The sequence below is a fragment of the Enhydra lutris genome, unplaced genomic scaffold (genome assembly GCF_002288905.1).
Source record: "Enhydra lutris kenyoni isolate GAN:26980312 unplaced genomic scaffold, ASM228890v2 scaffoldscaffold13, whole genome shotgun sequence".
Taxonomy (NCBI): domain Eukaryota; kingdom Metazoa; phylum Chordata; class Mammalia; order Carnivora; family Mustelidae; genus Enhydra; species Enhydra lutris.
In genome coordinates, this window is record NW_019154097.1 from 52,132,219 (window position 1) to 52,200,738 (window position 68,520).

Genomic DNA, 68,520 nt, shown 5'->3' on the forward strand with positions numbered 1-68,520 from the left:
AGACCCAGGTTTGGCCGTTGCCCACCAGCAGGCAGGGTGGTGGTCGCGCCACGGTGTGCGGTGAACGGCAAGACCAAGCCCCGTGGCCGCTGGTCTCAGTTTGTGAGTCTGAGAAATGGGGAGATTCCGGCTAGGCTGGCAGGGGTGAGGTGAAATTTCTGGGTCATGACTCAGGCTTAGCTCTGGTCAGAGCAGGCCCGCGGGGACTCTCGGGGACTGGGGAGGCCAGGTTTAGCCCTGAGGTGTGTGAGCCTGGCCTCTGAGTCAGTGTGCCCCGCCCGCCCGCACTTTCCAACACCCCCTTCCCCCTTCTACGTTCCCCTTTCACTTCCCCGGGGCCCTCCAGGAGGGGCACCCCTCCCTCTGTCCAACTCCTCAGGCATTCTAGGCCCCTGGAGTAGGCAGAAGAGTAGCAGGGAGAAGACCACCCAGCCAGGAAGGGGGTTGAGCCTCTGAGCAGATCTCTGGGGGCTTGGCCCCGGAGCTGGGACTGCAGACCCCATGTCACTGACCGCTCGGGGCACCCTGCGGGCCAGCTGCCCCCCTGCCTTCTTTCACAAATCAGGGACAGAGGCCTAAGGGGCACAGTGTGTGCGGTACCTCCTGGTCCTGTGATTCCCACTGGGTTTGTCTGCCCACACCCCAGGGGGTCCCGGCAGGAGGCCTTGAAGTTGCCGCTGACCCCACCAGGCTTGATCCAGCCTGTGTCACCTGGCTTCTCAGGCCCTGGTCTGCAGAATGAAAGGACCTGGTGTCCAAAGGTCACCTTGGCGTCTAGGTGGCTTTGGGCAAGTCACCAGCTGCTCCAGGCGAGTTGTGGTGATGAGTGGGCTACGAGACCCTGCCAGGGCAATTGCGGGGGAGGCTGGCCTCAGCCTCCCGTCCTGTCCCCCCCCCCCCCCCCGCCGCCTCCCTGCCCTAGTTTGCCTGGGAGGGTCCGAGGGTCCGGCTCCCTGTCAGCACTCGGGGTCTGTTTGGGTCACCTGGGGTTCTGCTCTGCGGAATGGGGACAGCAAGCCCTCCCAGAAGCTGGTCTGGGCCAAGAAGAATGGGCTCAGCTGGTGCATGTAGAAGGGGTGGGGGAACCCAGGGAACCTTGTTTTCTATTTCTGAAAATTCAATCAAGTTCAAGTAAGCAAGGCTGGGAACTTCCCAGGAGTGCCCTGGGGCACAGAAAGAGAGATGGGTAGTTTTTAAGGATTTTTTAAAACTCTCCCAAGAAGTATCAGAAAGTTCCCAGCTTCTCCAGGGTGGGGATTCCCCTTGGGGGGATAACTTTCGGTGAGCAGGGTAGCCTGGGGCCGGCTGAGGCCCTGGGAGACTCTGGCCAGAGGCCAGGCCTGGGTGGGGACTGAGGCCCTGGCTCCTGCCCAGGAGAGCACACAGGGCCCAGCCCGGCCTTCCTGCCTCCTCCGAAGGGGGGGCCCCTTCAGCTGGTTGCTTGGCTCCTGCAGTGGTGTTGGGGGGCCGCGTGGGGGGGTGTCTCTGACTGCCCTTTAAGGAGCTCCCTCCTTCCTGAGGAAACCTGCTGTTTTCTTCCGTAGGTGGCAGAGCGAGTTCTCTGTCACTCTCTCATTTAAGGTCTGTCTCCGGGATCGCACCTGCTTTCCACAGGGTGTTGCTGAAAACAGTGCCTAGTGCCGTCCCACTCTGGAAGCACCTGGCTGGTTGGTGCTGGTGTGTTGGACGGGAGAGCAGCGTGATCCCTGAGGTTTGGCTCCTGGCTGTGCCCTTGCTATGTGATCCCAGCTGGGTTGAGAGCAGAAGGAGGAAATCACAGCAGGCTTCCTGGAGGGGGCATCCCAACGAGCTGACCCGGAGGCATAGGAAAAGTTGGGCAGGGGGCACAGGAAACCCAAGCCCAGTCCCTCAGAAATCCTGAGGTCCAGAATATCCTTTTGAGAATGTCCTGGGAGCAGGGGAGGACGGCAGGGGGAAATGGTGGAACAGACGGCAGGCTTGGGGCCTCAGGAGCCATGGCTGTGTGACCATAGGCTGGTGGCTATTCTCTCTGGACCCCAGGAGATAAGCCCAGGAGATAAGGGAAGTGGGACCCAAGAACTCAAACTCTGGAACAGCCTTTGGACCCAGTCCCTGGGCATACTCCAGGGGACACTTTACCAGGGAGGGGCAGCGTGAAACTCCCCAGGACCCTGAGCCTAGTGTCCTTCGTGTTGGACTCCAGTCCTGCCTCCGTTTCCTCATCTGTAAAAAGGACGTGTGTTTGCTAGAGTGTTTCGTGCCTTCGTTCATCCGTGAGCCTTCACAGAGCACCTGCTCAGTGTGTGGCTTCTCCACCCTCCTGGAGCCAACAGTCCAGAAGCCACAGGTCAAGTTTCTGTAGAGAGGAGTCGTCCTTGAGGACTGTTAAGTGTCCCCTGCTTGGACGCCTTGCAGGGTGGGGGGAACCACATGGATAAAAAAGCCCCAGAGAGCAGGTGAAGTGCCATTGGGTGAGCCAGGCTAAGGCTCGGGGGTCCGTGTGCGGGCTGGGTGACAGCTCGGAAATCTCTCTGCAAAGTTCCCCAGCGAAGAACCTGTTCACTTCCTCTCCCAATCGTCTCCTCCCACTTCCTCCCACAGGCTCCACTTCCTCTTTTTCTCCGCCCCTCCCCCTAGGCTCGAGGCCCACCCCCCTCCCAATCCTCTGTCTTCCCAGTGTCCTTTCCGAGGGCTGAGGATACCCTGGGAGACATTTGTTCATTCATCAGCACAGAGCCCCCAGGAGGGTGCGGTGGGAGGAGGTGGGTGCCGGGGCTCCCAGTCTGGAGGGGGAGGCCAAGCTGTGAAGGTCTTAAGTGGGAGGGCGGTGTAGGGTGCAGATGCCAAACGGCTCCCCCACAGAGGGGTCTTCCGAGATGGGCCTTGAGGGATGCCTAGGAGAGCTCCAGGAAATGGCTGCTGTAGGCCTAGGGCCAGTAGTGTTCCAGTCTGAGGTTATGTTGGGCTGGTGCCCCTGCCCCTTAGCCCATCCCTGCTGGAGAAGATGTGAGGTGGCAGCACCTAGGGCCTCCCGTCCCCGGCCCTGAGGCCCTAGTCCCAGCCTGCCCAGCACCCCTCCAGACTCAGGGAGCAGCTACAAGCAACCCTCACCCACAGGCAAAAAGAGGGTCGCTCCCCAGCCCCCGAATTGCAGGGCTGGCCAGATGCCCGTGACTGAGATACAAGGCCAGGGATAGGGCATTCCCCAGGAGGCAGGGAGTGGACAGGCGGGGAACATTCCCCCAAGCCTGGAGCCGAGATGGGAGAGCTGCAGGCAGCGAACCTCTTGGCAGTGATCTAGGGGTGCTGGCGTGGGGCTCTGAGCCTGAGGGTTCTGCTATGCGCTGGGGCATGGTCACCCCTCCCTGCCAGTTATGGCCTCTCCAGAGTGCCCTGCTACCAGCCACCCGTGGTGGGCAGGACCAGGCTGTACATCCATATATGGACGGAGGGGTCACTGGTTTCCACACACACAGCTTATGACGCCCTACTACGTGCGGCAAAGCCCTAGGGTGCCCAGAGACAGATCCCAGTGGTTACAGGCCTGCGCCCCTACCAAGACCACCCTTTCCGTTTTCTGTGTGAAAATTCAGCTTCCTGCCACTACCTCCAAGAAGGTGCATGGCCCTCTAGGCTGAACCAGACATCCCTCTGTGGTCCCCCGGGGCTTCTGTCAGCCACACACCAATCGTCTTTGGCCACCCATGGTCACCATCTGGGTACCAGCTCTGCCTGCCAAACTGGCCGTTCTTAGAGCAGGGAACCACCCAGAACACTCCCAGATACCCAGATCTTGCCCAATGTTTGGTGGACAGACCCAGGGCAGGAAAGGGTGACAAGGAGAGGGTCTCCTCTGACGACAGTGGGTCTTTGGCTACTGTCTGTGCCACCCCACACCCCCTCAAGCTAACTCATCTCTGGGGCATTAGGGGTCCTTGGCAGGCTCCAGATGGTCCAGCACAGAAGTTCAGCTGCAGCCGCCCATGACAGACGATGGATGGTGCGCCCCAGGTCCCAGAGCTGCGCTGAGCAGCCCTACTTGCCTTCGCCCAGCAGATGCCTGGCTCACGGGTGAAGGGCTCAGGCCGGGATCCGCTGGGTGTGACCAGGCAGCTCTTGGTGCCATGGGAACAGTTTCTCTGCTCTACAGAGCCCACCTCTGTGCGGGCCTGCAGCTGGGGAGGCTTGGAGCCCTCTTCACGGGGAACTTCTAGCCACTTGCTCCAGATGCTTGTCCTGCCTCTAAGGCCTGAGAACCCTGTTAAGTGGCCACAAGCCCCCTGACTCCCCCTCAGTACACCATACCCCTCAGCCCCAGGTGTCTGAGTAGTAATGCCCCTCACTTAGCAAGCTAAGCACCCCCAGCCGAAGGCCCCCACCCCCTGTCCCCAATCCAGGCTTTCTAGGCAGTGGAGTTATTGTGGATCAATGCTTCCCCTGCAATTGCTCCTTAAGCATGCACCCACAGAAACCGAGGACCCTCGCATCCATGCTGACCGTTGCCCACCGGGGCGCTCACTGCTCATGTGACGCAGGGGGTCCCGGGGTGGAGAACACGAGAGGGGCCAGATCAGGCATTGCCGAGAGGGGCGGCGGCCCACGGGCCCAGCACCCAAGGGCTGCCAACACCAAAACTCTCTCCCTCCTCCTCTTCCTCAATCTCGCTCTCGCTCTCTCCCAGCCCGGCTCGTTTTCTCTCTCTCTCCTTTTTTTTTTTTTTTTTTTTGCAAAAGGAGGGGAGAGGGGGTAAAAAAATGCTGCACTGTGCGGCGAGGCCGGTGAGTGAGCGGCGCGGGGCCAATCAGCGCGCGCCGTTCCGAAAGTTGCCTTTTATGGCTCGAGCGGCCGCGGCGGCGCCCTATAAAACCCGGTGGCGCGACGCGCAGCCACCGCCGAGACCGCGTCCACCCCGCGAGCACAGGCCCCTCGCCCTCGCCGCTCCGCCGCTGCCGCCGCCGGTTTACACCACCCCCAGGTAGGTTCCCGGGCCGGCCGGGGCTCGCTGTGGCCCCGCGGCACCTCCTCCGGGCGGGCGGCCGGGTGGCCTCTCGGCCTCTGGCCTCGGCCCCGGGAGAGAGCCGCCGGGGACAGGCAGCGGGGCTCGCGCTCCCCCCTCACTCAGGCCGGGACTGCGCTCGCACTGCGCGCCCACGGCGTGCTGCGATCTACGCTGAGGCGGCCGCGGGTCTTTGTCCGAGCCGGCGCCTCGCTGGCTCAGGCGGCTGGGTGGCAGGGTGGGTGGGTGGGCGCGGCGGGTCCGCCGGCCGGGTGGGGGCTGGGGCCAGGGCTGCGCGTGCGCGTGCGCGCATGGGCCGGGAGCCGCGGCCGGGGTGAGGGCGGTGCGGCCGGCCGGAAGGGGTGGGGTCGCCGCGGCGCAGGGGCGCCTGCGCGCACTTCCTCCCCGCGCCGCCGGCTCCCGCGGGCGTGGCCGCCGCGCGCCAGTCCAGCCGGCGCTTATTTGAACGAGGCGGGGGCGGAGCCAGCCCCGGGTGGGGAGGGGGCGGGGGCCTGGCTTCCTGCCGCGCGCCGCGGGGCCGCCTCCAACCAGCGTTTGCCTTTTATGGTAATAACACTGCCGGCCCGGCCGCCTTTGTTCCCAATGTGGGCGCGCGCCGGCGCCCCCTGGCGGCTCTAGGCCGCGGCGCGCCGGAAGTGGGCTGGGCGGGGGCGGCCCCACCCGACCCCCGGCTCAAGGCCCGACTCCCTCCGCAGTTCGCCATGGATGACGATATCGCTGCGCTCGTGGTCGACAACGGCTCCGGCATGTGCAAAGCCGGCTTCGCAGGCGACGACGCCCCCCGGGCCGTCTTCCCTTCCATCGTGGGGCGCCCACGGCACCAGGTAGGGCGCCGGCCTTGGCTCTGATCTGGGTGGGGGGCGTAGGTGGAGCCTCTCCTCCCGGGGAGCAGGGTCCCTCGCGGGGGAGGGCCTGGTCTTTGGCTTTCGGGGTGGCGGTCGGTGCCTCCAGGCGCGTGCTCAGGGCGCCCCGTTCCTCCCTCCGCAGGGTGTGATGGTGGGCATGGGCCAGAAGGACTCCTATGTGGGGGACGAGGCCCAGAGCAAGAGGGGCATCCTGACCCTGAAGTACCCCATCGAGCACGGTATCGTCACCAACTGGGACGACATGGAGAAGATCTGGCACCACACTTTCTACAATGAGCTGCGTGTGGCCCCCGAGGAGCACCCTGTGCTGCTGACCGAGGCCCCCCTGAACCCCAAGGCCAACCGTGAGAAGATGACCCAGGTCAGTGGCCCACTGGCCTTCCGTGGGCGGCCACCCCATCCTTTCTTACCTTTCTGTGCCACGCCCTGTCTCACGTGTTCTTTCTTCTGCCATTCTCCTAGGACTTTCTTCTCTGACCTGAGTCTCCTTTGGAACTCTGCAGGTTCTATTCGCTTTTTCCCCAGATGGATTCTTTCTTGTGTTTGCCTTTCTGATCAGGCGTTTGAGGTTATAAAATGCTATGGGTTGTAGGTACTACTAACACTGGCTGGTGTGACCAAGCCGATGAGGCTGGTGTCGAGTGGCCTTGGAGTGTGTATTCAGTAGGTGCACAATAGGTCTGAAGTGAATCCCCATCCCGGGATCCCCAGCACATTGAGCTGTGTTCCTTGCACTTTTCTGCATGTCCCTAGTCTAGCCTGACCCCCTTGTGGTGGTTTCCTGGGCATCACCTGGTTTCTTCTCTCTACAGATCATGTTCGAGACCTTCAACACCCCAGCCATGTACGTGGCCATCCAGGCTGTGCTGTCCCTGTATGCCTCTGGCCGCACCACTGGCATCGTGATGGACTCCGGAGACGGGGTCACCCACACTGTGCCCATCTACGAGGGGTACGCCCTGCCCCACGCCATCCTGCGTCTGGACCTGGCTGGCCGGGACCTGACGGACTACCTCATGAAGATCCTTACGGAGCGTGGCTACAGCTTCACCACCACTGCCGAGCGGGAAATCGTGCGTGACATCAAGGAGAAGCTGTGTTATGTGGCCCTGGACTTCGAGCAGGAGATGGCCACTGCGGCCTCCAGCTCCTCCCTGGAGAAGAGCTATGAGCTGCCCGACGGGCAGGTCATCACCATCGGCAACGAGCGGTTCCGCTGCCCAGAGGCGCTCTTCCAGCCTTCCTTCCTGGGTAAGTGAGCCCTGCCTGCCTTTCTTGCCCTTGGCCTCAGAGGGTCACCCTCATGGGCGCTCCCGGAAGCCAAGTCTGGCGTGTTTTCTCTCAGGCATGGAATCCTGCGGCATCCACGAAACTACCTTCAACTCCATCATGAAGTGTGACGTCGACATCCGCAAGGACCTCTACGCCAACACGGTGCTCTCCGGCGGGACCACCATGTACCCCGGCATTGCTGACCGGATGCAGAAGGAGATCACCGCCCTGGCACCCAGCACGATGAAGATCAAGGTGGGCACTTGGCTGGCCTGGGCCCGGCCCCCCTTGGGTTGACGGTGGGTGGGGCTCCTGTGGGCGTGCCCAGACCTCCTCCTGGGCTACGGTCCACTGGATCCCTCCTGCTAACTTGTCCCCTTCCTCCCGCAGATCATCGCCCCCCCTGAGCGCAAGTACTCCGTGTGGATCGGGGGTTCCATCCTGGCCTCGCTGTCCACCTTCCAGCAGATGTGGATCAGCAAGCAGGAGTACGATGAGTCCGGCCCCTCCATCGTCCACCGCAAATGCTTCTAGGCGGACTGTTACTTTAGTTGCGTTACACCCTTTCTTGACAAAACCTTAACCTGCGCAGAAAACGACATGAGATTGGCATGGCTTTATTTGTTTTATTTTTTTTATTATTGTTTTTGAATTTTTTCATTTTTTTCCCAGTTTTTTTTTGGCGCTTGACTCAGGATTTAAAAACTGGAACGGTGAAGGTGACAGCAGTTGGTCGGAGCGAGCATCCCCAAAGTTCTACAATGTGGCCCAGGACTTTGTACATTTTTTTTGTTTGTTTTTTTTTTTGATAGTCATTCCAAATATCGTGAGATGCATTGTTACAGGAAGTCCCTTGCCTTCCCAAAAGCCACTCCCATTTCTCTCTGAGAAGGGGCAGTCCTCGCCCGAGGCCACATGGGAGGGTGATAAAATTGCTTTTGTGTAAATTATGTAGTCCAAATTTTTTTTTAATCTTCGCCTTAATACCTATTCTTTTTGTTTTATTTTGAATGGTCTGCCATCATGGCTTCCCCCTTTTTGGTCCCCTCCAATTCAAGATTCATGAAGGCTTTTTGGTACCCTTGGGAGTGGGGTTGAGGCACGAGGCAGCCAGGGGCTTCCCTGTACACTGACAAGACCAGTTCAATAAAGTGTGCACACCTTAAAGAAAGGACATGTGGCTTCTTGGGGGTGTTGGGAAGAGGGGTGGGACAGTGGGGACCAAGCTGTCCCTACCTCAAAGGAAAGGGGGTTTGAGGTGTGTTGAATCCTGATAACTGAACAATCGTGGGGTCAGAGATGGATAGAGGGAATTAAGGGCCCTGGCCCTTGGGCTGCCTGCTACATAACCCCATTTCTCACCAAGTTCTGAGGTCAGGTGCTTTGGGAAAGGGGGAGGCCTGGGCTGTGCGGATGGGGAATCAGGTTGTCCTAGGCCCCAGACCTTCTGTCTTTGCTGTTGTCATCCTTCCTGATGGGCCTGGTGCAGACTCAGGCTCAGGGTGGAGTCCCGTCTTGACTGCCAGCTCACCTCTAGTTCCCACCCAGCCAAGGAAGGGCCTTGCGACTATTCGATGTAGGGCAGCTCCCCAGTGTTGTCCAGGGCCTGGGGTGGGGCAGACAATGGGGCTGGTTAATGGTGGTGGGGCTTCCCCACCCAGGGCCTGGGTTCTGCCTTGTGGCAGGTGGCTGCTTAATGTACTGTTGTGCACTCAGGACGTGGTTTCCAAGGATCTGTGGGGGCTGGGCTCCTTGGAGGGAGGCAGGGTCTGCCTGGTGCTGGGGGTCAGTTTCTGACTTTGTAATGCAGTGCTCCCAAGGCCGGCTTGCCTTCACTCTGCTAGAAGCTGTGACGGGGTGGGGGGTGTAGAATGGGGGAGGACAGCCATGCAGGATGCCCCTTGCTCTTGTACCCCAGAGGGAGGAAAAGGCCCAGAACCGAACCCCAAGTCCAGATTTGAGGCCTGGAGGGGGCCCGCCCCTCCCTCCATGGACCCAGGGCTCCTCCAGCTTTCTGCTGCTCCCTTCTGGGGCCCTGTGGCTCTCAGGAATCTGGTGGCCCATTGGCTCCCACCTCACAGAAGACAGCAGAGACCCTCATGTAGGCGGGATGAGCCTTAGCGTCCCACAGGCTTGAGGCAGGTTGGGAGGGACACAAGTAATGGTGCTCCATGCAAAGCGACTCTGTTGGGGTAAGGGTACTGTTCTAAGACGTTCCAAAACCAAACAGGAGCTTGTGACTGACCCCGGGGCTCTCCATGGCAGGTTTTCCTGGTTCAGTACGCAAAACACCACAGCCGGTGTGGTGTGGGCCCTGGAGCCAGTCCCATTCCCTCAGGGGCCCTGGGCTACCTCTCTGACCTCTATGTAGCTGGGCGCCCGTCCTGGAGGAGGTGGGAGAGCAGCGTGCGTGGGACTCTTCTGTCTTAGAGGCCCAGGCAGCAGGGGCTGAAACAGAAGTCCCCCCCCACCCCCCAACCTCCCCTGGGGCCAGTTCTAGCTCTGGATCCCATTCAGGGGCAGTGATAAGCCCTGGGCTCTGCTGGAAGCTTCCACCTCGAGTCACTCCTTTCACAAGCATTGGTTAAGGGCCCAGTGTATGTATGCCGGGCCGGCCTTCTCTTCCTCTTTCCTTTCTTCCCTCCCTCCTTCCTTCCTCTAGCCAACCGCTGTTTGTCCCGGGCATTGTGCCAGGAACAGGGGGAGCAGCGGAGAAGAAAGCAGATGTGCTTCCTGCCCGCATGAGGGACCCAGTGTAATGGGGGAAACAGTGTCAGGCCACCAAGCAAAAGCACAATGGCTGCTTGTGACCAGGAGGAAGAGCAGAGGCTGCGTGCGAGGGAGGTTGGGGACCACAGAGGGATGTAGGTGTCATGATGTCTGTCGGTGGGAGGGCGTTGCAGGTGCACATCTGCACTGAAACCCAGCAAATGGCACCTCCATAAAAATTGGGGGGAAAATAAATAACGAGGAAATACAGATGGATCTGTGTCTGGATCCTCGTGGTGAGGCCCCGGGGAGGTTCATGGTCACAGGGCAGTCATCTTCCTTGTGGGGAAACAGGCTCGAAGGGTAACACAGCTCAGATATGCCGGTGGCCTGGAATCACCCAAGGCACATAGGGGCTGGAACCATCCAGAAACCCCTGCCAAGTGCTGTGCTGATTCACTCAGCCATTGATCGTTCAACCTCTATCTGAATCTCACTCAACTTCTCTTTGCCCTCACGGACCTTGTGGTCCTGTCCCATAGGGGCCACTGGGCACACATGGCCATTTACATTTAAGCTGATTAAAATGAAGAGGGACGCCTGGGTGGCTCAGTTGGTTGGGCAGCTGCCTTTGGCTCAGGTCATGATCCCAGTGTCCTGGCATCGAGTCCCACATCGGGCTCCTTGCTCAGCAGGGAGCCTGCTTCTCCCTCTGCCTCTGCCTGCCATTCTGTCTGCCTGTGCTTGCTCTCTCTCCCTCTCTCTCTCTCTGACAAATAAATAAATAAAAAATCTTTAAAAAATAAAATAAAATAAAATAAAATGAAGAATTCAGGAGCGCTTGGCTGGCTCTGTGGGTAGAGCATATGACTCTCCATCTCGTGGTTCTAAGTTCAAGCCCCACACTGGGTGTAGAGATTACTTAAAAATAAAATACTACAAAAAAATGGAGAGTTTTTTTTTTACACCTGAAACTAATGGAACACTGTGTGTCAACTATACTCAATACAAAAAATACTACTAGTCTTTAATTTTTAAAGGTTTTTTTTTTTTTTAGATTTTATTTATTTACTTGACTCACAAGTAGGCAGAGAGGCAGGCAGGGTCGGGGGAAGCAGGCTTCCCGCTGAGCAGAAAGTCTGACGTGGGGCTCGATCCCAGGACCCCGAGATCATGACCTGAGCCAAAGGCAGAGGCCCAACCCACTGAGCCACCCAGGTACCCCAATAATCTTTAATTTTTAGAGCAGTTTTAGGTTCACAACAAAATTGAGAAGAAGGTACAGAGATTTCACATGTGCCCCCTGCCCCCATGTGCCCAGTCTCCCCCACCATCAGCGTCCCCCACCAGAGTGATGCATTTGTCACCACTGATGAAATCTACACCCACACATCATTGTCACCCAGAATCCATAGTTTATATTAGGGTTCTCTCCTGGTGCTTACATTATGGGTTTGGTGGTTTTTGGTGCTTTCATTTATTAATTTTTTTAAGTAGCGTCCACACTGGAGCCCAATGCCGGGCTTGAACTCACAACCCTGAGATCAAGACCTGAGCTGAAATCAGGAGTTGGACCCTTAATCGACTGAGCCACCCTGGTACCCTCGGGTTTGGTGTTTTCACTGCATGGGTTTGGACATGCACCCATCATGGTAATATCATACAGAGTAGTTTCACTGCCTAAAATCCTCTGTGCTCCAGCTGGTCATCTCTCCCCTTCCCTGACTCCCGGAAAGCACTGATTCTTTGCGTCTCTCCAGAGTTCTGCCTTCTCCAAAATGCATAGTTGGAAGCATCCCATAGGCAGCACTTTTCAGACTGGCTTCTTTCACTTAGTAACATGCACTTAAGTTTCCTCCATGTCTTTTCATGGTTTGATAGATCACTTATTTTTAGTGCTGAGTAATTTTCCACTGTCTGGGGGGGCCTGGCTGGCTCAGTCAGCGGAGCGTGAGACTCTCGATCTGGGGTTTATGGGTTTGAGCCCCATGTTGGGTGTAGAGATTGTTTAAAAATAAAATCTAAAAAAAAAAAAATTCCATTGTCTTGATGGACTGCAGTTTAACGTATCCATCCCTTACCAAAGGCCATTGTGGTTGTTTCTAAGTTTTGGCAATTATGAATAAAGCTGCAATAAACATGTGTGTGCTGGTTTCCTCTGTGAAAGTCACTTTTTAAAAATTTTTTAATTTTTTATTTATTTTTTAGAGATTTTATTTATTTGACAGACCGAGATCACAAGTAGGCAGAGAGGCAGGCAGAGAGAGAGGAGGAAGCAGGCTCCCTGATGAGCAGAGAGCCTGATGCAGGGCTAGATCCCAGGACCCTGGGATCATGACCTGAGCCGAAGGCAGAGGCTTTAACCCACTGAACCACCCAGGCGCCCCTGAAAGGCACTTTTCACCTCTACGCAGACAGCTTTAAAAGGTCATTCTGGGGGCACCTGGGGAGCTCAGTCGGTTAAGCGTCTGACTTCAGCTCAGGTCATGATCTTGAGGGTCCTGGGATCAAGCCCTGTGTGGAGCTTCACATTGGGCTCTGTGCTCAGGGGAGAGTCCACGTCTCCCTCTCCTTCTCCCCTACATCCCGACTTGTGCTCTCTCTCGCTCTTTTGCAAATAAAATCTTTAAAATAAAAGGTCATTCTCGCTGCAGGGGGAGGAGCTTAGGGAAGGTATGGCTCCTTTAAAAACTGTTCTGGTGAGATCAGGTCTCTGCAGTAGACAGTGTGGGCTCCAACCCCAGTTTTGCTTCTCATTCGGACCTGGGGGGGGGCGGGGGAGATAACAGAGATCACCACCTTCCCTGCATCCTTCCCAGCCTCCACTCCAGATATTTTGGGGAACCCACGGCTGGGAGATCAGACGTGGCTCAGGCCAGTCAGCACCGCAGAGGTGGGCTCTGGGAGCAGGAGTCACTGAGAGTGCTGTGACAAAGTGTCCCCCAAGCCTGGAAACCACCCCTGAGTGGGTCAGCACAGCGAGGTATTGGAACTGACTCCCCACCTCGGTTGCCTGGAGCCCACACTTGGCCGTTTCCAACTAAATGCTCCTCAGAACTCAGCGCCTGGGAAATGCAGGACTCCCAGTAGTTAGAGTTTGTGAATCGCTCCTGTGTCAGACCCTTAGGGGCTCAGCCCGGGTAATCATTTAGTTGACAGGGGTTTATCGAGGATCTGTTATTGTCAGGCTCTGTTCTAGTGGAGGGTGCGGTGTCTAAACGTGGCGTCTCTCCCTGATCTGTTGGGGGCCTCCAGATGTGGGGCGAAGATCGCATGGAAGCCGGCGGCATGGGCGGTGAAAGAATTCACCCGAGGCCGAACACAGGAGACAGAAGTTTATTGAATACACCGGCAAGGGAGTGGCAGGCAAGACAGCAAAGCAGAGACCATCTGCCAGGAGGCAGTGGGTGGGGGCTGTTTTTAAAGGGGGAAGGTGCAGAGGAATGGCGACGTAGGGCCTTTTCCCTTTTTTGGTAACTGTGCCCGGTTGTAAGTAGACCATTGGAGAGTTAGGGCCTGTGGATAGTTTGAGGTGGGCCATGTGTTGGGCCTGTCTGAATTCAGCCCAGGGGCTCGCTGTGGGCCCTTTCTACATGCCACCGCTCAGGCCTGTTCGCTGAACAGTGGCCTCTACCCCGGGGGACAGAAAGTAAACACCTCCACCACAATGAAAAACATACCTGATTACAGATTGTAGGGGAAAAGGAAGGAGGAATGGGCCAGGAGTTAGGACGGGAGGAGAAACATCAGCCTCGGAAACTGCTGATGCCTGCCCAGGTCATAGTTCTGCCTGAAGTTGTGTATTTAACTGCGGACTATACCACGAACTCTTTGAGGTGAGGACTGTGCCTGCCCCCAGGACGGTCCACCCACAGAAGGAGCTCATCAAAGGTCTCTTGATAGGAACAGGCTCAACCCAGTGGGGTGGGAGGTAAATGAGGCCTGGGGGAGAGTGTATGAAACCTGAAGTACTAGGTTGTACAAGTGTACCCCAAAGATTCCTGTCCGCCCAGAACCTCAGAATACGGCCTTATTTGGAAACGAGCTCTGTGCATAGGTCCCCAGTTAAGGTCGTGCGGTGTCTTTATAAGAAAGGATACATGGCCTTGGGCACGCACACACACATACACACACACAGAAAGGAAGATGGCCCTGCAAAGACAGGCAGAACTTGGGAGTAACGCCCCTGAAAGTCAAGGGCCTCCAAAGATGCTGGCCGCCACCCAGAGCTAGGGAGAAGCCAGAAGAGATGCTTCCAGCAGTTGGAGCACCGCCCAGTCGACATCTTCACTTCCTACCTACTTCGGGCCTCCACAACTGAGAGAATACATTTCTGTGGTTTAAGATCCCCCAGGTTGTGGTACTTCGTCCCATCAGCTGCAAGAAACCTATACACGCTCAGGGTCACCCCACAGTGTTCCCCACGGATTTTTCTTCGTAAATGGTTTTTACGTGCAAAGCGTTACGGGTGAGTGCACATCATTCACACGTTCATCGACCCAGCAAGCATTTATTCGGTGCCGATGACACGTCAGGGAGCATCCCCAGGTCCCGGCAATCCTGCCGCTGAGTACAGGGAGAGAACCACCAAACAACAAACAAAAGAGAAAAAAAAAAAAAAAAAGAAAAAAAGAAAAGGACACAGTAGGTCAGACAGTGCGTAGAGCTATGGAGAAAAATACAAGATAAGGGGTAAGTTTAGGGGTGGGTGTGGACGGCAGGGAGGAGGTGATGCCATTTGCCGCGGGGTGGTCCGACATGGGGTTCCTGCACACTTGCAGGCACGGAGACGTAAATGTCAAGGCCCGGAGGCAGCAAAGTGCTGCCGGCCAGGGGAGACCAGTGTGGCTGGAAAGGCGGAGGCAAGGAGCAGAGGAGGGGGAGCCCAGGTCAGAGAGGCTGCGGCGGAGGCAGCGGCGCCTGACCCCGTGCTCCCGAGCTCACCCCGCGCCCTAGCAAGGCCCCAAGACCCAGCGCCGCACCCAACATGGCGGCCGCGCACCGCACGCCGGCTGGCGAGCGGAACTGCGTACCGCAGGCGCCGGAAGTGGCGGGAGGCCCCGCCCCCTACCAGGGTCTCTGTGGAGCGGCGGACGCGCCGGCTTTGAGCATCCCTGGCGGGCCGTGGGGAGGCCCTGGGGCTGCGGCTCCGGCGGCCGCGGCCCCGCCCGCCTTCGACATGGCCAGCTCCGGAGAGGTACGGCCGGCGCCTCTCTCCGCTCTCCTTCCTGCCCCGCGGCCTTGGCTCCGCTCTGGCCTTCCCATCCCGCCCCGGTCCCCTTTGCGTCCTTTCCATCCAGCCCCCTGACCCGCTCCATCCTTCCCGTCCCGACCGCGACCCGGCCCACTGCTTCCCACCTTGACTTCGACCCCAACCCCAGTCGTGCTTGGCCCTTTCCTCCTGGAGCCTGGCGTCGGCCGGGTTTGGTCCTTCCTGACCCGACCCTTGGCCTCGGCCTCGGCCTCGCCGGTTCCTTCCCATCCTTAACCTGGCCTTGCCCCTTGCCCCTTGCCCCATCCTTGCGTCGTCCCGTCCCTCAGTCCCTCACCCTGTTGCGAATTCACAAGCTCTTTCCCTCTTGGGTTTTCCATCCCCGCAGTCGTGACCACCAGAGTTCTTCCCCGCCTCTGCGCCCCAGAGTTCCATGCTGCTGTAGGCCTCTCAAGCCATTTTCCTATGCCCCTGCACGTGGGCTCAGCCCTTGGAGCTGTGAGACGTTCATCTTCCATGTCCACTCTGCACCCCATCCTCTATCTCTGATTGCTCAGTTTCAGCCCACTTTTCTCTGCGCCTGCTTGTTGTGTGACTTGGGAGCTGATAGAGGAAAAGCTATTTTACCTGGGAGACTTTTGGCTTACCCCAGAATTCCTTTCCCCCATGCTCCACAAGTCTGGGACTGAGTCCCTGTAATGTGGTGCAAGGTATTTTATCTGCAGACCAGGGTATGTGGGATCTGGACTCTGATTAGCATCTTTTCATTTGTTGCTTCCTGCCTCTCTTTATGTGTACTTGTGGCTACCTGTGTGTCTGTTTATCATCTGGGACTTGGACCTTTGAGTGCACTGTTTTAGGGGCTTACCTGTGCTCTGGGGAACAGGAGTCAGAGGGTCAAGCGTTTTCTTCGAAACGTTTGGGGCCGAGGTTGTTGACAGTTCCTTTTCATTCAAAGTGAGTTTGGCTTAGAAGTGGCCCCTAGATTGAGGGGGAGGGTGTGGGACACACCTGCAGACTGGTGGTGGGATTGAAGGGTCAGAAAGCCACAGCTCTTAAAGGAATAGTTATGGAGTAGCCTGGCTGTGTTAGCAAATTACAAGTGTGTACTTGCGGGAGCTGGGGGCGCTGGTACCTTGTTCTTACGGGGTCCTGGCACAAAGGGGCCTCTGTTCCTTCACACATATGAGTGACCTGGCCAGTGAGGCCTCTTATTACTTGGTGGACGTCTCGTTCTACCCTGGATGTGGAGATCAAGGTCCCTTGTGCGATGTTCTATTTATTATTTATTGATATATAGCTTGCACGCCGTGAAATTCACCGTTTTGGTTTCTTTTTTTTTTTTTTTTTAAGATTTCATTTTTTTATTTGACAGAGAGAGACAGCGAGAGCAGGAACACAAGCAGGGCGCCTGGGAGAGGGAAAGCAGGCTTTCCACCGAGCAAGGAGCCCGATGCGGGGCTCAATCCCAGAACTCTGGGATCATGACCTGACCTGAAGGCACAAGCCCAACGACTGAGCCACCCAGGCGCCCCAAAATTCACACTTTTAAAGTGTGTGTGTGTGTGTGTGTGTGTGTTTAAAGTAAGCTTTATGCCCAGTGTGAGGCTTAAACTCACAACCCTGAGATCAAGAGTTGGAGGCTCCATTGAACCAGTCAGATGCCCAAAGCACTTTTAAAAAATATATTTGCAAGGTTGTGCAACTCTCCCCACTACAGGATTCCAGAATGAGGTGGTCTTACTTTGAAAGTCATTACTGGCTTTAACACATGGACACTCAGGATTACTCCCGGAGTTTCTCATAGTGCTTCAAACGATTCTGAAGCAGCAGTCTGTTGACTCATCTGGTTCAGTGCTTCTTTCTCTTGGAAATTACAAAGTGATCCCTGTTCCAGAGCCGTACTTGGCCTAGGGAGGAGATAAGCAAGCAGGCAAACCGTGACAAATGAGGCTGGAGTGGGAGTGGGGTACCTGGTACAGCAGGGGAGGGGCAGGGTGAGGGTGAGTTAAGCCTGTCTGGCTGATGCTGGGAGGGCTTCATTGTGTTTGAGCCTTTGAGCCCAAGTTCTGAAAGTAGCAGTTTTCCTGTGTGGTGGCATGTCTGGTGGAGGGAACAGCTTGTGGTAGGGCTTGGAGGCATGAGGGAGGGCGTGTTCCAGAAATTACCACCTGGAGAAGCAGAGACCTAGGAAGCGGGCAGAGTGTGGGGTGGAAACCCATACAGTTGTGCTCCTCTTTTGACTGACCTTGTATTTTATAATGCCAAATATATTATGTATAACAATTTCACATCATGAAAGTGTGCTGTGTTGTACCCACTGCCCAGTTATTTAAGAAACATTTCTTTTCCATTTAATGTTTATTCTTTTTGTTTGTTTGTTTTTTTAAGTAAGCATTATGCCAGACATGGGGCTTGAACTTAGAACCCTGACATCAAGAGTTACATGCTCCACTGCTAGCCAGCCAGATTGTCCCCCCTCGCCCCTCACTCCCCAACCAATGCCCAGTTTTCACAGTTAACACGTGACCAATCTTGTTTCATCTCTGTCTCTCCCTTTGGCTCATTTACATCATTCCAGACATCTCATCAGTTGGTTTGTGAATTCTGTGGTTTCTTTGGGTGCCTGGTGGGTAAACATCTGAGAGGGGGGATTTTTTTTGGCAGATACTGAAGTTTCAATACCTAATTTTTCCTCTATCTTTCAGTTCTTAAAAAAAAAAATTGTGAGATGTTACATTCTGAAAAGTGCATTAAACTCTTTTTAACCCTTATGCTTCAAACCACACCTATAAGTGGTCATGATCTGGTTTTAAACATATGGTTCCCAGAGGTGCCAGAGAAAGACCACCTGTCCGTCCTCATCCCTGGACTGATTTCCACAGACCACGGGGGATGCCTGAACTGGATCTTTCAGGAAGCCCCAGCAGCCCTTTTCTTGTGGTGGGAAGGGCAGTTTAGCTGCTCAAGCCCAGCCAAAGGCTACTCAGGCTACTTACCTAATTTTTTTTTTTTCAAGCCCCAGTGTGGGGCTTGAACTCACGACCCCAAGATGGAGCGTCATGTGCTCCTTATCTAACGGTTTTGAGATAGAGAGTGGGTCTGCCATAGTTCCGCCGAGGCTGAAAACACATGGTTCCGAGAGGCAGAGGGAAGCGAGGGCGGTCATCTACGGGTGTGTGTGTGTGTGTGTGTGTGTGTGTGTGGAATTGTGCCTATTCTCTGGGCTACAGGTTTTGTTTCATTCCTTCCCAGGGACCATTCCTTGTTTGCTCTTGGCTTCTGCGGAGCTTCTGGCTTTCCTGGGGAAAAGATGTGTGTGTGGACTTAGAAACCACAGGTCCTTGGCTTGGAAAGCCTGGATTCCAGGCCGAAGACTTGACTCTTACAAACCCGGCAGCCCCCTCCCAGGATCGGCCTTTGGAGACCAGGGGCAGCCAGCTGTTCCTAAGTGCCTGCATTTGGGAGCAGAGAATGTGAGGAAAATCACCTTGTGGGGTGTGCTGAGACTGGACAGAAGGGGCTGGAACTGAGTTCCTGCCCCCCCCCTTTTTTTTTCCCTAAATGTGAGCTCCATGCCCAGTGTGGGGCTTGGGGTTTGAACTCACAACCCTGAGATCAGGAGTCACACGCTCTACTGTCTTAGTCAGACAGGTGCCCCTATAACTTCTGGGTAGGTTTTAAGAGAAATTCAGTATTAGTGATGTCCTGTGAGGCTGGAGCTTCTGACAGTGTTCTGCCCCATGTTTTGTTTTTTGTTTTTTTTTTTTTTAAAGATTTTATTTATTTGACAGACAGAGATCACAAGTAGTCAGAGAGGCAGGCAGAGAGAGAGGAGGAAGCAGGCTCCCCGCTGAGCAGAGAGCCCGATGCGGGGCTCGATCCCAGGACCCTGGGATCATGACCTGAGCCGAAGGCAGAGGCTTTAACCCACTGAGCCACCCAGGCGCCCCTGCCCCATGTTCTCATTGCTCCAAGAAGGCCTTCTTAACTTTGACGAACCTGCAGATAGGGGATGAGGACATCCCCTATCTAGCCTAGCCTCAGGCTGCTCCGAGGATTCAAGCCGTCCCTCCCTCTCTCCCCAAGCCCTCTCCCTGCCTGACTCCCCCCCCCCACCCCGCCTTGTTAGCTTTGCCTGATAAGGACCCTTCTGGTTGGAACCTCTCCCCACAGATGGAGTCCCTGGGTCTGGGGTGGGATCTGGGACTCTGATCCCCACGACTGGCTCTGGGAAGCACTGAGCTAAGGAAAGTCACAAATGGTGGAGAACGGTAGCCCCAGAATAGGGCACCCCCGAGCACTTGGACTTGGGGGCAGTTGCAGACCTCAGGAGTAGCGAGACAGGACTAAAGCCACCTCAGTTGGAAAGGGGAGCAGGGAGGGCTGCCTCTTGCAGAGAAGGGAACGTGGTCAGGGCCAGCACTGTTAAACAGGGGGACGTATCTGTGGCGACCCTCTCCCAGGCCTGGGGAGGGCTTGGCAGGCCTGGAGCTCGTCAGGACCGAGTAGAGGGGTGCCGCAGTCGGAGTGCCTGGGAAACCCCTGGAGGCTGCGTGGGGGGTGCGCAGTGGCTCTCCCGCCCTGGGGTTCATGGTTGCCATGGCAGCGGCAGGGCTTTCCAGGCCTCAGAGCTTCCATCCTTGCAAATATGTGCAGAAGAAAAGTCAGGCCAGAGGAGGAGGGCTCACAGACAGAACCGCTGCAAATGGCAGGAGAAATAATCCCGTTGCCGCCTCCTGGGAGTGGTCCGACAGGCACCCCCGCAGGACGGTTTGGGGGGGCTGGACCCCTTTCAGGGCGTGCTGGGAAGATACAGGGTTCCCTCCCCACCATGGGTTTCCCCTCAAGAGCCTCCAGTTACTTGGTCCTTGATTTGGGGATTTCATGTCCCACCAACCCGGGTGGAACCCCTCCCTCTCGGTTATACGCATCAACCCGGGAGTGGCGGAAGGCCCACGTTAGAGAAGAAAACCTTTTGCAGATAGCTACCAGAACAAACTGAAATGTGGGCACATCTCGTGGGAGATACCAACACAAGTTCCTAGCCAGAAAGTGTGATAAGGTGGGGCTCCGTGGCACGCTCCCTGTTAGCTAGTACCGATCTGAAGATGGAAAAACGTCATTAGCAGGTGCTGTTTCTTCTTCATAAGGACTTGATGGTCTCATTCTTTGACTTTTCTTGCCCTTAATGCCAGCGCTGGGAAGAGCTTCCCCCGCTGCTGGCTGAGGGCTGGGTGTCCATCACAGCAACCCCAAGAGGCGAAGATACTGTTGTCACCCCCGGTTCTTACTATTTCTTTTCTTTTCTTTTTTTAAAGATTTTATTTATTTGTTTGACAGACAGGGATCACAAGTAGGCAGAGAGGCAGGCAGAGGGTGGGGGGAAGCAGGCTCCCTGTTGAGCAGAGAGCCCGATGTGGGGCTCGAGCCCAGAACCCTGGAATCATGACCTGAGCCGAAGGCAGAGGCTTTAACCCACTGAGCCACCCAGGCCCCCCCTTTCTGTTTCTTGATAGAATTCTCCCACCTAAGCGTTTTTAAGAATCCAGAGTGACACTGGGACAGCGGGAGGATAGCAGCTTTCCCAAGCCGACAGCCTTGGCCGATGGTTGTAAGTTGAGCCTGAAACACGCCAGAGTTGATAGGAGCCCTTTAGTAGGAAAAAGTCCTTAAATTTGGAAAAGAATTGAAATTTCATTTTGAATCTCCTACTTTTGAAGAGAGACCTGGTGGGCAGATCTGAAAGGGGTTTCTTTTTTTTTTTTTTTTTTTTTTTTTTTTTAAAGATTTTATTTATTTATTTGTCAGAGAGAGAGAGAGGGAGAGAGCGAGCACAGGCAGACAGAATGGCAGGCAGAGGCAGAGGGAGAAGCAGGTTCCCTGACGAGCAAGGAGCCCGATGTGGGACTCGATCCCAGGACGCTGGGATCATGACCTGAGCCGAAGGCAGCCGCTCAACCAACTGAGCCACCCAGGCGTCCCCTGAAAGGGGTTTCTGAAGTATATCCTGGCTTCTTGCTCTGCGGTTAAGATTTTTGGGAAAAGCACCTTCTTTCCCACAGACTGTGGTGAGGGCTGCTCTTGGCATTTGTCCTTGGCCAAGGAGGCCAGGCTGAAGGCCACCGTCAGGGATCCCGTGGGAATTCGGTGTTGTCCTTATTTGCAGGACACATCCAACGATGACGACGTGCCCCCTGCGGCAGCCGCCATGGCGGCGGGCTCCCACCTTCTCGGCTTCTCGGACGAGATCCTGCTGCACATCCTGAGCCACGTGCCCAGCACAGACCTGGTTCTGAATGTTCGGCGCACCTGTCGGAAACTGGCGGCCCTGTGCTTGGACAAGAGCCTCACCCACACCGTGCTGCTGCAGAAGGACTATGAGGTGAGGTGTGGTCACGGGGGTGGGGACGGCCCATGTGGCCACCCAAGGACTAGCCAGGCAGTAGGGCGCCGCGTGGCTGGTGACAAAGTGGGCGGGCCCTCAGAGTCCTGACCGGCTCAGCCTCCGAGACACCCGAGGTGACGAAAGCTAGAGGTCGAGAGGTGCTGGAAGCGGGCTGCACAGCAGTGGGGACATGGGCCCGGTGGAGGCTGTGCTGGGAGAGAGCTGGACTTCCCGGTGGATGCCCAGGAGTAGGTTCTGGAACTTACTTGGTGGTGCAGGGTGGCCCCATCTTACCCCCCAGCAGCTGTGTGTGGGCCTTCAGCTGCCTTATACTCTCCAGGCCAGGCTTCTAAGTGTCTGCTCTTGTGATGGGCAGGACAGGTGTCACCTTGTGCTTTTTCCTGGCCTGGGTAGGGTGCTGGGGTCCCCAGGGTGCAGTTTCCATCCAGGGTTGGGCCGTTTGTTTATCTTCTTTCCAGAAGCCACTGCTAGGGCTTTTTTTTTGTGGAGTTCTAAGAGTCCTCTTGTATTTTGGATCCTTTGTCGGATACCTGTATTGTGAGTATCTTCTCTTGGAGTCTGTGGCTTGCCTTTCTTTTTCTTTTTTTTAAACAGAGTCTTTTTTTTTGTTTTGTTTTTAAAGATTTTATTTATTTATTCAACACAGAGAGATCACAAGTAGGCAGAGAGGCAGGCAGAGAGAGAGGAGGAAGCAGGCTCCCCGCTGTGCAGAGAGCCCGATGCGGGGCTCGATCCCAGGACCCGGGGACCATGACCTGAGCTGAAGGCAGAGGCTTAACCCACTGAGCCAGCCAGGCACCCCTGTCTTTTGAAGAGAATAAGCATTTAAGTTGAAGTCCAATTTATTGATTTTTTTTTGTGTGTGTGTGTTCTTGTTTTTTTTTTGTAATCTGTTGAAGGAAAGTATTAAACCTGAGCTTGTGCAGATCTCCTTCTTTCTCTTGTAGAAGTGTTATAGCTTTAGCTCTTATGGTAGGCGTGTAATCCCTGATGTGTTAAGTCTCTGTGTGGTGTGAGGTAAGGATCGAGGGTTCCTTCCTTTGTATATGGCTCTTCAGTTGTTCCAGCATCACTTACGGACAAGGTTGTCCTTCCCTCAATATTGCCTTGTGAATTTTTTAATGATGTGATTATATTTTAATTCCAGTATCGCTAACATACAGTGCTATGTTAGTTTCGGATATAGATCATTTGGTTCTCAGCACGAGTGCACTCCTCAGTCCCCATCCCCTCTTCTCCACTACCCACCACCCACTTCCCCTCAGTCACCATCACTTTGTTCTCTGTAGTTAAGTCTGTTTCTTGGTTTGTCTCTCCCTCTTCTTTACCTTTGCCCTTTTGTTTCTTAAATTCTTAAATGCCCTTAATTTCTTAAATACAGTATTTATCTTTCTCTGACTTGTTGCCCCTAACATTATACTCTCGAGCTCCATGCACGTTGTTGCAAATGGCAAGATTTCATTCTTTTTTATGATTGCCTTGAAACTTTTGTGGAAAAGTCAACTGACAACATATCTTAAAGCTAACAATAAAGATCTTGACTGGAACCTGCATTTTAGGAGGCTGTGGGAGGGATTCCTTGGTGAAGCTATGCATTTGAACCCTGGGTGAGGCCCCTCCAGAGCTTGGTTCTCTCGGTGAGAGCGGGCTGTGCTCCTCTCTGCTGGGGGAGTGTGGGTGTGCCTGGAGGCTGAGCTGACTCCCCAGAGCCAAGGTCAGGCTCCCTGCCTAGGAGGGTTCTTGACTGGAGAGGGAGGGGCAGGTGCCCCCAGCACAATGTCACAGCACCATGGATCAGGACCCCTGATGTGCGTGTCCTATGCCTGCGTGGCCATGGGTGCGTGAGTCTACCTTAGAGAAGTGACCGAGATGCACGGACATCGCGTGTGCGGGTGCTCGAGGCAGGGGTGCTGTTGAAGGCCTCCTTGGCGGCAGCGGCTGGGATGTCCTGCTGTTGGCCCCTGAGTTCCCTCACTAGATGTACCATGGCTTGCCTAACCAGATCACGGCAGGTGTTTGAGGCATATTTAATGATGTGAAAATGCATCGGGTTTCCAGGGCACGATTCCACTGTGTGATTCAGGAAACCTCACGTAACATAACATTTACCATGTCCGCCATTTTTAAGTACGTGCTGCTGTATGTTGTACAGTACGTCCATTTGTGGTGATGTGCCACCATCATCAGCATTCCTAGAACTTTTCCATCACCCTGAACAGAAAGTCTGGATCCCGAGAGCAGTAACTCCCTATTCCCCGTTTCCCCAGCCCCTAGTAACCTCGGTTCTGCTTTTTGCTTGTGAATGTGCCTCTTCTGGATAATCGTGTAAGTGGGGTCACACAACATGGGATCTTTTAGGACTGGCTTCTTTCCCCTTGTGCGACATCAAGGTTCACCCCCATGGCGTGTGTCGGAGCTTCGCTTCCGTCCGTGGCTACGTAGTCTTTCCTTGTATGTGCAGACCACGTTGTGCTTACCCATCTGTCTACTGGTGGACATTAGGTTGTTTCATCTGTGATTAGTGCTGCTGTGAACATTGGGGAGCATGGAGTGAGTCCCTCTTTTTCCCATTCCCTCGGGCACACGCCTAGGAGGGGAATTGCTGGGGCCCGTGGTCACTCTGTGTCCGCTTTTTGAGGAACCACCACACTTTTCCGCACCAGCTGCACCATGTTTAGGCTCCCGCCTAGCTGGGGACTGTGGGAGGTGAGCATGTGGGAGGGGAAGGAGAGGCCAGTCCTCCCCTCCAGTGTACCTCCTCCGCTGGAGTAGTGAACCCCTATGGGGCCCCTTGGGGCTTCCCGATTGTCGCAGGGGAGGGTGTGACCCGAGGACGAAGGAGAAGGAGTCGCTTGGGTGCCCTCGGCCCCTTTCCTTCGTTGACCACCCCCCGGCCTTTCCTGGGCCTTCCCTGTAGGCGAGTGAGGACAAGGTGAAGCAGCTGGTGAAGGAGATCGGCCGGGAGATCCAGCAGCTCGACATGGCCGGCTGCTACTGGCTGTCGGGCGCCACCATCGAGCATGTGGCCCGCTGCCGCAGCCTGGTGAAGGTGAACCTCTCAGGCTGCCACCTGACCTCCCTGCGCCTCTCCAAGATGCTCTCGGCCCTGCAGCAGCTGCGCTCCCTGGCCATCGACGTGAGCCCCGGCTTCGACGCCGGCCAGCTGAGCGGTGAGTGCAAGGCCACGCTGAGCCGCGTGCGGGAGCTCAAGCAGACGCTGTACACGCCGTCCTATGGCGTCGTGCCCTGCTGCACCAGCCTGGAGAAGCTGCTGCTCTACTTCGAGATCCTGGACCGCACGCGCGAGGGTGCCGTCCTGTCGGGCCAGCTGATGGTGGGCCAGAGCAACGTGCCGCACTACCAGAACCTACGTGTCTTCTACGCGCGCCTGGCGCCCGGCTACATCAACCAGGAGGTGGTGCGGCTCTACCTGGCTGTGCTCAGCGACCGCACGCCTGAGAACCTGCACGCCTTCCTCATCTCCGTGCCTGGCAGCTTCGCCGAGAGCGGGGCCACCAAGAACCTGCTGGACTCCATGGCCCGCAACGTGGCGCTGGACGCCCTGCAGCTGCCCCGGTCCTGGCTCAACGGCTCGGCCCTGCTGCAGCACTTGAAGTTCAACAACCCCTTCTACTTCAGCTTCAGCCGCTGCGCCCTGTCCGGCGGCCACCTGATCCAGCGCGTCATCGACGGCGGGAAGGAGCTGCGCAGCCTGGCGAGCCTCAACCTCAGCGGCTGTGTCCACTGCCTGTCGCCGGACTCCCTGCTCCGCAAGGCGGAGGACGATATCGACAGCAGCATCCTGGAGACGCTGGTGGCATCCTGCCGCAACCTGCGCCACCTCAACCTCTCGGCCGCCCACCACCACAGCTCCGAGGGCCCGGGCCGCCACCTGTGCCAGCTGCTGGCCCGACTGCGCCACCTGCGCTCCCTGTCCCTGCCTGTCTGCTCCGTCGCCGACTCGGCGCCGCGGGCCGACCGCGCTCCCGCCCAGCCCGCCATGCACGCCGTGCCCCGCGGCTTCGGCAAAAAGGTGCGCATCGGCGTGCCGTCCGGCCCCGGCCCCTTCCCGGGCCAGGCGGGCCCCCAGCCATCCTCCGTGTTCTGGTCCCTGCTGAAGAGCGTGCCCTTTCTGGAGCGCCTTGAGCTGATCGGGTCCAACTTCTCCTCCGCCATGCCGCGCAACGAGCCCGCCATCCGCAACTCCCTCCCGCCCTGCAGCCGGGCGCAGAGCGTTGGGGACTCGGAGGTGGCCGCCATCGGGCAGCTGGCCTTCCTGCGGCACCTGACGCTGGCGCAGCTGCCCAGCATCCTGACGGGCTCCGGGCTGCTCAGCATCGGCCTGCAGTGCCAGCAGCTGCAGTCCCTCTCGCTGGCCAACCTGGGCATGATGGGGAAGGTGGTCTACATGTCCGCCCTGTCGGACATGCTGAGACACTGCACGCGGCTGAAGGACCTCAGGTGAGAGGGCCCCGGCAGCTCCTGGGCGGTCTGCGCGTCCCTGGGAGGTGGGAGGGGCGGTGGGGGAGCGTGGGTGGCCCAGCCTCTCATTTGGTGGATGTTCGTGCAGCTGAGCCCGTCTGCCAGGGTGGCCTCTAGTGGCTGAGTGTCTGGGTGGGGCTGACAAGGGCCTCGCAGCAGGAGAACGGTCGGGGAAGTGGTGGTGGGGCTGAGCCCAGGGAGGGCAGGTGGGAGGCAGGAAGCGGGGCCTGACCGGGTCCTCATCGTGGCGGCTATGAGTGATCGCGATCACGCTAGAAGGTGTTGCTGTGTGTGCAGTCTTTCTCCGTCCCCATGACTGCCCCATGAGGTGGCCGCTCTTGTCCCTGTGCGGCAGAGCTGGTAAGTGGGGGGGGGGGGGGCGCCTGGGGGGCCAGTCTGGGGCTTTCTGTCCGACTTTGTGATTCTTGGAGCTACGAGGCCGTGAACTGGGAGACTTGAGGCAGAAGAGATCCTTGGATTCTGGGTAGGCAGCATGTACCACAGCCTGCATGGTCTTGTGAAAACATATGTCCCAAACCACCAGCGAGGTGGTTAGGGGAGCTCGGTGAGGTGAGAGGACTTCAGCTGGCAGAGGGCGTGGGCCAATTTCCGGTTGGGAATGGTACCCCCCTCCCCACTGACCAGCACCCCACCTGGGCAGGAGGGGCTGGGATGGAGGAGCTGGAGAGAGGGGTGTCAAAGTGGGGGCCACACACGGTTGGGAGGTGATGGTGGCCTGGAGCAAGAGGCAGGCTGATTGGAGAGAGAGGGGCGGAACCCATCCAGGCTATTGTCCTAAGAGCCCAGACACGAAATGGACTCCTACTGAATGGAGCTATGGAGTGAGGGGTGCTCTCAGGAGGACCTGGCATTTAAAGGGGAGGGCTCTGTTGACTGGAGACGTGTTTGAAAATCTGGACAGAGCTGATCTTGCAAAATTGCAGTTTCCCAGAAACTACTGGACAGGTATGGCGGCAGCGGGCCCCAGCTCTAGTAGGGCTTTAGGTTGGGGAGGGAGTGACAATGGGTGTAGGTCCGTTAGCTGGTCTCTCTGTCAGGCTGGAGCTATGGGGTGGGGGTGGGGGCAGCGCCAGGGGGCCCCGAGTCGTGTCCTCATCCCCATGATGGTTATTACATGCTTTGTGCCTTTGGTGAGGGCCAGGTGCTCAGCCAGCAGCTTTCGGGCCCCGTCTGCTTTAAACCTGGTGACAGCCCTTCATCGTTCCCATGTCACAGACGAGGTGGCGGAAGCTTGAGGGAGGAGCTGAGGTTCGCCTTGCTCAGTGTGACTCTGGAGCTTGACCTTGGCCCTGGAACCATACAAAAATGGAGACAGCTGTGTCTTTGCAGACCTCCACTCTCCCCTCAGAGGGTGTCGTGAGACAGGAAATGGACCAGATTTGAGCTGGAGCTGGCAGAGCGCTTTGCTGCTCACACTGGGGAGTGTTGCAGATCTCCACTGCACACTGCGTCTGCCCTGCGTGTGTTTCCCGGTCCAAGCACAATACAGACACTGCGGCTCCCTGAGGCCCTGCGGCTCCCTGAGGCCCTGCTCATTGGGGGTGAAAGGCCAAGGGTCTGACCCCAGCCTTCCACATGGTGGAGCAGGTGTTCTGCCATGTTGGATCTGCACGGCCTGGACCTGCAGCTTGGGACCTCGGCTGGAGTTTCCACAGAGCCCCGCATTTGGGACTTTTTATTATGCTATGTCCCGCGCGTTCTAGTTACACTTGGCTTTGAGAACCGTAATGCTGAGTTTTTAGAATCCCCTGGTTTGGAAACCTGAGTCAAAGTTAACTTCCTGTGAATGTTGTTGTCCAGTGTCCATGAGACACTGGAGCCGCGTGCGCTGGGCTCTGGCTGTGCCTCCCTGGCCACTTCGGAGCTTGCCTGGAGGTCGTACAAGAGGTCATGAGATGGTTAGGGATGCTCGATGGACAGAGTTGTTGTTCCCATTGTGGGGCCTTTGGGACCCTCTGTCCTGTCTTGGGTGGGCCGGACACTCCTGGCCGCTGGCTTCCCAAGGCTTGAGGGAGTGAGGACCGCAGGCCTGCTCTTTGCATTCTGACTCTCCCCCTCCCCCGCCACGTCCCTTTTACTGCCCGCATCGAGTCTTCTGTGTTAACTCTTTCCGGCTTGGGCACCGCTCCTGCCAGGGTGGGACGGAGGAGGGGCCCTGACCGCAGTGGGCAGCCGCCACCACTGCCTGCACAGGAAGGGCCTTTCCAACTTTTTTTTTTTTTAAGATTTTACCCATTTATTTGACAGACAGAGATCACAAGTAGGCAGAGAGAGAGGAGGAAGCAGGCTCCCCGCCGAGCAGAGAGCTCGATGCGGGGCTCGATCCCAGGACCCTGGGATCATGACCTGAGCAGAAGGCAGAGGCTTAACCCACTGAGCCACCCAGGCACCCCAAGGGGCCTTTCCAACTTCTGAGGCGCCCACATCTGCCTTCTTGCCTGCGTGTCTGTGACATCAGGCATCCACACCCTCTCTTTTCACTGGTTCTTCTCTGTCCTGCTCCTTGTCCCACCTTGCTTCTTCCCGTGCTATTGCGGTCACATCACTGGCCTTTCTGGAAGAAGCGGCGGTAGGGGGGTGGCCCATAGGCCACATGTCCCTGGGAGCTGCGGACGGATCCCTGTGTTTGACAACAGAAGGCCCCACAGGCCTGCGATCCTGCTGACCGAGGGAGTCTGTGATTAGGAATTGAATGTTCCTTAATGACAGGAGCCCAAGTAGAGCATTAGAGGTCAAATTTCACCAAATTCCAAGCCAGGGTATTTTCTGGATCTCTCATTTTTGCTGTCAGTGTTTTTTGCTTTCTTGCCAGCCCATTAAGCCTTGTACCTTTTCTGACTGGACTGTGGTCGCACAGTTTGGTCATCGTCCCGGAGTGTTGGGGAAAAACAGAAATCAATGAAGGTAAAATAAAGTAATACAGTCACGTAATTCAACAAGTCAGAGTAGTCGAAATCTCTCCCCCAAACACCTGCCTTGTGTCCAGAGCGTTCAGTGTCTGCTGCCTGCAGAGCCCCCTGGAGACGGCAGATGCTCCTGGCTGCCTGGGCTTACCGGCCGTCTTCTGGGGGTGAGGGGAGCGGGTGTGTCGTCTGAGCTCGTGTCTCCCCGCCCCCCCCGGTCCCCGTTCCCGTTCCTCCACCTGTAAGGTGGGGCTGGTAAGTCCAAAGGAATTTGTACCTGTAAGGCCTATGGAACAGGGCTTGGCACCTGCCGTCCCTGTGATGGTTCTTTCTCTGTGAACACCTGTCACACCGGGTTCTGTCTGTAAGGAGAGATCCTTGTCCCTGGGAAGCTGACATTCCAGTGGGGCAAGTGGGCCAACAGTGCACGGAGGAAAGAATATGGTTTATGAGTGAGTAAGGGAGGCTGGGGAGAAAGAAGCAGAGCGGTCTGAGGGTTGCTGGAGGCCGGGGGTGGGGTGGACGTCATGAAGGTGAGATTTGAGAAAAGATTTCACAAAGTTAGCAAAGTAGAACCTGGGAGGAACATTCCCAGCCAGGCAGGTGGAGCGGCACGAGCCGCTGGTGACCGGAAATCACAGGCAACTTATGTTTAAGTGAGTTAACATGAAACATGGTTGGGTATGTGGTTTCTCAGCGGTACGAGCCACAGTTCAGGTGCTCGGTGAGTGCACGTGCTCGTGGCTGCCGTGGTGGACAGGGCGTACATATGGAATGTTCCCGTCTGCACAGAAGGTTCTGTCGGACAGAGCCAAGTTCGTGCCAGGGCCCTGACATGGGCGGTACCGGCTGTTTCAGGAGCAGCCAGGGGCCCGGGTGGCTGGAGGGGAGCGGAAGAGCAGGTCACGCTGCTGTGTCCAGCTAGGGTGGGAGGCTGTGTCTGACACTCAGGGAGAGACCCGGAGTTGGCTGATTGATCGGATCCGTGGGGCAGGTGGGGGGTCAGGGTGAGTCCAGATGGTGCTGAGGCTTTTGGCCTGAGCAGCTGAGCTGATGGGGCTGCCATCAGCAGAGAGGGAGGCTGTGCAGCTCAGCTGCGCACATGTACGCCGGAGTGTGTGAGGCCATGGGCCCCAGCCTGGGCCTGGGGTCACTCAGCAACATTAGGAGGCCGTGGAAGAATCAGCAGTGCCGGCTGGGCGAGGGCAGGCGGGCAGGCGGGGAGCTGGCAGACAGAGCTGGGAGGCATCCCAGGAGCCACAGGGAAGGGCTGGGGGTGCCGACTACAGTTGGATTCTGCTGGTGGACTTGTCATGGCTGCCAGGTGCTTTTCCCACATGTAAGGTTTGACCCCTTTGACATTTTCAGCAACGCCAGGAGTAGAAGTATTGTTGTCCCATTTTGCAGATGAGGAAGGTGAGGCCCAGAGTGTTCAGGAGCTGGTCCGTGGGCCCCTGGAAGCACTTCCTGCCTCATGGGGCCATTGAGCATCCAACAGCGTAACACAGCAGCATTCAGCCGTCACCGAGTGGCTTCCGGGGCTGGCACGTGATCCTTGTGGCGAGGTCCTCCCCGGGAGCAGGGCTGAGCATGCATGGTGGGTTTTGTGGCTGGGGAGGCCCGCAGGACCCAGGATAAATGGGTTTTGTAGGTCAGCGCGAGAACTTGACTGCTGCGCATAATGGGCTCTCTGTGCACGCCGGCTGCTGAGAACCATGTCTGATCAGAGCTGGGTACTGCCTGTTCAGAACAAACATCCCTTTCTAAAAGGCGGCCAAATGGCCCTGTTCCTCTGGATTCCTGCCTTCTGCGGCAAGCCGAGCCCGGGAGGCTGGAGTGAATGGAGCAGGTGGTACTTGCCCACCTGCCGTGGGCAGGAGCCACAGAGAGGAAACGGTGCTCTGAGCCCAGGAGAGGCTGGCACGCTGCTTCTGGGGCTGGCTTCTGGGCAGCTCCTGCTCTTCCTGGTGGAAGGTCCCTGAGATGACAGCCCTTAGGGTCCCCAACCGGCCAGCTGCTGCCACTGCTGTCCCTATCAGTGACGCCCATCAATTCGAGCTTTGTGCCCGCTGGGACTCCTGGCCAGGAGCTGTGTCAGTGTAGCCAGGGCCTCTCCTGCAGGGAGGTGGGGCCGGAACACGTCGTTCCATGGCACACCTCGGCAGAGAGAGGATAACAAGCTGGACAGAGAAGGGCACCTTCTTTCCCAAGACTGATTAAGCCCTGACTCACGGGGGAGGGAGGGGAAAGCATTACCCTGAGTCACCCAGCGCTGCTCATGACCTCAGAACCAGGGCAGCGTCTGGGCGGAAGTGAGAGGGCCGGTTTGGAGCCAGGCCTTGGAGGCTGTCCCGAGACTGCCCTAGAGGCCTAGCTAGGTCCCTCTGGAGGTGGGGCGGGAAGATGAGGGGTGCTCCCTGAGCATCTTCCTGTGCCCACAGAACCTCGTGGAGACCAGGCTGCCTCTCGGGGAGCGGGCTCCAGAGGCCAGACCCTCACGGGTTGGAGGGTTGAGACATGGCTGGGAGGGAGCCAGGGCCAAGGGCCCCCCAAGGTGAAGGTGATTGTGATGGATCATTTCGTCATTCCCAGCCCCGCAGTGCTGGGAGCAGAGGGGAGGTTGGGATGTGTGGGCCCTGCCCGTCCAGGCAGCTGGTGGAGTGGACGGGCCTGCCCCCCTCCCAAACACCTGTTGTAGGCGGCTGCCTTCAGAGTGGGAGAGCCTGGAAGTGGTTGGCTAGTTGAAAACCATTTAAAAGGGTATGTGAACACAGCACATAGTAGCCCTGTGCTTACTGGGTTTGTAGCCAAGCTCTCCCAGTCACGTGGACCCGCAGCGCCACCTAGTGACCAGGGCGCCCCAGGCCTGTGCTTCCTTTCCGGCAGGTCGCCCCGGGGACCAGCCAGAGTCTGGACTTCCGCCCCTCCTGTATTCCCACTTTCAGGTCTGCAAAGGGATGCTTACCTTAGGACTTTTAAAAGAGTGATTTGTTTTTGAAAGAGATAATGAGGGATGCCTGGGTGACTCAGTCAGTTAAGGTGCTGCCTTCAGCTCAGGTCATGATTCCAGGGTCCTGGGATCCAGTCCTGCATCGGGCTCCTTGGTCAGCGGGGAGCCTGCTTCTCTCTCTGCCTCTGCTCGCCACTCTGCCTGCCTGTGCGCTCTCTGTCTCTCTGACAAATAAATAAATAAAATCTTTGAAAAAAAAAAAAAGTTCAAAAAGTTCAAACATTTTTGCAAGAGAAGTCAACTTTTCCGAAAATTCACATTCCTAGCTGGGAGGACATTTGCTTGCTGTCTGGGCCCTGTGTGACTTCGGTTGTCACCTGGCCCTCGGTTGGGGTGCATTCGGACAGCACCCAACCACCCTCGCATCTCTGAGGGGCGCTGGCTCTCTGAGTTCTTTCTTTAAAGATGGAGTTCTTTCAGCGGGGTCTCGGTGTCAGGCCGGGGCTCCACATCTCTGGAATGGGACACCTACTTGTGTTGCGTCTCTGCCGGCAGTGGCCTCTGGGGGGGTTCTCACCATAGGGTTGGTGCCCAGAACAGCCCCACCAGCGGCCTCCCTCCTTCCTCGCGCTTCCTGGGGCTCTTGTCATCCCTCACGTGTTCTGAGTCTCCGCTGATGGTGGGAGAGTAAACGTGAGGCTTTTGAAATCTTACCAGGAGGACCCACAGTTCCCCACCAGAATGTTAGTGTCAGGAGTTTACTAGAATCAATCTTTCTTTCTTTCTTTCTGGAGCTTACTAGAATTTCTTCCTTCCTTCCTTCCTTCTTTCCTCTTTCTTTCTTTCCTTCTTTTTTTTTTTTCCTTTCTTCTCTCTCTTTCATCTCCATAACCCATGCAGGGATTGAACACATGACCTGGAAATTGAGTCAGAAGTTCTGTTGACTGAGTCAGCCAGGTACTTCTCTACTTACATTTAATTAAAGCAAAATTAAGGGCCGCCTGGCTGGCTCATTTGGTAGAGCATGTGACTCTTGATCTTGGGGTTGTAAGTTTGAGCCCCAGGTTGGGCACAGAGAGTACTTAAAAAAAAGAATATAAAATAAGATTAAAAACAGTCTCACTGGGGCGCCTGGGTGGCTCAGTCATTAGGTATGTCTGTCTTTGGCTCAGGTCATGGTCCCAGGGTCCTGGGATCGAGCCCCGCATCTGGCTCCCTTGCTCAGTGGGCAGCCTGCTTCTCCCTCTGCTTGTGCTTTCTCTCCCTGTTGAATAAGTAAATAAAATATTAAAACACACACACACACACACACACACACACACAAAACCAGTCTTACTAGCCATATTTTAGTGAGTGGTGGCTCCCCTACTGGACAGCTCAGAATGGAACATTCCGTTGTTGGGGGACCTTCTGTCTGGTGGCTGCTCTAGTAGATGGCTGGCATTGGTCTTTCTTTCTCAAAGACCCCATTTTACTTACTTGTTTATTTAATTTTTTTTTTTAAAGATTTTATTTATTTATTTGACAGAGATCACAAGCAGGCAGAGAAACAGGCAGAAAGACAGAGGGGGAACCAGGCTCCCTGATGAGCAGAGAGCTGGATGTGGGGCTTGATCCCAGGACCCTGAGATCATGACCTGAGCCGAAGGCAGAGGCTTTAACCCACTGAGCCACCCAGGCACCCCTATTTATTAAATGCTTTATTTATTTTTAGAGAGAGCACGAGCAGGGAGAGGGGAGAGGGAGAGGAAAAAGAGAATCTCGAGCAGACTCTGCACTGAGCACGAAGCCTGATGTGGGGCTCAATCTCATGACCCTAAGATCATGACCTGAGCTAAAATCAAGAGTGAACGCTCAATGACTGAGCCACCCAGGTAGCCCTCAAAGACCCCATTTTAAAATCCTTTTTCCTTTGTCCTGTGACTTGTTAGTGTCCCCAGGTGTTTGGGTGACAGGGATCTAATGCATGACCCGTTTGGGCCTTGTTTGGCTTTGAGGACTGGGGGGCTACCTGCGGCCCTACAGCCAGTCCTGGTCAGATCAACGGCTCTCAGGATGTGGCTGGATTCAGAACATTTGGGGTCTCTCTCCCTGTGGGAGCTGGGACAGGACACTCTTTTCTCAGCGCAGACCTGCTGCCTTGTGGGTGTGGGTATTTCTTGCTCATTCTAGAAACTTCTCTTGTGAGCCCTGAGTTGTCCCCTGGCGATTTCCCCGCGTGTCCCTTTGATGCTGTGTTTTTGTAGGGCTGCCTTGTAAGGAACCAGCCCTTGGACTAGAGCCCCTCCAGTCTGGCATGATCTCATCCTAACGCCATTGCATCTGCAAAGACCCTGTTTCTAAGGAAGGTGTATTCACGGGTGCCAGGGGTTAGGACTGTCACATGTGGAGGTGGGGCACAACTCCCACCAGCTCCCCTCTCCTTTCTCCTAGTTCTTGGCGCTCCTCCTGGTAGCTCCTGGAATCCTGTTAGCTTCCCCCAGCCCATCTTTCTTCCACTGGCTCTCATTCTAGAGGGCTCCTGTGGCCTGTGGCCCAGTGTTCTGCCACCAATCCAGGCCTCTGCTGGTTCCACAGCTGTGTTCGCAGCTGGCACTGAGCTGCCCTGTCAGTTTTCCTCAGTGCCTCCGACAGTGCGTCCCCAACACATCGCTCTGCCCTTGGAACTGCTCTGTCCTCTAGGGTGTGCAGAAAGTTCTGGAAGGGTTTGGAGTATTGTCCTGCACTCCGTGTTCCCGGGTCCTGCTCTCGTCCCTGTGGCCGGAGAGTCAGTGCGGACTCTGGTGGTCCTTCCTGCCCATGCTGAGGCCCTGCCCGGCGCCCAGTGGGGCTCTTGCCGTCTCATCCTATCTGTGTCTCTAAAGCAGGTCTGACCTGGGTGGATTAGCAGTCTTTCTTTTGGCGTCCGCAGCTGAAGTCCTGGCTTTGTAGCTTGGCTCTTCTTACCCTGGCTCCCCTCTAGGGGATTGTGGATCTGCACTGTACTCCCCAGCCTTCTGCATGGCTGGAGCCGCCCCGCCTGGCTCAGGTGCCTCTCCCACCCCAGCCTCCAGATCCCCTCCCTGTCCCTTGGCGTTCCTTCGTGCATTGCTGGCGAGCAGTGTTGTGTGACAGGGACTGTATCTAAGTACGTCTCCCTGCCCAGCAGGTCAGCGTCTGAGGTGGGGGGACTGCTGAGCTGGCAGGGCAGCAAAGGTGGTGGCGTCTAGGGCCCGAGCAGTGACTTGGCTGGGGTCTCCGCAGTGGCTGGCTGCTCGCATTGGGCCTATAGGGTCTCCCCGTGACTTGGGATCTTCTGGGAAGACCCCGGGCTCTGAGTTCTCTAGCAGCCCCGCAGGGGGTTGTGGTGTAGTCCAGCGTGGGGACAGCTGGTTTAGCTTGGGTGGGGGGCCCTAGACCGAGAGGCCCCCACGGCAGGTGCGCCCGCCAGCAGCACAGAGCTCACTGTCCTCTCCCCCCGCAGGCTGGAGCAGCCCTACTTCAGCGCAAACGCCCAGTTCTTCCAGGCGCTCAGCCAGTGCTCCGCGCTACAGCGCCTGTGCCTGGTGTCCCGCAGCGGCACACTCCAGCCCGAGGCCGTGCTGGCCTTCATGGCCCGCTGCCTGCGTGTCGTCGTGTGCCACATGTTCACTGGGGAGTCCCTGGCCACCTGCAAGAACCTGCAGCAGTCCCTGCTCCGGAGGTGAGTGTCTGAGGGCGGGCCGGGCGGAGGGGGCGGGGGGCCGCCGGGTCGCTGGGGGCCAGCAGCTGGCTTCTTGGACATAAAGATGCCTGCAGAGATGGCGGGAGAACAGACAGGCTTCCTTTCCCCACGGGGCCTCAGCTCCCGGGCGCTCCCTCTGCCACACGCTGAATTTCTAGACAGTTGCAGCACAGAAGTGTTCTTTCCATCCCCGGCCTCCTGCGTGGAAGCTCCTTGTCCCCGCGGAACCATTCTCCGGATGTGGGGTATCGGAGCCGCTCAGCCGGCAGCCCCTCGCGGCCCCTCAGCCCCGTCCCTGGACCTTTCCTCTTCCAGGGTGTGATGCCGAACCGCTCCTCACACTCGTTGTCCCGTCTCCTTAGCCTTGTTCAGTCTGTGACAGTCCTCAGTGTTTCCTGGTCTTTCATGACCGTGACACTTGTGAAGAACGCTGGCCAGGTGTTGGTAGATTGTCTGTGACTTTGGACCAGAAGTCCACAGAGGTGACGCCGTGTCCTCAGTGTGCTGTGCCAGGAACATATGGTGTTGGCCCGTCTTCTCATGGGTGTCTGAGGGTTTCTTGACTGTAGTCGCATTATTCCCTTGTTTTTTTTCTTTGAAGATTTTATTTATGTATTTGTGAGAGAGAGAGAGTGTGAGCAGGAGGGAGAGAGAATCTGAAGCAGACTGACTCTCCACTGAGCGCAGAGCCTGAGGCTGGGCTCAGTCCCATGACTGCGAGATCATGACCAGAGCTGAAACTGAGAGTCGAACGCCCAACCTACTGAGCCACCTGCATGCCCCCCACCATCCCCTTTCTTTTTTTCTTTTTTAAATTTTTTTTCTAGATTTTATTTATTTATTTGACAGACAGAGATCACAAGCAGGCAGAGAGGCCGGCAGAGAGAGAGAGGGGGAAGCAGGCTCCCCTCCGAGCAGAGAGCCCGATGCGGGGCTTGATCCCAGGACCCTGAGACCATGACCTGAGCCGAAGGCAGAGGCTTAACCCACTGAGCCACCCAGGCGCTCCCATTATTCCCTTTCTAACTAATAGTCACCTTGTGGGAAGAAACTTTGAGAGTCTGCAAATACCCTGTTTTCTGTCAGAGTTTTGTCCACTGATTTTAGTGTCAATTGATGGAGCTTGCCAGTGACCGTTGTTACTTTGATATTTGGCTAATGACGATTTTCTGTTTCCTGTGTTCCTCCTAGATTTGTTCTGGGAACTGTGCTGTGAGAAGGAACCAGTCCCTTCTCCACATTTCCTTACTTAATATTTCTTGGTACCAGAATAGACTCATGGATATTTATCTTATTCAGTGGGTTTTCATCACCATCCCACTGTTCATGTGGCTGCACAGATTGTGCCAGATTTGGCCATGGGGGTGTTCTTTCAGACGGGGTCCTGTGCCCTTGGAACATGCCCCTTCTTTTTCTGAGCACTTCCTTTCTGGCACTACCAGACATTGCAGCCCCAGCCCTGGAAGCAACCATTTCTCCACAGAGCCTGGCTCCCTTTGTTGGAGGGCGGAATTAGAAACCAAGGTTGGCTTGTGGATGTGCTCACTGCTGCTGGGGTGTCGTCGCCTCCGGGCCCCCTTGTGGACAGAGTGGGAAATTCATCTACGGCTGTTCTCAATGCGTGATCGCACGCGCGTGCACACACACCCACACCCTCCCCCCCCCCCCCCCGTATTTCCATATTACCCATTTGCATCGACATTAAAAGCGAGTTCATACTGACACTTTGTATCCCAGGGTTCCTGCAGAACCCCCTCCTCCTGTCACGCTCCCCCCGTCGGTAAACAGCCCAGCTCTCACCACGTGCAGCGTGTTTGCGGTTCACTCCGTCCTAGTGTGCGCACGGAAGGCAGTTTTGGAAACAGCAGCTCACTGCCTAGAGGCTCGTATGTGTTCCTGCTCTCGTCCGATCCTCATGGTCCCCTGCCTTCCAGAGTTACTCAGGATCATTCTTTGCTTCCAGCCTCCTTCAGTGTGGTCCTGTTACTCATTTGTAACGCAGTCGGCTTTCTGTATCGCTGTGTTATGTCGCATTTGGCATTCACACCGTGTCCTGGTGGACTGTATTTGCCTGGGGTTTTGGTATGTGAGGCCTCGCTGTGGCTTGGAATGCATACTCTCTCCCCCTTGGAGAAGTGCCGCCCTGTGTCCTCTTCCCTCCACCTCACCACCAAGTCCCTGCAGACAGCTGGTCCTGTCACTGCTCAGTTACTCTTTCCGTATTTTTTTTGCACAAATGAACAGATAGTGTTTTCTCCTATCCCCTTCTTTTTTATATGTGCTTTGCTTTTTCCTTGATGTGTGTGTTGGAATTCAGTTCGTACCACTCATGGTTACTGCCCTGCATTCTTCTTTCATTGTGGTAAGATATACATCCTACAGTTTTCCCTTGTTACAGTGTGTAATTGTGTAGCCCGGGGCATCGCGCACGTGCACGCCATTGTGCAACCCCCCCGCCCCCAAGACTTCATCTTCCCAAACGGAGGCTCTGTCTGCTGAACTCTAACCTCCCGGACCCGGCCCGGACCTGGCTCCCACTCTCTGCTTTCTGTCTCTGTGAGTCTCACAACTCCAGGGACCTCGTGGACGTGGAACCTTAGCTCTGGCTTTTTCTGCCTTCCCTTAGAAATTTATTTTAAGAAGCTTAAAAAAATAGAAACAGAAGACGATCGTGTATTGATGGAAGTGTAGTTCCTCTGACTCGCTGAACCTACCAGCAAGAGTTTGCTGTTCCAATCCTGAAGGGCACACGAGGGGACGGGGCTTTGTATCTGTGCGTCCGTCACGCCCACAGTCGCATAACGCTGCACGTGGCTGTGTAGCCTGTGCTTTTCACCTGACGTGGATCTGAGCTCTTGTTGCTCTGTACCGGGACTGCTGAGGGCCGCGTGTGCTGATCCTCCCGGCAGGTTCGTCGCATTTTACGTGTCTGTGTGCTGACGGGTGTTCCACTTGTGTTCCGTGTTTCCTCTCTCTTCGTGAAGGTCCTTGTGCCCGCTCCCCCATGTGCGGTCTGCGCATGCCTCAAAGGGAGTGCGTTTAAGAAAACGCCAAGATGCTCTCCAAAGCCATTCTCCCAAGCCCTGCTTCCACTCACGGGCTGTGAGAGTCCCTGCCCCATGTCCTTGTCCCATTCCTCGATGTCATTAGATTTTCAGAACTTCCTGGTCTCCTGGGCGAGGACGGCCCTCTTGGTGTCCGCACTTGGTCTCGGCTGTTGCCAGCGAGCATGGTCTGTTGTGTTTAACACCAGGCCGTATCCTTGTCTGTGATCTGCTCTGCAGAACCCTTCCTTCTCTGTTGGATTTCTCTGGGGAGGGGAAGAAGAAAGCTCGGGGCTAGTGTGCCTTGGCTGTGGCTTCGGGTGGGGTGCTGAGTGCTGGGAGTCCGAGCTGCTGCTCCTAGTCAGGGGGCCCACCGTATCGGGGCTCCCGAAGCTACTGCTTTTCTCCTCTTGGTTTTTCCTGCCTGCTGTGTTCACTGTTGTTTCACATTGCTGTCACGAGTTCAGCGACCTCCTCCACGTCCCCTGTCTGCCCAGAGCTTCCTTTTAAACCTGCCACTTGTCTTTTACCCTCTCCTGAGAACGCAGGTATCAAAGCTGGTTGGTTTGTGTGCAAAATACGGCCACATGGGCTTTGAGTGTTGGCTCTGGGGAGCCTCCCCAGGGACCGCCACGTGTCATCTGAGTGCTTCGCTGCTCGTGCTGAAAGCTCAGAGAGCTCCTGTAAACCCAGGTCACACTGAGGGCTGAGTTAACTGAACAAGTGGCCAGATACGCGTTTGGCCAGGTGAGTATGTCCTGCCCCTCCCGCAGGAAGCGGTGAGCTTGGGTCAGCTGGAGGTCGGTGGGAAAGCAGTTGAGGGAGGTGTGTTCACAGTCTCCCCTCCGGTGGAAAACTCCGGATGCCATGGCCTGTGTGGCCTCTGTGCCTCTCTGCAGTGCTCCACAGGTCCTCTGGGTCCCCACTGGGCTGTGTGACGGCGGGGAGTGTCATGGGCAGATTCCTGGGATTCCTGAGCTCCCAGCTCCCACTGGGGAAGTCAGGCGAGGGGTGGAACTGAAGGCTCTGATGGTCAGTGTCAGATTCCTCACCTCTGTCTTGGCTGGACCTGAGACAGCTTCTCAGGCAGGAACCACCATGTGGCCCAAGGGGCTGTGGGCTGTCTGTGCAGCGAGCATAAGAAATTCCAAATCGGTAATCTCTGTCTTTCTCCTCTGGGTTGAAGTTCTTTGAGGTGCAAAGATTTCCCTTCCTTCCTTCCCTTTTTCTTTCTTCTTTCTTTTCTTCTCTTCTTTCTTTCTTTTTTTCTTTCTTTTATTCTTCTTCTTTCTTTCTTTTATTTCTTGAAGAGGAAGTTATTTTTTAATTTTGGGGATTTTTTTATGCATGTAACATAAACTTTCCCATTTTGACAATTTTCAAGTGTAGATTCATGACCCACTTTATTGTCCTTTATTCATAGATGCTGTATTTTGTTTTGTTTTGTTTTACACATCGAAGGTTTGTGACAACTCTGCACTGAAGAAGTGTAGTGTCGTTTCCCACCCCTTTCTTCATTGTGTGTCTCCGTGTCCATTTTGGCAGTTCTCGCGACGTTTCAGACTTCCTCATTGTCATGTTTGTTATGGTGACCCGTGGTCCGTGGTTACAACTGTGGATGCTCAGGCGAGGGTTAGTGTTGTTTAGCAATAAAGTATTATTTAACTAAGGCATGTAGATTGTAATAATGCTGGTCGCCAGCACAGAATAAGCGTAACTGTTCCATGCACCAGGGAACTGAGAGTCCGTGTGGCTCACTCTGTCACGGTGCTCACTGTAGCGTGGCATCAGGCATGGGGCCCGCAGTATCTCGGAGGCGTTTGTGTAGTGTCAGTGTTGTGTAGCCGTCAGCTCTGCACTTTCCCATCTTCCTAGACCGACGCTGTCCCCATCCCTCTCCTCTAGCCCCTGGGGGTTAGGGTCCCTAGCCTCTGTTCCACTTCCTCTTTCTCAGAGTTGATGCTAAGTTTTTTTTTTTTTTTTTTTTTGAAGACTTTGTTTTTCAGTAATCTCTACACCCAGCATGGGGCTCGAACTCACAACCCCAAGATCAAGAGTCGTACCTTCCGCTGCCTGAGCCAACCCAGTGCTCCGATGCTAAGATCTTTTAACTCTGAATTCTTTCTGTCTTTGTACTTGGTTCAGACGTGGAAGCAGCAGTTACTAGGACAGTCGTGGGTGAAGGCCGTGGATTTGAAACACTTCCCACTCCTCGTGGGGCAGCGGTCTCCCTCCTGCCCTCCGCTGGGGGCCTCCCTTGCCTGCAGTTCCCCGCAGAGCAGGGCCCCCTCGTCCCCTAGTGAGTGTGGCATTCCTGCAGGCCGAGCCAGAACGCAGGGGTGCTCAGAATGTGAATGAGTCTGGGAATGCTTCGTGGAGAGACCTGAGCAGTTTGGGCAGTGGCCATTTCGAGACCTCTTGTGAGGAAACGCTGCTGGCCGCGGGAGTGTGATGCTCCCAGTAGCTGACTGCTGGTGCCTTGTTTCAGCGACGGCCAAGAGGGTCGCTGCTTCCTCCCCTGGTTTTATGTCCCACAGGGCAGGGGAGGAGGCCCCGGCTGCTTGCAAAGTTCGGAGAAGAGCAATCAGCCAGGAGGTCTCCCGGATTCTAAGGCTCGGGTGGCCTTGTCGGACAGACTTCATGTCAGTCTGTTGTCTTTGTGGTTTGCTGCTGAACTTCTCCAGAGAAGGCTTATTAGCTAAGGTTTTCGCTTCCCTGGTTGTTAAAATCATATGTGTTTGTAATAGTTCTAATAGTTTGGAACATGCATTAAGCTACTTGTAAGTGAAAGGTCCCCACGGTTCCACTCAGTAGAGTCACGGCTGGAGGACCTGAGATGCACTTAGCATGTGGTTTTATACTCTGATTTTTTTTTAAAGATTTAATTACAGGGGCGCCTGGGTGACTCAGTGGTTAAGCCTCTGCCTTCGGCTCAGGTCATGATCTCAGGGTCCTGGGGTCGAGCCCTGCATCGGGCTCTCTGCTCAGCAGGGAGCCTGCTTCCCTTCCCCTCTCTCTGCCTGCCTCTCTGCCTACTTGTGATCTCTGTCTGTCAAATGAATAAATAAAATCTTTAAAAAAAAAAAGATTTAATTACTTATTTGAGAGAGAGAGAGCGCATGCAGGAGAGAGAAAGTGAGGCAGAGCACAAGCAGGAGGAGTAGCAGGGGGAGAAGGAGAAGCAGACTCCCCTGGAGCAGGGAGCCCCACATGGAGCTCGATCCCAGGACTCCGAGAGCATGACCGGAGCTGAAGGCAGCCGCTCAACCGAGCCACCCAGGTGCCCTCTCTGATTTTTCTAAAAGATTTTATTTATTTATTTATTTGACAGAGAGAGAGAGAGAGAGAGAGAGATCACAAGTAGGCAGAGAGGCAGACAGAGAGGAAGAAGCAGGCTCCGGGCCGAGCAGAGAGCTCAATGCAGGGCTCGATCCCAGGACCCTGAGATCATGACCTGAGCTGAAGGCAGAGGCTTAACCCACTGAGCCACCCAGGTGCCCCTCCTACCCTGATATTTAAAAAAATTTGACACACCGTGGATGGTTTTTGTGTCGATAAGTCTGCAAATGATTATTTCAAATTTTGTTTCGTGTCTGTTATATGGGCGCCATCGTGGCTTCTGGTCTGGCCGTCAGAGCTAACTGTGTGTATCATTGACTTCCCTTCACTTTTCTTTTTTTTTTCTTTTTAAAGATTTTTATTTATTTATTTGACAGAGATTACAAGTAGGCAGAGGAGATAAGCAGAGAGAGAGGAGGAAGCAGGCTCCCCGTCGAGCCGAGAGCCCGATGTGGGGCTCTATCCCAGGACCCTGGGGCCGTGACCTGAGCCAACGGCAGAGGCTTTAACCCACTGAGCCACCCAGGCGCCCCTTCCCTTCACTTTTCAACTTGAGTTTTCTGGCTCTGGAGCCTGGGGAGAGGCCCCGGTGGTGGGCAGGGCACGCTTACCATCGTGTCTGGACACTTCAGCATCCTCATGGGGTAAAATGGAGCTGATGCCTGCTGGCACTCAGTTTTCAGAGGGCTGAGTCGGATGCTGGCTGTCCTACGCCTAGGCTTGAGGACTTTGGGATGGACTGTCGCTGTCCAGAAAGCGGGGGGACGGGGCAGGTCCTCTCCTCAGCCTCCTGTTCTCTGCCCACTGGGCTGGTGGCTGGTGTAGGAGGAGGCGAAGGCTGGTTTTCTCAGGTGCGGTGATGAAGACGTTGGGCCAGGTCTGCCCTTTTAGCCTCTGGGAAGAGTTGTTGGTACTCTGTCCCTCTCATTGACTCGCAGTAGGTCACCACACTCGGGGGCTCCAACTTTGGGGAGCTGACACCTCCCTGCTAGACGTGTTCTGCCCAGAGGGGCTTGGACTGGCCTGTCGGCTCCATCCTGTTGCCAAAAGCCAGCGGCCCTGCCGCTTCTCATGCCTGAAGGGTATCTTCCTGCAGACAGGGGAACCAGCTTTGGGTTTTCCCACCGTGTACACATGAGCCTTCTCAGAAACAGAGGACATCTGAGGTCACCACGCAGTTCAGAGATTGTGTTGTGACGAGAGGGTCTGGACGTCTCCTTCTCCGTATAGGCATCACCAGCCGAGGAAGCTGCTTTGGCATTCTGACCCTCAGCACCCTTCTCAGCACGGCGCTCCGGCCAGCTGATGAGACTTGGCACTGAGGTGCCAGTCCCTGCTCTGAGCTCCTCTTTCTCACTCTTGGTTCTGTTCTCAAGGTGCCCGCCTGCCCGCCTTGTCTGCCTGTGGCCTGCTTGTGTCCTCCCAGCCCGTCCTGGTGGCCTGCTCAGGCGCAGCCCCCGCCGGACTGAGAGCTCCCCACTCTGGCCTCTCGGACCGCACCCACCTGCCCCCTTCTTGGGGCGCGTAGCACACCCCGTTACGTGCTTGGCAGGCCGCCAGCCGATGAGGTTTGAGGACTGGTGTGTGAGAGCTCTGTCTTCCCAGTGTCTCTGCTCTGAGCACAAGCCAGGTTCAGTGTTGGGCTCGCCGGGGGCCTGGTACCTGAGACCGGACCCAGAGTCGGCCTTGATTCGGTGGACTTTCTGCACCAGTCCCTCTGTCCCTGTGTTCCAGCGCGTGGCACAGGCCCTGGCTGTGGTGGGGCCTGCTGAGTGCCTGGTGCTGGCTGTGGGGCACGAAGGGTGTACTCCGGCCCACCGTGCCGAGAGCCCTGTGTGTGGCTGCCCTTGTGTGCTCCTCCGGCAGACCTCTTGGAGCCTCTGCTCTGGGCCCCCTCTTGGACTCTGGGGGCTGTGCGAGCACCCTGTTCGCATGCCAGCACCCTGTTACTCCTGTTGTTTAAGCCTCCCGGAATCCCTGTGAGATACGTGCCGTTAGCTCCAGTGTATAGACAGGGAAACCAGGGCTCTGGGACGTGCAGCTGAGGAGTGCAGCCTGGACCCTAGCATGGGCAGGATGGGAGGCTGTGTTCAGAGGGAAGACAGGCACCCGCCCCCTCCAGGGGGCTGTGCCAGGTGCCGCGTGGGGCTCTCCAGAGCCATGTGGGCATCTCACCCGGAGCCCTCAAATCCTGAGGGAGGCTCATGGGGCTGAAGAAACTTCTGGGCTTGTCAGGACTGCATCCAGATCCAGGTTTCTCCTCCAGCTGTGCTGCTGGGGGCAGGGCTGAGATGCACCCCAGTGGGAGAGGCACTGGCGCCCTTTGTGCAGATCTCCTCCTGGTGGCCTGTGCTGTCCACACCATTGTCTGGGGTGCGGCCGCAGCTGTGGGTCTGGGCCATCCAGCATACCATGCAGAGGTCTTTCCTGGCTGCAAAGCAGCTCTGGGTGGCTCCAGGCAGCTTGGGGCCCCAGGTGGGGGACCTGCTGGCCTCCCAACCAAGTCTTAGTGCTGAGCAGGGGCCCCGGGTGCTTTTCTGTGAGGTGCCCAGCAGGTGGCGCCGCGGCCCCCAGGAACCAGCATGTCCCTGCGCAGAGCGCAGGTTTCTCTCCTGTAGGCCCGCGTTCCGCGGAGGGGAGAACTTGCAAAGGGAAAGGCGGGAATCTCTTCTCACTTCTCTGAGGCCTTTTTTCTTATCTCCTTTCCTGCCTCAGGCTCAGAAAATTACTGAGTGAGGTGAGAGGAGCACCTAGCCCCAGGCTGTTGTGTTGCTCCCCCTCCGCCCCGCCCGCCCCGGAGTGTGGCGATCTGGTTTATCCCTGGCAGTGACTCAGCTGCAGGGCTGCTGTGACGTCTGCAGTGCATGTCCCTCTCTGCAGGGCCAGCATCTTCCCGTGCCCTCACACGTCTGATCTACAGGTGGCTTTGTGTTAGGTGGTGCTGTGGTGCCCTTGTGGGTCAGCACCAAGGCCAGCAGCTCTGGCCCCACTAGGACCTGGGTTCCCTGCCCAGCCCAGCCTCTCAGGAAGTGGCTTAGGCCTTAGGCGGGCTGCCTCAGTTTCCTCAGTGGGGAGGGGAGCTGGTGGCGGCATCCTGACAGGCATTTGTGCTCTTATTTTCTGTTCTTTGCTCTTTTAAGTTCGAAATGTTTAACCTTTGGGCCCTTCTCTGACCTCAGTGGCCTCGCCTGTGCTAGGTTTGGAGAGGTCCTTCCAGTCTTCCTGTTGTCAGGTTCCTTTTGGGTCTAGAGCTGGGACAGTGCCATGGGGTAGCGACACTTGTGGCTTTGGAAGCTCTCAGGGCCCCTCGGGGGAGCAAGACGAAGCTTTCTGCCTGCCGCCCTCCTGCTCCCCATCCCCGCCCCGTGAAAACACCTCAAGTTCATTGGGTCAGGTGTTTGCCCCCACTTCCCTCCTGGCCTCAGACACCCTGCCCAGAGCCAGCTTCTGTCTGTTCCATTTGCTGTCCGTCTAGAAACCCGGACTCATCTGTACTGGCTGAGTGAGTGCCGCACAGTCGCCCCGCCAGGCCGCCCTCCATCTGGGCCCCGGTCAGACTCAGTATGGCCAGTGTCCAATGGGGGAGCTGGGCCACGTGGCCCTCTGCAGTGGGACTGCCCTTTGCTGCTTCCTGTGTGAGCTGTGCACTGTGCCACACCTCTGCTGTCCACGTTCCCTGGCCTGACACTGGTTGGGGAGGGCCCTTTCCAGGGGCTTTCTACCTCTCTGATTTTCTCTGATGCTGTCCTTCCTGGAAGCCGCCTGCAAGGCCTCTTGGCTCCCGGAGCTTGGGCGAGGGCAGTGTCCGCGCTCCAGTCTTCGTGGTGTGCTATGCAGAGTGACAGCAACTTGCTGTGGTCTGCGTGGCCTCCTGCTGAGGTCAGCCCCACCTTCTCCCTCTGATCCCAGGAGCGGGGCTCACGCCATGGCCTCTGCTCCTGCTGGCTCTGTGACTTTGAGCCAGTCATTTCCTGTCTGAGCTAACTCTCCTGTCGGAAGTCGCAGCCACAGTCCCTGCCCCTCGTGCTGCTTAACCTGGCAATGGCGTTACCGGGCGCTCTGCGCGCGCCCTGGTGCGTGTTACTTGGTGGTGGCAGGGCCTTCTTCTGTAAATCAGACAGCCTGGCCACGTGAGGATCACGGACTGCTGCAGTCACCCTGCAAGGTCACGGCCCTCTGCTGCTCCTGGGATATCCCGTGGCGCCCCGTGAGAATGGCAGGGGCGCTCGGGGAGCAGGCTGGGGGCGCGGAAGAGACTTGTGCCCTGACGCACTCCCTGAATGTTGCTGGAATTGGCTGCAGTGAGGACAAGCCTGTCCTGAAGCTTGGCCGAGGGCTCTCCAGAAGGTGCTGGCCCTCCTGGTGCCAGTGACCGCAAGGGCCGTGTCCATTCCTGGTCCTTCCACACCGTATGTGTTTACTTATCACTGACCTCTCTCGCTGACCCCCCTGAGGGGGCCCCGGCTCAGAGCCGTATAGCCTCCTTTTCCAGGAACGTCAGGAACCCTGTGCCTGGGTGGGAGCAGGCGCAACTCGGGTCGGACGGGCCAGACATTCCGTGCCGGTCAGTGTCAGGTCTGTGCCTCTGAGGCCCTGTGGAAATTCCTTCCCCTAGGCGTCCCCGAGTGTGTGTCTCAGCGTGGGCTCGTGCAGGCGAGGAATGTGGGCCTGGGAGGCCGGCCGGCGGTTTGCTGCAAGTCCCGAGCTGCCCGAGCCTCGCGCATGGCTCCTCGGCCCTGGCCCACCGCCCTGCTCCCTGCCGGCCGGCACCGGGTTGAGCCCCTGGGCCTGGGCCCCGATGCGGCTCTGGGCCTCCCTCTCCCACGTGCCGCTTCCTGGCCCGAAAATGCGCACGGCTCCGTGTGTGTGTGTGTTCTGTAAGCATGTTTAGAAACGAGTAAAGTTTACAGATGGAGCGATTAATTGTTTAAGTCTGGGGAACCCTGGGAGCTCTAGAATGGAAAGTGGATTTTAAGATACAGAATTAGCGCTGTTTTATGGCCTTAATTGCCGTTACGGGCAGTTGAGCTCCATCATGAATTGCATCGACTCGCCACGTGTTTGCAGCGGGTTTCTGGGAACGTTTCGTCATTCCTACCTGGAATGCCGAGCCGCATGTGACCCGGACGAGGACCAGGCCAACTGGGTTTTGCTTCTGCAGGTTCCGGGTGTGTGTGTGTGTGGGAGGGGGACCCTCGGCCTCACCTCAGAGCCTGGAGGCTGGTGAGTTCTGGCTCTGTGCAGGAGGCCCACAGGGCTGGATCTGGGGGTGGACAGGCCTTGGGCCGGGTGCTGTGGGAGCCACAGCGGCCACCAGCCAGCGGGGGTGGCGAGAACGTAAGGACCCAGACTGTAGCCCCTGGCTGCTGGTCGGTGATTAAATCTGAGGTGCAGATTTTCCAGGCCACCTGAGTGGCGGGATGGGGTCCAGTACCCCACGGTGGGCTGTGACTGCGTGGGCTAGTGGGCGGGAGACCTTTCCCACCGCAAGCAGTCCTCCTAGTGTCCTCTGTGGCCGGGAGGACAGGATAGGTGGGCAGAAGCAGGGGTCTGGGGTGATTCCAGGCCACTCCGAGGCGGGCTCTGGGCATCCGCGGGACCATCGGGGAGCTCAGAAGGTGCTCCCCGCACTCCTCCCTGGTGTATTGTCTGGGTTGTGTGCTCCTTGACAGATGTCCCCTCATCACCTCCAGGTGGCTTTCTTCCCAGCCACCGTCTGCCTTACTGCTCGAAGGCCATCGTCACGACCTGAGTGGCTCTTTGCCCTGGTCTTACTGCTTTGGCTTTTCTGTACGACCTTTATCTTGGGGGGAAGGGGCCGTCGGCTTCCGTGTTGTTTCTTGTTTCTCTGGCAAAGAAGCACACCCAGCAGGTGTTTCATAGATGATTGAACCGGTTCTGCCTCTGGCCCGCTTCCCGGCCTGCCCCTCCAAGACCCCTTTCTAGTTCCGTGACACCCGCAGGCCTTGAAGTCCCGGGGTCCCACCCTCGCTGCGGAGTCAGGCCCAGGCTGGTTCTGGCACGGTGACCAGAGGACATGCCTTTACTGAGCCCCCGTGTCGTCTGCTTGTGGTGGTGATGAGCGTGGCGCTCAGGCTGCTTCTGTTGGCTTCTGCAAGGGCCATAGCCAGCTGCAAGGTGCACTTGGAGATGAAGGTGCCCTAGGAGATCGGGGGGTCTTTTCCCAGCCATGCTCCGTCTTGATGGCTCCGGAACTGTGTTCTCTTGACCCAGTTAGGTTGGGTAGGTCAGGTGGCTCCTCACTGTCGCCTGTAAGAGGTGTCTGAGTTTGTTGAAGGCTTGTCTTTTGAGGTATTAAAGTGTTCATATGTTTTGACCCAGTAACCCTATTTCTGGGATTTATTCTGAGGATACAGTTCAAGATGCAGAAATAATTATGGTCCCTTACATGATGTTTATCAGTATAATAGTGGAGAGAGGCCTCCACAGGTGTCCACAGGGGAGAGCGCCTGAGTGGGAGTGCTGCCCCAAGGGCCGAGCGGGAGGTCCGGGGAAGCTGGCCCAAGGCCAGCCGGTGCTGGGTTCCCTGTCCCTGTCAGGCCCGGGGCGGGGGCGGGGGGGACACGTTCTTCGTTTAACGTAAAGATGTCAAGGACTGGAAGGAAGTGCAACAAACCTGACTCCCATTGTGTATGTTTCGATCCCTTGGCTAAGCCACGTCCAGAACCAGCGTGTTTTGTACCACAGGCTAACGTGTGACAGTGGGACGCGGATGACGAGGTGGGCAGAGTGGGCGGCTGGCCCAGCTGTGGCGGGGCAGGGCCTCTGCCCCCCCGGGAGCAGGGGCCCTGCTCTGCGCTCCTGCACACATTTCCTGACATATTTGCTCTTTTTTTTTTTTTTTAAAGATTTTATTTATTTGTCAGAGAGCGAGAGAGAGCGCACGCGCACGCACACTAACACACAAGCAGGCAGAGTGGTAGGCAGAGGTGGAGAGAGAGACAGGTTCCCTGCCAGGCAAGGAGCCCGATGCGGGACTCGATCCCAGGACTCTGGCATCATGACCCGAGCCGAAGGCAGCGGCTTAACCGACTGAGCCACCCGAGGTGCCCCTTGTTCCTTTTTTTTTTTTTTTTTTTTTAAGATTTTGAAAATTTATTTGAGAGAGAGAGTGAGCAAACACAGTGGGAGCTGAGCAGGGAGCCTGGTGCAGCCCTTAGTCCCGGGACCCTGAGATCATGACTGGAGCCGAAGGCAGACGCTTCACCAACTGAGCCACCCAGGCGCCCGTCATATTTTCTCTTTAAATAAAACAGTAATTTAGAAACAAACAAAATCTCTTTTCTGCTCCCAGGAGCGTTCAGAGGAGGTTCGTGGGGTCCTGAGATTTGGGGATAGGTGACGGTGCACGTCAAACGCCCGTGGTAAGTTGGCAACAGCTCAGGGAGAGATTTTTCTCCGATGCGGCTCTTCCCCCTGCAGCCGTTACAAATGGCAGAGCGGAGGCATAGGTTAACTTTTCTTAATTGCTGTCCTCAGGCACTCCAGGAAGACAGGCCTTCTGCCCCGTCCGCGGAGGTCCCTGGTGGACCTGCTTCTTGTGGGGTCCCCTCCCTGCCTCTGCGGTCACCTCTCGCTGCCTCTGGTGGGAGCCTGGTTGCCGAGCTCGCAGGTGCCGGGTTTTGGAAGGAGCGAGCAGGCCCCTGTGCGTGGGGCTCGCCTGCTCATCAGTGAGGTCCATGGCTGGCGGTTCCAGGAAGGCTGGGCTGCCTGCCTTGTGCTCTGCCCGGTGCATGTCCTATGCCTGCATTGCTGCCCAGGACAGCAGGAGGTGTAGATAAGCCTGAGAAGCATGACAGGAGACCTCCTCGGGGTGCCTCAGGCTGGGGCCTTGAGGGTGAGCCCGTGAACCTCCTACACCTGGCTCTTATCCTCCGGACTGGCCGCAACCTTTGCGTGTTTACCTGAGCAATGCCGTTGGCCCTGGTCGGGGAGAGTTCCTGAGAGATGACCCGTCCTGCTGCCAGTCACTAGCCTGCAATGGCTTCTAAACGTGGGGAGCTGTAAGTTTTATTTCATTGGGGCTGTTTACTTAAATCTCAAACTATATCCGAGTCATGCAGAAGCACACTGTAGCGCGTTCGTAAATTAGGAGGCAGGATACACCCACTGCCCACCCCGCCAAGAGCTCGCCTCTACCCGCCGGGCCTCTTCCCTCCCCCAGGGAGCCCCAGCCCTGCACTTCGATGCGAAGGAGAACCGTCTTCCCACTTGTCACCGCTTCTCCCTCCGCTCCTGGCGAGGCCCACCTAGCTGTGTGATGTCTCCGGTGATGCTGCTGGCCGTGGGTGCCGTGGGTGCCGTGAGGCCGTAGCCGAGAGGGCACAGGCTTCTGGAAGCCCAGGAAGGGATTTTACGAAGAAAACAGCTGTGAGTGTGCTCTGGGAGCTCAGTCCGGGTCCAGATGGGTCCAGGTGTGAACCGACAGCAAGCAGGAGGTGGGGTTGGACCGTGGTGGGGGCACTTGCACTCATTGCCCCGGGGCACCTTGTGCACGGTCCTGAGCGCTGTTGGCCTGGCCCCTCGGCCCCCTGGCCCACCGCCACCTGGAGCCGCCCGGGGCTGCACGCAGGGAGCTGAGGCAGGCGGCGCAGCCTGCGTTCCTGGCGTCGGGTGAGAAATCAGTTCCCCTTTAGCATCTTGACAGCAGCTTGTGAGGAGCCTGGGGTGGCGCTCGCCTCTGGAAGGGCGGGCAGCAGAGGAGTCTTTGCACGCACGTCCCACATCCGAGAATATTTGGTTTCAAGTGAATCACACAGCGGGTGTGCAGGCAAGGACTTGCCTGCGAGGTTCCTGGTCATAGACGCTGCTGCCCGCGAGCAGAGCACTGAGCTCAGAACTGGGACGTATTTCCTTGGCGCCTTTATTGCCAAAACATCTAGTTCTGTGAGTACCTTTTTGGCATTTACTCTACAAGTGTCATAAATCCATCTGGGCCTCCGCTGGAGGCCACAGGGTGGGCCGGGGCTGCGGCTTCCTCGTCCCTCCGGGGGGCGTGGGTCTGGAGGGAGCTTGCCTTAGTTTTGGCAAATGCCCAGGTTCCTTATTCTATGGGCACCTTCCCATCTCTTGTCCTTGGAGACCGTGGGACAGAAGTTACCCCGGGGGCTGGACGTCTTCTGTCGCGCTCTGTGGGGACCCGTGTGTCTCCCTCTTCCTGGATCCCCTGCAGCTGGCGCTTCTGTTTTGTCTCTTGGCCTCTGCACGGGGTGGGCGGCAACACACTGAGACCTGCCACTGATCACCTCAGGGGCTGTGATCGGGGCATCCCCTTCCCAGGCTGTCCCTGCAGGGCCCTGGGGAGGGTGACCGGAGATGCTCCACGGCCACCGTATGATTCTGTGCTGCATCAGGGGCTGCTCTTCCCCTGTGGGGTGGGGAGGGTGGGGAGGTTGTCTGGCAGCCACTTGTCACGAGTTGGGATGAAGGCTTGAGGCTCCCAGCAGCATCAGGCAGTTACTGCCTTGCCCGACTTGGGAGTTGGTGCCCCTTGAGGGTGGCCTCTGGCCACGCAGTTTTGGCTGCCTATCCCCTCCCTCCACCTCTTGAGGGTGTTGTCCTGGCTGCGGGGCCTCAGGTGCCCAGAGGCGTGGCTTCGCATGGCTTGGGTGGCTCCCAGGAGGCCCTGCTGGGCAGGAATGCAGTGGCCTGTCCGGACAGGCTGTTCTCCAGCTCTCTGTCTCCCTGGGCGGGTGGCCTCCCGACGGCTGTCTCCTGATGGCTGCCTGCCCCATGTCCCCGAGAAGCGGCCCCTCCCTGCCTCTCCTGGAGTTTGGTGTGTGGGGCCCGCAGGCACATTTCTGCCAGGGGGCCGGGCTGGGGCGGCCTTGCCCACTGCGGGCAGCTCCTCTCTCCGCACCGCCAGGGCCCCGCTAACGGCTTGCCTCTGGTTCAGTTTCCAGGCCGAGCGGCCCGCGCTGAATGTCGTCATCTTCCCTCTGCTCCACGAGGGCCTGACCAATGTCATCCGGGACGTCCCCATGGTGCACCTGGATGAGATCACCTTATTTAAAAGCAGAGTGGCCGAGGAGCCCCCGAACCTGTGGTGGTGACAGGGACAGCTGGTGCCAGGCGAAGCTGCTTCCGGCAGCCGAGCCTCCCGCCTGCCGCTGTCGCCTCTGCCAGTCTCCTGGGCCAGGAAGCAGGACTGCCCTGACGGGCGTGTGACCTGGCTACCGCTGCTCACCGCCTGCCTGTGCTGGACTCCGGGGCCCGCCGGGTCCCAAGAGGAAGGATGCCCCCTCTGCCCAGCCATCCCGCATACCTGTCGTCTCCCAGGGCCTCCCGAAGCTTCCTCTTGCTTTCTCTCGGCGCTCGGTGAAGCATGGGTCTCATCTGTGAGGAGGATGAGGAGGAAGAGCCGGCTGTCAGGGTGACCTGCGGGGCCCGGCGTGGGTGTTCCTGAACTGAGACTCACAGCCGTCACGCAGCGCTGACTCCTCAGGGTCCCTGACCGGGTCCCCAGAGCAGCACAGGCCGCCAGTGCCGTCCCCCGCCGCTACTTCACCCTCCACAGGGTGTCCTGTGTTTCTGGCCACCTGCATCAGGCTCTGAAGCGGTGGCCTTGTGGGGGTGACTGTGCGTGTGGGGGTGGATGCGCTCCTGCGGTGACACAAGGGTACAGCTGGTGATCGTGTGCCCAAGTGGCCCTTCCTTTGGGCCAACTGGGAGCACGACGCAGTGGGAAGCTTCAGATTTGGGGCTCTCCTTCCCAGAAAGACACATTTTAACCCAATTGTGTGTCCACCAGGTCTCCAGCCAGATGGAGTCAGACAAGTTCCGGGCCGCTGGCTGGGCAGGGTCCCCTGTGGGGCTGGGACCATGGGGCGAGGCCTGGGGCAGGCCTGTTGCCCAGCCAGCACAGCACTCAGCTTTAGGACCCGCTCTCCGTGAAGATCTGTGTTTCTGGGGAACTACATATCTGGCTTCATTCAAGACACTTGAAATATTAAAACTTAGAAAGGACATTTAAAGCCAGAGTAGTGATCCAACTACCCCATTTTCTAGAGCTTTATTTAGCACTTTAAAAATTTCAGTGCAGCTAATGCAAATTTGGGGAGTGACCTCCCAGTGTCCGAGGCCTCTTTCCCTGTGCTGAGCCCGCTGCCTTCTCTACCACACGACTCTGCCCAGCGCTGGTGGCTCCTCGGCCCGTGGCTTCCGAGGGGCTGCGATCGGGTTCCTTCCACCCCAGCTCCAGGCCTGATTGCTCTCGGTGATGCTCCTGGAGCCCTGCGGGGGACGCTGGGCACTGTTTGCGGCTTCCAGCCAGGGGCACGTCAGTGCTGCAGAGGCTGCCTCCCCGGGATCCCCAGCCTCCGTCTCCCTCTGGGTTGGGGTGCAGGGCTCAGTGGGCCCTGCTCACGCTGCTGGTGCCCTTCTTGGCTGCCATCTCTTCTGGGGCCCCCAGCCCGGCCATCTTCCCACTTTGTGTCTGTGGTGACTGTCCCCCTCCCCCCATTCCATGTAGCGTGTCCTGCAGCTTACCTACTAAAAGAACAAGTCTGTGGCCCTGGGGCTTTTCACTTGCCTTTCCTTCCCTGGGTTCTTGAGGGACGGATAGTTCAGCAGCCCCAACTCTGCGGGGCTGAGGGGGCCCAGGAAGCCAGACAGAGCTGCAGGAATCAAGCAGTCCCGGGGTCAGGGCCCTGGGAGGAGCAGTCTGTCTGGCCGTCACTGCCCATCCCGGGGGCTCTGCTCTGCCCTCCCGTCCCTCCTCTTGTCTGAATGGACGGGGGTCTATACAGGTGGCGTGGGGTGAGTCTCCCCGCTCCTCACCCTGGTTTTCATGCCTTCTCCCTGCCCCAGGCTGTGGCCGGCTCTTCTTTGCAGCCTGAACAGAGGGACCGGTCTGCACGTCGCCCGCAGGTGAATGCCTATGGGCTTCACCTTGGAGGTCCTGATGTGGTCTGAGAGCCCTGCCTGGCCTTGGAGGCTGACGGACGGGGTGCCCTGGGCCCCAAAGAGACGGGGCTGAGGTTCCTGTAGGGTCCCATGGCTGTAGATGAGGGTGTGAGAATTGGTGGGCGTACCTCCCCTCCCCAGTTTTGAGCTATTTCATGTGGTGCCCAGGGACCCCCCCCGCCCCCCAGGCAGGAAGGGCCTGGTATGGGGGCTGACCGCTTCTGACCCTCAGAGCAAGCGTGTGGCTGGTGGCAGCCTGACCGGCACGGCTGAGGTGCACAGGGCCCTAGGTGGCTCTGGGTGTCCTTCTCTCCTCCAGAGCAGCCCGGGCTCCGGCTGGAGAGTGAGCTTTCCCCCAGGCTGCGATGGTGTGTTCATGCACTCGCCTGGGCAGCCTGTTTGCACGAGCGAGCGGGCTTAACCAGCAGCATCACCGTTGCCGCCAAACAGGGCTGGGAGGGGCCGCTCACCGAGGCTGAGCCGGCGGGGTGGGGGGCGGTGTTGTGCAGAGCCGCCCCCGCCCAGCAGACCTTGTATTCTTAGCGTCCCCGTCCGGCTCCTAGAGCAAGAGCTGCCGCCACTCCTGGCCCGAGACGGGACTGCGCAGATGTTAACACTGCGCTGTTTGTCGCTGAGTGCTGTTTTGGCAGTGGTGTTAATTGCAATTTATATTCTGCAGCTTTTTATGCGGGGAAAAGAACCCACCCTAATGGTCCCCAGTTGGCAGAACTGGGCTGTTAAGTGCGGACCATATGCTGCCTGCCGAGAGGGGCCTGGTCAGCACTGCTGGCTGCGCGTGCGCGTACATCCACGTGCACACGCGTGTGAGTGTGGTCTGCTTCATGCACGTGCACGGTGTGCGTGCGCGTGCACGTTTCCACACATGATTGCATGTGTGCGTGTGCGTGCGCGTGTACGAGGGAGAGAGAAGAGCCCGGGGCAGGTGGGCAGGATGAGGAGGAAGGAGAGGAGAGATCAAGGTGTTTATCCCTTCGTGAAGATAGAAGCCACCTGCGCCCCCAAGGCCGCTCCTCCTGCCTGCGACCCCTCTGCCCTAGACCCCGTGGCTGGTCTTCCCCTGCCCTCCCCGGGTGGCCCGGGGTGTTGGCTGCCACACCTCCGTACAGCCTGGTCAGAGGGGCTGAAGGTGCTCCCCCGGGGACGCCCCTGGAGCCTGCAGAGACCAGAGGCCTGCGGCTTCCCTGTCTGTGGTTTTTCATTCTCACGGGCAAGTATGTTTACTTCCCAGCTCAAGGAGGCTGCCTTAAGGACATCTCACTCTGGCATATGCCCGGGAGGCCGATTCTATCCCTGCCTGTCAGCTGTCCTCTGAACCCCCGTGTCCTACACCAGGCTGGAGGGCGCGCTGCTCAGGCCCGCGGCTGGAGCCCAGGATGGGCTCTGGGATGACCCCCCCACACACACACACACACCTCGGGCAGCTCTGCAAGGCTGGGTCTTGGGGGTGAGCTTCCCTTAACTGCCCCTGTGCCAGGACCCACAGCTGCAGGCCACTTGGCTGAGAGGATGAAGCTTGGCGGAGGCCTGGCTGGGAGAGCTGGGCCGGGGGAGCAGGGCCGCAGGAGCCGAGGGACCCGGATGTCTGTTGGCCCTCGAGGGTCTGAAACCAGCTTGTGCCATCTTGGTTGTGCCAGCGGCCCTCCCCGAGTCTGTGCCAAGAAGGCAATGATCCTGTAGCCTGCCCCCCACCTTGTGAGAAGGGAACCCTGCTGGGGACCCACTTTCATGACCTTTCCGGAGGCACAGGGGCAGCGGGCAGCCTCCTGCTCCTCTGGCCCTCATTGTCTGCTTCTGGAGGCGTGAGAGTTGCTGAGTCCTCATGAGGAAGAGTAATAAGGAATGAGAAGCTCGTGGACGAGGATAATGCCATGTGGCTGATGATGGCAGATTCCAGCGGAGACCCCGGACTGCGGATGGAGACGTGGAAGGGGGCACTGGTGGACAGTTCCCTTGGCCCTGAGCCTCCTCCCCCACACTTCGACAGGAGGGGACAGGATTGTGCGGCAGGGGCTTGGGTGCCCTTGTGGTGTTCGTGCTGGGGATGTGGGATTCTCGCCGGGAGTCTCTAAGGTTGCTGAAACAGGCCGGATGGTGTCACCCGAACGTCTAGATTACTTTCTAGAGCTGTTTCAGAAACATGGGGGGTCAGGAGGGGAGCTTGCATTCATGTCACGGGGGCTGGGCACCTTCTGCACTCTGGTCCGGGCCAGCCAGCAGGGGAATGGGGGAGACCCAGGGCTGCTCGTGGCCGTGAGGTCCAAGAGCCACGTTCACTGCCTGGGAGAGGCTTGGTTTGCAGCAGAAGCAGCTGCTCGGCTAAAGCTGGTGAGGCGATGGTTTTCTGTGGAGTCTCCATGGTGTGGGCTGGAGGATCCTCTGCCGTGCTCACCGGAGCAGGCTGGTGGGCGGGCTGCAGGGCGAGGGGCAGGAGGGGCGGCCACGCGATGGCTGTGGTGCAGGGTGTTGTCCGGCCCTGGCCCCCCTCGACCACTGACTGTCTGTATGTGGCCGACCAGAAGCGGTTGAGCTCAGCATGTTTTTAAAGGGGGGGAGGGTGAGTCGGCCAGGGGCCTCACGGTATGTGGTGACCAGGTGCTAAGTGACCAAATACGTGTCACCTGCCTTTCCACACAGACCATCTTTTCCGTCTGGTGATGCCCACTCCTGAATTTTGTTTTCAAATGACATTTTGAATGGGTATTTTCATGTAAATTTGTGGCATGTGGAAAGTTTCAAATAAAGTGGACTTGATTCAGAAAACCAGGTGGCCTTGCTGTCCTTCCAGAAGGGACACTCCCTGACCTTCCCCCTATGACCCTCTCTAGCCCTGGGGCGGGGGCATGGTTGGGGGGCACTCATCGCCCACGGCTGTTCCGACATTGGGGTTACCTGCTTGCAGATGTGAGACCCAGGAGGGGATCCGGAGGCGGCTGCTAGGTCAGCCTTTGCAGACCAGGGAGGAAGGCTGTGGGCTTCTGGAGCGTGGTCTCACGGGTATGCTGCTGCCACCACTGCCCAGCTCCATCCCTCTACTCTGAGATGCTGTTCCCATGACACACTGACTCCCACCCCCTCCCCAGCCCCCGGCACCACCGTCTCCTCTCTATGCACCTGATGGCCCCGGGAACCCCAAAGGAGTAGACGGGGCTCTGAGAAGGGACTCTGGCTGCAGCGTGGAGAGGGGAGAAGGTCGCAGCTGAACCAGAGGGAGTGGGGCAGGTGGGCAGGTGTCCAGGCAGGAGCGGGGACCTGGAGTCGGGAGGGGCGGGGGCCCCAGGGTGCTGCGAGACAGAGGGACAAGGTCAGGGGCTATCAGGTGGGCCGAAGAGGGCTCAGCTATCCCTCCTGAGCTCCCCCCGGTCCTCCAGAAGAGAGTCGCCTGAGGCGAATGCTGATTACGGGGGCCAGGGGCCTCCATCCTTCCTGACGGTCCAAGCCAGTCACCCAGCTTGGCATGCACCTACCCACAGGACTCCCCACCATGGTCTGCTTCTGCCCAGAACCACTGAGAAGCTGAGGAGACAGAGCCCAAGGGCCAGCAGTGACCTGCCCAGGAGGGACAGGACTGACCCACTGTGCTGCTGATGCTGGACTGGATCGTGGGAGCACAGGAGCGAGAAGTCCTAGTGGCCCGTGCTTCAGACGCCACTGTGACCTGTGGTCAGGGTGACAGGTAAGTGGCGGGGGATGCAGCCAGGGCTGGGAAACCACGGGAAAAGGCCACTGCTGCTGTCCTACAAGCCACCCCCTACGTCACGGTGTGGACGAGCAAGTGGGAGACGCTCCTGGCTTCCAGGGGACAGGTGTTTGGACTAGGCACAGTGTGGTGTCTTGCCTCAGCTCCCTGATATCTAGAGCCTCTTCTGGGGGCTGGAATCTTCTGGAAGTGTCTTCACTCAGGTGACGGTGGTTGGTGCTAGCTCTCCACCAGGACTGCAGCCAGAATGCCTACGTGTGGCCTCTCCCTGTGGTCTGTCCATGTGGCCTAGTTGGGTCTCCTCAGAGCATGGTGACTGTGTTTCAGGAAAACCCCAGGGATACGCCTTAGCCTTGGACGTCCCATAGCGTCACCTCCACACATTGGGTTGACTGAGAAAGTCACAGGTCAGCCATGTTCAAGAGAAGGGGACACAGGCCTGCTCGACCCCTACTCCCAGCCCCCCTGGGGGTCCTTTCGAGGGAGGTCCCACTGTGGAGAGTGCGTGGAATGGGAATTAGCACTGTGGCGTTTTTAGCAAGTGCCTCGCAGTCAGAGAAGAGCCCCTGCACACGGGGAAATGCGAAGGGCCCGGCACTGCGCCGGAAAGGCCGGGCCGCGCACTTGGCGTTGACTTGGAATTGACTGGGAGGCAGTCTGGCCTTTGTCGATAGGCTGAGCCTCTAAGAAAGCCATTCTTTGTGGCAGAGATGACAGCGCAGGGGTCCTGTGTGCGGAGGGTCTGTGTTAGAAGCCCCGACAGCCGGCAGTTGAGGCTGGAGGTGGGGGAGGGAGGGCGAGGATGACAAGCTTGGACTGTCACCAGGCGCCTTGCGTAGGACTTATTTGTCACTGGCTTACCCCTCCTGGCAGTGGAGGAAAGCATCGCAGAACCCTGACCTTGCAGAGCTGAGGGCCTCCTGGGAGCTCCTGGGCCGCACTTGGCCCTGCAGCGGTTGGGTGGTGAGTGAGTGAGCCACTGAGTGTGTCTCCCACTGCAGAGCCCAGGCCAGAGGTCGCTGGTGTCGCCGAAGCTACTTTCCCTCGGACCTTTCCTGTCTGGAGCCGTATGAGGTTGCTGGGAGCGACTGCAGCCCCTTGTACCCAGCTTTGGAGACCCTACCCAGCGCCGCACGGTCCTCAGCGAAGCCCTGAAGACCACCCACCCCAGTGACGAAGGGGATGGGGCCCTGCAGGGGGGTTGCAGCCTGGGAAGCCCCCCGGCCCGTGGATTCCTGCCCTCCCTCCCCCCACAGCCCCACCTGCTCCCGCTTCCACACACCCTCATGAGCACAAGCTCGGATTCACACAGACATACACACACACACACACACACACGAGCACACACTCAGTGGCTTGCACACGGCCCCTCGCACGCAGATAATCCCCACATTGTACACATGCTCACACACGCTCACACACATTCCTGCACACATACCCTTGCATACCTGCGTCATAGCCACAGTGCGCGCCCGCACCCCCAGCGGTCACACTCCATGTGTTCACACCAGCACTCACACCCACCCCCCCGCCATGCTTCACACCCACACGCTTACACATTCCCATTCACGCCCTCACACTACTATTGTGGGCACGTACCCTCGCACTCACACGCTCGCACGAAGGACTGGGTTACTTTGACACCCCAGTCACTGAATACAACCAGTTCAATTCAAGGTAAACTTTTCTAGTATGTTTATCCCAGAAAATCGGACGATTTCAGAGAAGTAGAGCAAAGGGGAAGAGCAGTGGCCCACATTTTCGGCAGGCGCCGCGAGCTTCTGTTGATAATTTTAGTTAATGTCCTTGGAGTCCCCGTTACGTGCTTTTAAAAAATGTCCTTTGGCTGCGCTCATCCCACTTGTGAGTGAAAAGCAGGATCCTGACGATAACAGGATCCTGTGTCCTTCCCGGCTCGTCAGGCTAACAATGTGGTTTGCTGTCACACCAACGCTGGTCCCTCGTCGTTGGACAATTAGGTTGTCTCTAATTAGCCACTCTTCCAGAGAAAGCTGCTCTGATCCCCTTGTGCTGGAGCATTTTTTCTATATTTAGAATTCTTTCCTTAGGAGAGACTCTCGTTAGTGAAGTTTCTGGGTCTACGTATGAATTTTAAGGCTGGGAGCTGCCTTTAGGGGGCTGTGGAAGTGGAGTGGTATTTTGGGGTGTGGGCTGAGCCTCTTTCTACAGGATGATCTGGCTTGCATGTCAGTCCCTGGCTTTGGAGCTCCAGGGTCACCTCCCATTTGCCAAGTTCCCTGATTCCAAATGAACTAATTACCCGGGACGTTGATGATTATCAAAGCATGTGAAGTAGCAAATGAGAAACTGAAATGAATTAATGTCAGAGGATGTCAATCCTACCAAAGGGTGATACCCCACGACCCCCAGGTTTGCTTTTGTGTCCAGGGGAGCCCTAACCTCCAGCTGGGCATTCCCGAATTGCGGGGTGTGGTGGCAGCCAGAGTCCCAGGAGGGGACACCCATGTGGGGCTTGGTCTGGGGTCTGGCAGCATCCCGCAGGCCATTTGTGGAGGTAGAATAAGGGCCCCCAAAGGTGTCTATGCCTGAATCCCCAGATCCCGTGACTGTGTTAGGGTCCACGGCAAAGCGAAGGTAAGTTTGCCCATCAGCAGGCTTTGGGATGGGGAGACTAGCCCCATGTAATTGCAAGCATCCTAGAAAGCAGAGGAAGGAGAGCCTCCAGCATTGCTGGAGGGAGGGACCAGGACCCGAGGAATGCGGTGGCCTTCCTGGTGCCTCCTGTCGCTGGGAAAGCCAAGGAGACGGGTTCTCCCCTCGAGCCTCTGGGACAAGCCAGAGCCAGGTCTGGTGACAACCGGAGTTTGGCCAGTGAGATTCGGGTCACACTCCTGACCTCCAGGACCGTATGAACATTAACTTGTGTCCTTGACCACAGTGTTGGCAACGGGCAAGGAATTCCCCCCTGCTTCTCTCCCCTGCAACCCCTGACCTGTCCTCCCTGCGCACAGAGCAGCTGGCCAAGGCATTTCCACCAAAGGGAAGGATTTCTGGTGACTTCGTTTCTTTCAGTTCTTTTCAGTCCTTTTCCAGATTCTCTGCAATGGTCGTGGAGGAACTTAATTCTGAGATGTAAACAAGACAAGACACACACAGGGAAACAAAGTGAACAAAAATAATTTCACGAGAAACATAGTATGGAGCTCTTAACCAGAGCAGTTCGGGTCTCTATGCCGTAGAAGGAGGGATTAGTCACAGGACACTGATCCCAAAGGCAGGTTGGGGGATGCCACACAGCTGTGGTAACAAGATCAGGGTAAGTTTGTGCAGAGTAAAACCTGGACCCACACAGTTACGCGCTAGCCTTTGGTGGCGGGGTCTCGGGGGTCGAGGAACCCCTCTCTGGGTCCAGGAGGTGGGACTCGTTCAGCCCAGCCTTGGTGGGCTCTGAGGAAGTCCTTCTAAGGCACCAGCTGGGTTTTCTTCTGTCTCTGTAATCTGACCACTCCTGGGGCCTCCTAGAAGAGGAATCGTTCAGTGCAATGGTCTAAATGTTTGTGTCCCCCCCGCCAAATTCACATGTTGAAATCCTGCCCCCCACCATGATGATATAAGGAGGTGGTGCCTTTGGGAGATGAGCTGAGGGAGGAACCCTTAGTGCCTTAGTAAAGTGACCCCAGGGACCCTTCCCCACCAAAGACGAAAGATCGGACTCTGTAAGAGCTTTTCAAAGCCCCCATGAACCTTTCATCCCCCCACTTTTTCTTTTGGATTGGTCTACTATTTATTTATCTGTAATTTTGGTTAGTCTGTTGTTTGCGCCGACTGTGAATTGTTTAATGTGCTGCACTAAACTAAAACACTTGTTTGTAACTATTTTCAACAAATGCCCCCCACCCTCCCTAGAAGAGGCTTTTAGCAGGAAGTGAGCTCTGAGTCAGGTCAAATAAAGAGAATTTCTCCAACGGGGACACCAAGGAGGCAGCAGCCGTGTCCAAGGATGCTGGTTTTTTGGAGAATGAGGCTTTGGAGCACCCTCCATTCCTCCTGGCTCCTCCGGGACTGGGAACATGGGCCGCTGGTTTTCAAGGCCACCGCTGAGCTGCCAAGTGAGAGATGGGATGAGGCAGTCAAAACCCCACAAAATGCTGAACCTACCCAGATTCAGTCACTTTTCTGGAATAAACATTTCCCCGTTGGCTGCAGGCCTCTGGTTGATTTCCAGAGTTCTGGAAAAGTTGATTCTAATCATTTTGGGGGGCCAGTTTTTTCCATTGCTTCTATGAGGGGTGAGTTTTCAAAGGTTCCCACTTGGCCATTATTCCTCCCGTGACTGCCATCACTTTAGACAGCCGTGTAATATTCCGCGGGTGCTGTATGCTGTATTAGGACTTCTTCAGCTTATCCCCTGTGGCTACATTTTTGATGGTTGTCAGTCTTCTGCTCTTCCATACGTTGCTGCAAGTTAAGAATAGTGCTTGACTATCACTTTACGCGTGTGGAAGGGTCTGTAACAAATTCCCAGGAAGGAAGTGCCGGCTCAGAGAGCATGTGCCTTTGTGATTAGAAAGGCACTGCCCGCGTCATCCTCCACAGGGATGGGTTGAACCAGCTTACATTTCCACTAACAATGTCCAGGAATCTCTGCTTCCCACCGTCTTGCCAATAGAGGATGTTCACTAACTTTTGAATTTTGCCCATTGGGTGGGTGAAAATAGTACTGAAGTGTGATTTCACTGAGCATTTCTTCTATGAGCAAAGTTGAGCTTCTTTTTATTTATTTTAAAGGCCATCGAGAGTCTCCATTCTATGTTACTTTTTTATTTAAATATTTATTTGAGACAGAGAGTGAGAGAGTGTGCACGCTTGCACAAGCAGCGGGGAGGGGTAGAGGGAGAGGGAGAGAGAATCTTAAGCAGGCTCCCCGCTGAGTGTGGAGCCTGACGTGGGGCTCGATCCCAGGACCCTGAGCCAAAACCAAGTGTCGGCCGCTCAGCTGATAGCGCCCTCAAGGCACCCTTATGTTATTTTTTTCTTACTGGTTTATAGACACTCTATCTATAAGGAAGATGAGAGCCTTTTTTTTTTTTTAATTTTTAAAAAATATTTTATTTCTTTATTTGACAGAGATCACAAGTAGGCAGAGAGGCAGGCAGAGGCGGGGGCGGGGGGGGAAGTAGGCTCCCCAGCGAGCAGAGAGCAGGAAGCGGGGCTCGATCCCAGGACTCTAGGATCATGACTTGAGCCGGAGGCAGAGGCTTTAACCCACTGAGCCACCCAGGCGCCCCAGCCTTTGTTTTATATCCTTAAGAAGTGCTTTGTTCCACTTCTCTCTGCTCCCAGGTCTTGCTCTCTAGGGACCTGGAGACCGTGGGAGCACAGACTCTGTAAGTAGCCCCTGCCCTCTGGGGACAAGCCCCAGGCCCTGGGCCCTCCTGGGGGCTTCGGCTGTCTGACGAGCCAGCCTCAGGGACCCACCAGGTGTCTCCTGCCCATTCCTGTGCTGCTCCCTCCACTTCAGTGCCCTGTTCCGCCCGTGACTGTGGAAATACCCCCCACCCGCCCACCGTGTCCCTCAACATCCAGCTGCCTTTGATGTTAGCCTCCCAGGGAGCTCTCCCCCCTGGTCCGGGCCCTTCCAGACAGAAGCAACCCCCTCTTTTCCCGCACAAGACAGTGCAGGTGCCTCGTGCAGACATCACTGCTAATGGCCGTTATTGTCCTGCCTTCGGCTTTGGAAGCCGTCTTTCTTTCCTAATACAATAAAGCTCATTTGAGAAACAGCCAGTATAAGCAAAGGAACACTAAAGTAATCCCAACACTAATATTTCAGCGCACATCCTTCCAGCCTTTGTCTTTGGGCTGCGGAGATGGGTGCGAGGTATCGAAGAGATTAAAATGGGATTATATTCCACAAATGACTTCGCCCAGAGCTCCTTTCACTTCCTGTGTATGTGGTACCCCCCCGTGTGTTCCCGCCCCCCGTGGTCTGCTACACGGCGACTTGTGATGGCTTTACTGACCAGACTTATTTAACGGGTCCCCCGTGATTGGGAATCAGGTCACTTCTAGTTTTGTTGTTTCTGGAAACAGCTGCAGTGAGTGTTCTTATCAACGGACTATGTGTGTGTGTTTCTTTCTTTAGAACAGAAGACATTCCTAGAAATCCAATTTTAGGGTCCAAAGGTGTTTAGAATTTGAGGTGTCTGTACAGCGGGGACCATCCCCCCCAGTAGCGAATAGAGTATGGTTCCTCTCCTGCAGCTCATCTCTTCCCTCTGTGGTTGAGGAGCTTCCCCAGGGAAGATGCTGGCCTGTCTCCCCTGCGCAAGCACCCAGTCTGGGCGCAGGCTTGGACCGGCTGTTGGAATGTTCGGTGACATGAACTCATTCAATCAAGAGAGAGACTCTTCAGTCTGGTTCGGTCCAGGTCAGTCTCTGCGGAACGCTTGTGTCTGCAAAAAAAAAAAAAAAAAACAGAACAAAACAAAAAAAACCTGATGCTAAGGACTTTTGTTCCTAAAATGTGTTTAAAGCCCTAAATGTTAAAACAAACCAATAACCAATAGCAGCAGCGAACCCTAGACGGGTTAGTGCAGTCGTCCTTGTCTTGGCACGGTTGTAGGTCCTTTCAGGCGGAGAAGCCCAGGTCAGCCGTGAGCCACAGACCCTATGGGGCGGCCGAGAAGAGAAGGGGTCCGGTCCCAGCAGTGTTGACCGCCCCCCCCCACCCCCCAGCAAAGATAGGGCTGGTGCAGAGCCAAGTGTGGCGACTAGGCTGGACAGCATGCTTTCCAGGCTTCCAGCCTCACGGAGACCTGAGCCCCCAACCTGGGCCCCTCTCCTCCACTTGCCCTTGACCCCCGAAGCAGTCTAAGCTCCTTTTATGACTCCCAGGGCCCAGCCGATGGGAGGTCATCAGTGACCGTGTGAGGCTGGGGCTGGCGACCCCATGTGTGTGGTCTCCTCCAGGACGACTCTCTAGCCAAGTTTGCGACCCCTCTTTGGGCTGATGAAACCGAGGCCCAGAGCAGGCCAAGGGGCGTGCATGTCCAGCTGCCAGGGCCAAACTCCTGCGGGGACAGAACGGTCACCGGGAGAGAGGTGGGCCGAGGACGACCTCATGCGAGGGGCGATTCACACACAAACAGCACTCGTGTGTGGAGGAAGAATAGTTTCTTTGCACAAATAAGACTTTTGGCTCTGTTTCCCAGAAGCACCGTAGCTCGGAGCAGCGCTGCTCCCGAAAAAGAAAGAAAAGATATGGTGAGGGAGGAGAAAAAGCCTTTCAGTGACGGAACAGTTGCTCTGGGGCAGAGGGCATAGGGCAGGGGGTAGGGGTGGCGTGGAAGGGCAGGCTGCTGCCCTTCTGCCTCCGCCGTCAGACTGGGCCAGGCCCTGCTGCAGGGACTTCAAGCCCCTGACAGACTTCTCTGCTGACAAGGACCAGGCCAGGGATGCCAACTGTCATGCTGGGATCTGCCACTCTGGCCAAACAGGCTGTTCTGAGGCAGACACAGACCACCCCCCCTCAACCCCTGGCCAACAAAAAACCTACTTAACACGCACACGCACACACACAGAGTCATATCCGGAGCCGTCCCGACACACACATGGGAGTAAAAGCACACTTCCTTGTGTGGCCTCCTGTCACCTCCCTGACCTGTCAGCCACAGTACCACAGGTCTCTGTGAGCCCCAGAGATACCCTGTGTGCCCAGCTGGCCACACTCGCCATCCGGTCAGTTTCCCCCAGGGCTGCAGCCCCTGCTGGTCCCATGTGTCCCCCTTCCCTGTGAGGACAGAGGGGCCTGCCATGTCCCCCGAGCTGGGCACAGTGTCTGGCACGTGAGGACAGCCACCGCAGTGCTGGGCCTCGAGTGTGCCCTACCCTCTGCTCCAGGTTCCTGGAAGTGGCCCCTGGTGACTTGGCCGGGCCTGGCGGGTCAGGGTGAGGCCCGCCGTCGCCACGGGCACTGGCTCTAGAGGAGACGTGGGTGGGTCTGGACACCCCTCCCAGGTGTCTGTCCCTTCCATTTGTGCATATGGGTCCCAGGGTCTGATGGCCAGCAGGGGGCTCAGCGGGCCCAGGGCAGAGCTTCTGAGGGTCCCGGTCCTGACCTCTGTCTGCTCAGAAAACACCCCCGACAAGGTGTGCTCACCGCCAGGCCTGCCATGCACGCTCCTTCGGGGTCCTTGCTGGGGCTCAGCCCTTTTACTCCTCATCCAGTGGCCGGAAACCTCCCAGGCCTTACCTCCACCGCTCGCCCCTATTCAGCATGCAGGGCCCAGCCCGGCCCAGCCCACAGCCCCCTCCTCCAGCTGGGCAGTGGGATTGTGGGAGAGCCTAATGGAGACACTGCTCCCACTGAGCTTAGGGGCACCTTCCCCTCCAAGGTGTGCCCAGCCTACGGGTCTCCTTTACTGCTGGGCGGCTGTGGGGCACCAAGGGCTGCAGGACACCATGGGGGACAGACTGCGGACACCTGCTGGGGCGTGGCCACACGTGTTCACCTCCTCCTCCTGGCACACCCACAGGGATACCCCATGACCCCCACCTTGTGTTTGTGACACTTTTTTCCTCCTGGGCCCCCGGTAAGACTGTATTTTACATCATAACCTAGAACGGAGAACACAGGCACAGTACCCCGAACTAGGTGGTCGGGAAGCGGTAGTGGCCCTGAGTGAGAGGGACACACACTGATACTTGACCTTGTCTTCTCCTGTCCTGTTGTTTTGTCTGTCATTGGAAAACTAAACTTCAGTTGGACTGAACCCACTAAGTGGCTTTCATGGCTTCCTGGTGAGTTTTCCACATTGGCTTTTGGGAAGGACAGTTTACTGCGTGGGGTGACATCTTAAGTCTTTGGGACGTTAGCTTCCCCGGCTCCCCCGCTGCCAATCCCGTGCTCAATCTCAGGAATGCCTCATGTGCCAGCAAATCAAAGCCCCCAAACATTTCCAGATGGCCCCCTGGTGTGTGGTATCGCCTCTGACCCCATGAGTGGAGGGTCGGCAGCCGGTCCTCAGGCTCCTTGGGTTGTCCCACGTCCTCTCCAGCCCTTGGTTTGGTCAGTCTTTCGTTTTGGCCATGGTGGGGTGTGTGTGTGTGTGTGTGTGTGTGTGTGTGTGTGTGTGTGTGTGATATTGTTTACCATCCACCAGAGTAACTTCCGCCTTGTATTGCCATCTATGCTGCTATGAACATGTGCATACACATCTCTCTTTGGGTCCCTTCTCTCAGTTCTAGGCATCTTCTTTACTGGATTTTAGGGTAGTTCTGTGTCAAAAAAATTTTTTTTCAAGTACACTCCACACCCAACGTGGGGCTCGAACCCACGACCTCGAGATCCAGAGTCCCCTGCTCTACCAGTTGAGCGAGCTGGGCACCTGGTGTGTTGAATTTCTGAGGAGCCGCCGTACTGTCCTCTGTGGCGAAGGTACAGTTTGCATTCCCAACAGCAGGGCACGGGGTTCCGGTTTCTCCACATCCCCAGCAGCACCGTCCGGATGGGTGTGAAGTGGCTGCCCCTTCCGTTTGAATTTCCCCGATGATGAGTGATACTAAGCATCTTTTCACGCGTTTATTGGCCATTGGTATGTTTCCCTGGAGAAGTGGCCATTCGAGTTCATTCTCAGTGTTCGAGTTAAGATGTCTGCTGTTGTCGGGGTGGTGATCCTTTCTTAGTCTCACGCCTCACCGCCCCCAGCTGTCTGGCTCCCCAAAACCAGGTCTGGCTGAGTGCTGGGCCAGTGACCCCTCTTGGAAGGGGAGCCTCTGGCCGAGTTGAGCCTTTTGATGGCTGAAGCCCCAGCCAGCAGCTCGACTGTCACCTTGAAGGAGAGCCTGAGTCACAGCCACTGCGTTAAGGGGCTTCTAGTTACGCAAACCCCCCCCCACCACCACCACCACAAGCAGCGTGAGATCGTGCATGCTTGTTGCGTGGAGCTGCTGAATTTAACATGAAACTCAGGCAGGTGTCTCTAGAAAAAGCCATCCGCAGGGAGGCAGTGGTGAAGGCCGCTGGAGACGGACAAGGAAGTCCTTATAAGATCCGAGTGGAAGGACGGGGATTTCGACACGCAGGAATCAGGGGAGATCGCTAACCATCCCAAAGCCAAGGACAGCAGCGTCACTGGGAGGAGGGAGGAAGGTGGGCGGGGACACTGGAGAGGACAGGGGTCTGCAAGTGACAGATGTCACCCCATGTGTGCCTTCGGCTCTCAGCCTTTTCATTTTAGGACCATTCTTTTTTTTTTTTTTTTTTTTTTTTAAAGATTTTATTTATTTATTTATTTGAGAGGGAGAGAGTGAGAGAGAGCATGAGAGCTGAGAAGGTCGGAGGGAGAAGCAGACTCCCCATGGAGTTGGGAGCCTGACTGGGACTCGATCCCGGGACTCCGAGATCATGACCTGAGCTGAAGGCAGTTGCTTAACCAACTGAGCCATGCAGGCGCCCTCGTTCTTAATGACCATATTACATTCACACATTGGTATTGGAAGGATAGCAGCAGTAGCTTGTGTTTGTGGGGTCCTCACTACGGACCACGTGCCATTTGAAGCCCTCTCTCCATGAAGTGCGTTAGCTCAACCACACGGCCTGTGAAGTGGGTGGTGTCATGTCCTCCACCCTGACCAGCAGACCACCAGCTTACCCAGTCACCCAGCCCACCTGACACGGAGCATCCTGGCAGGGTTTCATTGCATTGGGTTGGGTTGGGTTGGGTTAGGGGTGGTGATCAAATGAAATGTGGGTTTTTTTTGTTTTTCTCCCTGTCTCTCCGGGCTTTTTGGATCAGCTGTACATTTCATCAGGCGATTTCTATACCCTGTGCCACTTACCGAGGAATTCATGGACCAGAGCTGGGTCAAGGCAGGGCCCTGTTGGCCTACCTCTGCAGACCTCCCTCCAGGAGGTCCACCAGCAGCCCCCCAGTTGGGGTTCCCAGGCCAGAAATGCATTTCCCTCTGACTGTTTTCAGGGGG

At 56.9% G+C, this 68,520-nt stretch overlaps 2 protein-coding genes and 1 non-coding gene across 3 annotated transcripts; 2 read left to right on the forward strand and 1 right to left on the reverse strand.

Annotated features, from left to right (window-relative positions):
- Positions 1 to 4,883: 4,883 nt before the first annotated feature.
- LOC111145734 (actin beta) lies at positions 4,884 to 8,308 on the forward strand. The gene is made up of 6 exons (XM_022500897.1): positions 4,884 to 4,957; positions 5,695 to 5,823; positions 5,987 to 6,226; positions 6,678 to 7,116; positions 7,211 to 7,392; positions 7,528 to 8,308. The coding sequence occupies exons 2-6, from the start codon at positions 5,701 to 5,703 to the stop codon at positions 7,669 to 7,671; spliced, it is 1,128 nt and encodes a 375-aa protein (XP_022356605.1). The 5' UTR covers positions 4,884 to 4,957; positions 5,695 to 5,700; the 3' UTR covers positions 7,672 to 8,308.
- A 6,702-nt stretch (positions 8,309 to 15,010) lies between these two features.
- LOC111145918 (F-box and leucine rich repeat protein 18) lies at positions 15,011 to 54,732 on the forward strand. Its single transcript, XM_022501227.1, has 5 exons — positions 15,011 to 15,043; positions 21,228 to 21,443; positions 24,385 to 25,928; positions 35,287 to 35,505; positions 51,826 to 54,732. Exons 1-5 carry the CDS (start codon positions 15,026 to 15,028, stop codon positions 51,980 to 51,982), a joined length of 2,154 nt encoding a protein of 717 aa, XP_022356935.1. The 5' UTR covers positions 15,011 to 15,025; the 3' UTR covers positions 51,983 to 54,732.
- Positions 54,733 to 66,848: 12,116 nt separating this feature from the next.
- TRNAQ-CUG lies at positions 66,849 to 66,921 on the reverse strand. Its single transcript has one exon. It is a non-coding gene; the product is annotated as a tRNA-Gln (tRNA).
- Between the last annotated feature and the right edge of the window lie 1,599 nt (positions 66,922 to 68,520).

Excerpts from the sequence above, each read along its gene's own strand:
- LOC111145918 (XM_022501227.1), top strand. Across the intron at positions 21,444-24,384 it reads TGCTGCAGAAGGACTATGAG|GCGAGTGAGGACAAGGTGAA; the intron begins GTGAGGTGTGGT and ends CCTTCCCTGTAG. Across the intron at positions 25,929-35,286 it reads ACGCGGCTGAAGGACCTCAG|GCTGGAGCAGCCCTACTTCA; the intron begins GTGAGAGGGCCC and ends CTCCCCCCGCAG.
- LOC111145734 (XM_022500897.1), top strand. The coding sequence starts at position 5,701 with ATGGATGACGATATCGCTGCGCTCGTGGTCGACAACGGCTCCGGCATG. Across the intron at positions 5,824-5,986 it reads TGGGGCGCCCACGGCACCAG|GGTGTGATGGTGGGCATGGG; the intron begins GTAGGGCGCCGG and ends CTCCCTCCGCAG. Across the intron at positions 7,117-7,210 it reads CTTCCAGCCTTCCTTCCTGG|GCATGGAATCCTGCGGCATC; the intron begins GTAAGTGAGCCC and ends GTTTTCTCTCAG.